This window comes from Hypanus sabinus, unplaced genomic scaffold (genome assembly GCF_030144855.1).
Source record: "Hypanus sabinus isolate sHypSab1 unplaced genomic scaffold, sHypSab1.hap1 scaffold_202, whole genome shotgun sequence".
Taxonomy (NCBI): domain Eukaryota; kingdom Metazoa; phylum Chordata; class Chondrichthyes; order Myliobatiformes; family Dasyatidae; genus Hypanus; species Hypanus sabinus.
In genome coordinates this window covers 485,596-557,684 of record NW_026780120.1, presented here as the reverse complement: position 1 = coordinate 557,684, position 72,089 = coordinate 485,596, and the positions used below count along the sequence as shown (strand labels likewise).

Sequence of the window (72,089 nt, the reverse complement as noted above, 5' to 3'; positions counted from 1 at the left end):
AAGAGTGGAGTGACATTTGAGATTGTCCAGTCCTCTGGCAACGTGCCAGAGTCCAATGATATGCAAGGGTGTGGAAGCTTTGCAGAGGGGGCAGAATAGATTTCCCAGCATGCTGTCCGGGTGAGTGAGCATGTCATGGGAATGGATTGAGTGAACTAGGTTTACTCTTGCACTTTGGACTGGAGGGACATGAGAGGAGATTCAACAGACGTTTGGAAAATGATAAGTGACATGGATCGCCAAAGATCCTCCCCCCCCCCCCAACCCACGGGCGCAAATGGCTAGTACGAGGGGATCATAGTTTCAAGGAGATTGACGTACGGGCGTGTGGGTAGATGTCAAAGGAAAGTATTTTCCACAGAGAGTGATAGGTGCGCGGGACCTCTGCGGGGGTGATAGCAGATGCAGACGTATCGGCGATATTGAAGAAACTCTTAGGTAGGAAGATGGATGATAGAAAATGGACTATATAAGTGTTATACAGGTAACTGAGTAGGTGAACAAGACGGCACAACATCGGGGTCTGAAGGAATGGATTGTGTTATAGTGTCCCTTCCGTATTTTAATTCTCCAAACACACCGGTCTGGTGGTGGCGGGTTTGGGTGTAGAATCCAGAGGACACTCACCGGTCACAGAGAGAAAGTGAAAATCCCCTACCTACAGCAATGGAGGGCAGGGTGAACACAGATTTCTGGATTAATGTGGTAATAACTGAACTTGTTGCGCCTGTTTTTTCGCCTTTTCGTAGAACCGGCTGTTAATGTCAGTAGCTTTTGACACGTGATCATGGCCGTAACAACTTTGCATCGTTTATGTGATTTACAATGACGTTTGTTCATGCCCCTTGTTTTGTGACTAGCTTGCACATAGTTTCGTTTACATACGATGTAGTGAGAGGATTTTCATACACACCACGTTTTCCAATGTGTAACAACCCAAATGAACCACAGATGCTTTAATATGTCTTAAAACATGCAATAGGGGCGATCTTTGTGTTCATATTTCATAAGAGAGGTGCGGAAGGAGTCGCAAATTGCAATCATGTGGTCGTAACACCGGTGATTTTTTAGGAAACGGGTCTGCATTCCGAAAGCACGTTCTCAGTATATCAGTTCTGATGGCTCATTCCGTGCCCTTGTTCGCCATTTCAGGAACAGACGACCGGACGATCTACTCGACAGCAGGCAGGGTAGGAGCCGGCCTTGTCATTCTGATTGTCGTCCTGTCGACAACTGCAGTGTGCCGGTATGTGTGATTTGTAACGCGGGGGAGGGAGTGTCCCATGTCAACCAGCTTTGATAAATAATCCAACTTTCGTTCATTACCCACTCAAAGGAAATCTGACCATCTGTCTTAAAGTAGCAATAGACTGGAATTTAGAGGGACAATTTCAGTGTCCGATTTAAGACACGTGGGATTGAACAAGGAATTCTACACGTTGTTTCACTTAATTTAATGTTTCCTTGTGTTTTCACTCTGTAAACTTCTAAAGATTTTTTGTTTGTTTGTTTTTAAACGACCGCGTTCTGTGATTATGCTCACCCGTTTTTAACTTGGGCAAACATTCAAGGCTGTACAGTAAATAACCCTCACGTTTACTTGTGCGGCGACGTGATCAGGCGGCTCCACTCGAACCAGAATGCCGAGGAGAAACCATAAGGGACACAGATGTTGAAATTTTGTTCCTCGTCGCGGTGCCACTTCAAATAATTTCTCTGGTTTATAACCAATCTGTAACCCGTCTCTGTTTGGTGCTTTAGGAAGCAACGACGAAAAGCTGCTGCTGTTTCTGAGCTTTCTGTCGTCTACAGTACTGTGACGCCTTCAATAAATTTCGTGGTAAGCAGCGTCAAACTGCAATGACATGTTCATGTAACGTGGCTTGCTTTTATTCAGCCGGTGATACTGCACAGGCAAGAGTTGTGGGACCGTGCTGTCGCCTGTATTGGGGCGTTGGACACTGAAGGAATGGAAAATCTCTGCTTTCATGTTCAGGTCTTTTCTTTGATCCTGGTTTGATATTTGCTAATAACCCTTTCTCTTTTTCGGTGCCTTGAAAAGAATTGAATCAGCGGCTAGGTTTAGTGTCTCAGCAGTAGTAACCTGCAATCACTCAGGGGTCATAATCTATCCGCGCAAAGTTTCCCCTCGTTGTATTACCCGTGCGTGTTCCACCCCGAATGTCAAAGGTCACGATGCAACCGATTGTTGGAGATCGGCGACAAAAATGTATCAACATGGAGAGACGAAAGAGAGGTTAAGGTGGATGGATTCGGAGAAAAGATAGAGGGGATACGGCTGATCTGCAATGAAGAGTAAATGAGCGGCGGCTGGTGGGATAATCTAAAATTCAACATGTTTATCTTACTGTCTATCTAAAGTATAATGGAACTCCCATCCAGAATTGAAAACATTTTCATCCGGATTTCACTTGTGTCCACTCTTCACTCCCAAGCCAAAAATAAGCTTTGTCTTTATGTGGAATACAAATATTTTCTATTGCAGGGCGTCGCCCAGGAACCTCGTGGCGTTGGCGACTCGCAGCCGACTCAGAGACAAGATCGTCTATGCTGATATCAACTTCCAAAAATGAAATGTACAGCAACTGCTTTGGACTGAATTATCGCATCGGTGAGAATGGAGCCCATGGAACGTCAAACGGCAGAGCAAAGGAGCCCCTCCTGACGGAGCTAATGACGCCTGATCTCTTCTGTCCTGTCATTGGTCGGAACCACCGACTCTCATTTGCATATCTAACAGCATTCCAAGCGTCTGTGTCATATTTACTCCACTGTCGAGCGTCCAGACACCCATCACTCTCTGTGTGAAAGCACATCTCCTTTGAGGTTTCCATTTTTGCATTAAAAGTGTTTCCTTTCGCCTCAGACATTTCCACCATGGGGAAAAGATGCCAGTTTTCAGTCGATGCTTCTCGTGATTCTATAAAAGTTTATCTGTCACATCTGCCCTTAGTCTCCGAAGCTGTAGAGGAAACAACCTAAGTCTGTACAACCTCTCTTTTATTCCCTTATCCTCTAATCCAGGTAGCATTCTGTTAAACCTGTTCTTCACCTGTCCAGCGCCTCCACGATATTTAATGAGGGTACGCTGTGCTTCAACTGAGACCGAACCAGCGATTTATGGAGCTGCACACGGTTTATCGTCTCTTCTACCTAAAGACCTGACCAGTGAAGGCAATTGCCGTTTGCCTTCTTTACCGCCCAAGCTACCTTTTGTGGAGATATGGTTCCATTGTTCCTCTGTGCAGCGACGCTGTTAATCGCAAGTTCATTAACTGTGTCCCTCCCCTTTACTCTTAATCTCCCAAAGCACAACATCCCACATGTGCCTGAATGAACTTCCATTTCCCCATATCTACAACAGATATACAGTGTATGCCGCGCTGTTATTTGGCTAAGCACTACGCTAACCATTAAGGCATCAATCTTTGCATCATTCACAACATCACAAACACACTCCACCAAGCTTCACCCAAGCCCCATGCAGAATGTATAGAGACACCAACCCGAGTCCCTGAGGGACACCGTTCGGTAAAGATCGAGTCAGAGTAAGATCTAACGACCACGAAACTCTGTCTTCAATAGGAAAGGCAATTCTGTATCCAAACAGCCGAGTCACCCTGCTTCCTATAAGTCATCAAGGCTGATCCTGAAATCGCCCAGCACTGGAAGATCCACGAGTTTTTAAATCTGTGGTTTATACAGCATTCAGGTACAAACATGTTATTTGAAACAAATTTGTGGAGACAACATTTTGAGTAAAATATAGCATGTTCTCTATCAAAGTGGGAAACATAACTGCATTATAAGAGAGCCCCTATCTTACAGCCTGAGACCCCTGTTGAACTCTGATCTTTGGTGGTGTTTGTGTGTGGGGTTCCAAAATTCCCCATGTGAACGGAGGTGAAGTGGGATCCCCGGATATTCCACTTTCCTGCCATGTTCCTGATGAGCACCTTGATGGTTCAGTAGAAATTAGGCCTTTTATGTCCAATAAAAAGCAAATTAAAAGATCATTGATGCAGAATTCTTGCAAAATGACTGACGGACAGTGAGATTGAAATAGTTGTAAAGTGTTGCTTTATGTCAAAGACTTGTCCATCTTTTCAGATGCATGGATCGGCAACGAAAGACCATTGCTGAAGAGATATAATTGAACACTCGAAAATATGCCAAAACACACAGCAAATTTTACATTATTATCTGACGTCCACTCGGTGTTCTGCATTCATTCAGCTAAAGAACAAAGTGTAGTAGAATTTGTGCAGTCCATTCAGAAGGAATATAGCCTGGTTGTAAGGGTACAGTCTGATAGGGATTCATGGGAGTTAGTAGATAGAAGTGTCATAGGGCGATCATTCTGCAGATATTAACCACAACCCACGAGGTTTCAAAGCAGTTGTGGTAAATGTGTTTGAATTGGATCAAGTCTAGTTTAAATATCATTCGACAACACCCATGAAATGTTGACTGGGAGCTTAATGAGAACTTGCATTTCCCCGAGGGTGAATCTGATCAATGTGATCACAGGGACCCTCAAGCAGAGTGAAATTGTGAGAGTGCAGAGACAACGTGTATCCCCGAGGGTGAATCTGATCAATGTGATCACAGGGACCCTCAACTAGAGTGAAATTGTGAGAGTGCAGAGACAACGTGTTTCACTGAGGGTGAATCTGATCAATGTGATCACAGGGACCCTCAACTAGAGTGAAATTGTGAGAGTGCAGAGACAACGTGTATCCCCGAGGGTGAATCTGATCAATGTGATCACAGGGACCCTCAACTAGAGTGAAATTGTGAGAGTGCAGAGACAACGTGTATCCCGAGGGTGAATCTGATCAATGTGATCACAGGGACCCTCAACTACAGTGAAATTGTGAGAGTGCAGAGACAACGTGTATCCCTGAGGGTGAATCTGATGAATGTGATCACAGGGACCCTCAAGCAGAGTGAAATTGTGAGAGTGCAGAGACAACGTGTTTCCCTGAGGGTGAATCTGATCAATGTGATCACAGGGACCCTCAAGCAGAGTGAAATTGTGAGAGTGCAGAGACAACGTGTATCCCTGAGGGTGAATCTGATCAATGTGATCACAGGGACCCTCAACTAGAGTGAAATTGTGAGAGTGCAGAGACAACGTGTATCCCCGAGGGTGAATCTGATCAATGTGATCACAGGGACCCTCAAGCAGAGAGAAATTGTGAGAGTGCAGAGACAACGTGTATCCCTGAGGGTGAATCTGATCAATGTGATCACAGGGACCCTCAACTAGAGTGAAATTGTGAGAGGCAGAGACAACGTGTATTCCCGAGGGTGAATCTGATCAATGTGATCACAGGGACCCTCAACTGGAGTGAAATTGTGAGAGTGCAGAGACAACGTGTATCCCTGAGGGTGAATCTGATCAATGTGATCACAGGGACCATCAAGCAGAGTGAAATTGTGAGAGTGCAGAGACAACGTGTATCCCTGAGGGTGAATCTGATCAATGTGATCACAGGGACCCTCAACTAGAGTGAAATTGTGAGAGTGCAGAGACAGCGTGTATCCCTGAGGGTGAATCTGATCAATGTGATCACAGGGACCCTCAACTACAGTGAAATTGTGAGAGTGCAGAGACAACGTGTATCCCTGAGGGTGAATCTGATCAATGTGATCACAGGGACCCTCAACTAGAGTGAAATTGTGAGAGTGCAGAGACAACGTGTATCCCTGAGGGTTAATCTGATCAATGTGATCACAGGGACCCTCAACTAGAGTGAAATTGTGAGAGTGCAGAGACAACGTGTATCCCCGAGGGTGAATCTGATCAATGTGATCACAGGGACCCTCAAGCAGAGTGAAATTGTGAGAGTGCAGAGACAACGTGTTTCCCTGAGGGTGATTCTGATCAATGTGATCACAGGGACCCTCAACTAGAGTGAAATTGTGAGAGTGCAGAGACAACGTGTATCCCCGAGGGTGAATCTGATCAATGTGATCACAGGGACCATCAACTAGAGTGAAATTGTGAGAGTGCAGAGACAACGTGTTTCACTGAGGGTGATTCTGATCAATGTGATCACAGGGACCCTCAACTAGAGTGAAATTGTGAGAGTGCAGAGACAACGTGTTTCACTGAGGGTGAATCTGATCAATGTGATCACAGGGACCCTCAACTAGAGTGAAATTGTGAGAGTGCAGAGACAACGTGTTTCCCTGAGGGTGAATCTGATCAATGTGATCACAGGGACCCTCAACTAGAGTGAAATTGTGAGAGTGCAGAGACAACGTGTTTCACTGAGGGTGAATCTGATCAATGTGATCACAGGGACCCTCAAGCAGAGTGAAATTGTGAGAGTGCAGAGACAACGTGTATCCCCGAGGGTGAATCTGATCAATGTGATCACAGGGACCCTCAACTAGAGTGAAATTGTGAGAGTGCAGAGACAACGTGTTTCCCTGAGGGTGAATCTGATCAATGTGATCACAGGGACCCTCAACTACAGTGAAATTGTGAGAGGCAGAGACAACGTGTATCCCTGAGGGTGAATCTGATCAATGTGATCACAGGGATCCTCAACTAGAGTGAAATTGTGAGAGTGTAGAGACAACGTGTATCCCTGAGGGTGAATCTGATCAATGTGATCACAGGGACCCTCAACTAGAGTGAAATTGTGAGAGTGCAGAGACAACGTGTTTCACTGAGGGTGAATCTGATCAATGTGATCACAGGGACCCTCAACTAGAGTGAAATTGTGAGAGTGCAGAGACAACGTGTTTCCCTGAGGGTGAATCTGATCAATGTGATCACAGGGACCCTCAACTAGAGTGAAATTGTGAGAGTGCAGAGACAACGTGTTTCACTGAGGATGAATCTGATCAATGTGATCACAGGGACCCTCAAGCAGAGTGAAATTGTGAGAGTGCAGAGACAACGTGTATCCCCGAGGGTGAATCTGATCAATGTGATCACAGGGACCCTCAACTAGAGTGAAATTGTGAGAGGCAGAGACAACGTGTATCCCTGAGGGTGAATCTGATCAATGTGATCACAGGGACCATCAAGTAAAGAGAAATCTTGGGCTCGATGTCAGATAAATAGAGGCAGAGGTTAGTTATGGTGTGTGGAACCATGAAGAGGGAGAGGGTGTTAAAAACAGGAGAGGAATCACGGCTGTGAAATGTCACTGACAGGTAGAACTAAGGACAGTCCGATATATTTTATGGATATAGTGCAGGAGCTCAGGGGATCCCGGTGATGTTTGAATTTCCCAACTAACAGAACTGTGACACATCGATTGGGAAATCTGTAGCGTAGCGTAACCAGACCAAGCTCCGGGATGATGCTACAGGTGTCGTAGCATGCATTAAACATTGAATAATCCCGAGAACGAATCTGCTTCGATTAGTTTTGTGGTGATCAACTTTCCGGCAACTTGACATAATGTTCCTCTGATATTCCTTAACGTCCTTGGCATCCCCACTCCATTCCTGGGAATAGGGAGTTAATCTCCATCGGGTATAAGGACCCGGGTTCATCCATCTTAAAGTCTTCTTCCACTCCAGACACTTCAATTCACTATCGCTGTTTACTCCACTGCCCTCGCCTCTGTTCTTAGTGTCTCAGTGCATTGGAGATGCCTCTATTTCCCGTATTCCTGCAACAGATGTCATTCCCCGGTAAGCCCAGCTTGTGCGTCGCATTGGACTGAATGTGCTCCATCGGTCCTTCATAGTAACTGTCCGTCTTTCCTCTTCCCGTCCACACGCCTGTGAGTTAAACGGCCCGTCTCCCAGACACCACCGGCCGCATCACAATCTCAGGCCATGATTTCCAGAGCCGTCTAGTGACAGCGGATCGAACAGTCTCTTCCGTCTCTTGCAGTGGAGTCTCCAAACACCGGACCCGATCCGTATTAACACCACTTCACACACGTTTCCTGGTCGTGCTCAGTGAGTCGTAGAGCAGAGACGCGGATCTCTGGGCGAGGGCGTCAATGCGGACGATCGAGGACCCATTCTCATTGACAAGAACCTGATTGATAGTCTTCTCACGGTCACAGTCACGCAGTCCCGCAATACTCTGTCTCGCTCGTCACTGCCGACCATCAGGCTTGCGTCCCTGTTCATTCCCTCTTCCAGCATTCAGTCCATAGAGTCTCTAGGGACTCTTCCTGTAGGTACTCACCAGTTTCACAGGGTCCCCTCAGATTCCATCATTTTCTGACTAATTATCCTAAAATGTCCTCCAGTGTTAATCACCACATTTATGGTGGAAATCTTCCTGCAGTCTGCCCCATCTACTCCTGTCCCAATGTCATGTCCTCCACTCAGACTCTCCGGTTTATATTGATATCGGGGACACACCTTCCCGGCCAGCTCCTTTGTTGAGTTTCCAGACAATCTCTCCAAGCCTTTCCTGTGCTTTGGGGACAATAACTCCAGCTGCGGTCCGACGAACGCTTATGAGATTTGAGCAAAGCCTCACTGGTCTGGTGATCAATGTCCTGACTCACGGGGACCTTTGCCCCGAATGTGGACTTGCACACCGACACCGAATCATTCGTCTCTCCGCAGGACCCGGCTGCTCACAGCGTCCGTGTGTCCGAGTCACAATAGGACTCAGAGAAATCACCACCTCACATTTATCCGGATTATACTTCATCTGACATTTCTGGGTACATGTCACCGACACTCTGCTATCAAGCATTTTATCTTGGAATATCTGTCGGAAAGAATTGGCCGTGAACTTTCCGTGTTTACCTTGCTGGCAGAGCGACAGATCGGGAACATATTAGTGACCATTTTGAATGGGTTTAAACTTAGCTATTGAACAATTCCTATCAATGTGCTACACTGTTCTTCATGTAATGGTGTAAATTCCCGAAAACACAAGTCATTAGGCACAGCTGTACACCTGCAAACATTTAACCAGCCAATCAGAGGCAGCAGCTCAGCACATAAAAACGTGCCGGCTTGGTCATGAGCTCCAGTTGTTGATCAGACTGGGGAAGAGCTCTGATCTGAGTCACTCTGACCCCGGGACGATTGTCGGTCAGACAGGTTGCGGTGAGTCTCACAGAAAATGTCTCGCTGGGGTTTTCACGCACAATAGTCTCCAGAGTTTACATAGAATCGGATGGAGTAAGACTACACCCAGAGAGCGGTAGCTCTGTGGACAAATACGGGTTTTCAATAAGAGAGATCACAGGAGATTGCCCAGACTGGTTCAAGCTGACAGGACAGCGATAGTAACTCAGATAACCACGGGTTGCAACAGCGGTATGCAAGGGAACACCCCTCAACGCACAACACGTCTAGCATTGAAGTGGATGGGCTCCAACAGCAGGAGACCACGAACATACACTCCGTGTCCTCTACATTTGGTTCAGGAGTTTCCTAATCAAGTGGGTCCCAAATCTGCTTTCTACAACTCGGACATATGTGATGTATTTCCTAGAGAGGAAACATTCCCTCTGCCGGGATTGTTATGAGAGACTGTACCTAGCCCGTCCAAGACATGTTTTTAAGCCATTCCTGTGTAGCTTTGGCTTTATGCTTGGGGTCAGTTCTTACTGGAAAACAAATCACACAAGTCACAGTTCTCCTGGAGACTGCATCTGCTTTTCCTCCAGGATTTCCTTGTATTTTGCTGCATACATTTTACCACTACCCCTACAGACCTTCCAGCGTCTCTGCAGTGAAGCATCCCCACAGCACAATGCAGCCACCACCGTGCTTCACGGTAGGGATGGTGTGTTTTTGATGATGTGCGGTGTTTGACTTATGACAAACACAGCGTTAGTCTGATGGCCAAAATGCTCAATTTTGGTTTCACCAGACCATAGAACCTCCTTCTACGTGGCTTCCAAGTCTCCCATATGCTTTCTTGTAAACTCCAGCCGAGATCTCATGTGAGTTTTTTCCTAGTTCCCTCACAACGTCACAGAGGGGTAAAGCTGCTGGGGAGGGGTAAGTGTGTAGGAGGGGGCGGGATAGAGTGAGGGGAGAATTTGATATGCAGGGTGTGTTGGGGAAGGGGAGGGAAGAGGAGGGTAGGTGATGGAGGGAGAGGGAAGTGGAATGGTAGTTGGGGATGGAGAGGGTGAGACAGATCAGGATGGGCAGGATGTGTGAGATGGGAGGGCTCAGAAAGGTTCGGTGTGAGGGAGAGGGCAGGAGGTGCTCTCACTGGAGGACCCAGGACAACCAGGGCAGGGTGGGGGGATCATGTGGAGGGGAAGGGGAGAGGAAAGTGATTGTGTGGTTAGTCCAGGGGCAGAAGACGGTGTCACTGGTGGAGCCGTCGAGAGATGCTCCGGAATGGAGCGGCACTGATCAGTCAGCACGGTCTGACCCAGGTTTTCCAGCCAGCTCATTGGCTGACACAGGGCTGGTCCACCGGATGAGCCAATCGGTGACGCCCTGCCTGAGTCACTGGAGGAGCCGGTCAGTGTGAGTGTGGAGTCATTGGAGGAAGCAATTGCAAATTCAGACTGAAATTTTCCACAAGCCTATGAGAGATGACATCCGTGTCAATCGATGGGCCAATGGGGGCTGTTGCCTGGGAAGCATGACGAGGTTATTGGTGTTGCCCTATGAAGCTGTTGGGCTTGAGTCCATTGATGCGCAGCCAATGAGGTCAAACTGTGGGGATTCTCAGCGGAGTTATTGGGTAGGATCCAACCCAGTATGATGATGTTGGTGAGCCAATGGATGATGTCAGGCCACTGGAGCCAAGAGCTGATACCGTTGCTGAACGGCCACACACGGGTGTTCAGTGAAGGCTGGAAAGTAGCCCGTTGTTGGGTGTTAGGGGGAGAGACAATCGCCAGTGGGACAGGCCGGGTGCCAACAGGGCTGCTGGTGGAGCACATCAGAGGGGTGAAATTGGTCACACGGCACGATGACGTCAAGGCTCGGAAGTCAATCACCATTGCTGTGGGAACTTCAGAGCCAATTGTAGAGTCTTTGATGCAAAACCTGTTGGAGATGAGTCCTGGGACCAATCACAGCCAAGGCCTATGATACCTGACTCAGTGATGTCACCATCCTGGGGCCAATCACAGAGACCCATCTGGAAACATTGCTTGATGACATCAATGTCCCGCAGCCAATCGGGGAGCCTCATTTGGATGGACCTGTTGATGACATCATCTTTGAGCGAATTTTGTCAGATGGTTTAAATAACCTTGAGACAGCGGGTAATGGATGGGGAGGGAGTAGAGAGGAGGGAAAAAGGGTAGGAGGGATCCTCATATGAGCTAGTCCCACCCACTTGCATTTGGGGGTATCTCACTGAACCTGTCCTACTCATATATCCAGTCCTTTAGAATGCCTTCCACTAACTGCCCCACTGCTGATGTCAGGCTCATTGGCCGATAATTCCCGGTTCACATTTCGAGTCTTTCTGAAACAGCAGGACAACATTAGACATCCTCCCGATCCTCCGGTACCTCTCCTGTCACTAAGGATGATCTAAATATCTCTGCTAGGGCCCCTGCAATTTCTCCACTTGCCTCCCACAGGCCCTGGGGAATTATCCACTCTAATTCACCCCAAGTCAGCAAACTCCTCCTCCTCGGTAGTCAGTATAGGATCCATGATCTCCCTGCTGCTTTTCCTCACTTCTCTAGATTCTGTGTCCATCTCCCGAGTAAATACAGATGAAAAAAATCAGTTTACCATCTCCCCATCTCTTTTAGCTCCACACATCGTTCACCATTCTGATCTTCCAGCAGACTAATTTTGTCCCTTGCAAAACTTTTGCTCTTAAAATACCTGTAGGATCCTATTTCACCTTGTCTACTAAAGCAACCTTTCATGTTGTACGACACTGTAACCTCACGTCCTCTATCACCCTCCTGATTTCTCTCTTAAGAGGTCTCTTGCACTTCTTATACCCCACAAGTGCCTCATTTGATCTCAACCTCGCCTCTTTTTCCTACCCTGGGTCTCTAAACCTGTTAGTCTTGCCTTTTACTCCAAATGCAAGGTACAAATTCTGTGCTCTCAATATTTCACTTTTGAAAACCTCCCACTTATCAAGCATCTCTTTAACAGAAAACCACCTCCCCCAATCCATACCTGCCAGATCTCTTCAGATGCCACCAAAACTGGCCTTTCTCCAGTTTAGCATCACAGTCCGAGGACCAGTCCTATCCTTCTCCGTAATTATCTTGAAACTAATGGTTCCTTCAGGTTGTCACTGAAGTGGGAGGGGAGGTGGTAGTCAGGATAACCTCCCAATACCCATTAAATGTTCTCAATGGCCTGCGTCTCAAACAGGCTCTGACAACCAAGTCCAGCTCCTGGCTTCCACGTGTGGTTTAGCTGATATGCCCAGAGGAGCTGTTTCCACTGACGGGACAAGGGACAAAGGCAGATTATTCATGCCTTTAAAGCATTCGCTTCAGGCAGACTGGGCTTGTCGGCCGTGGTTGGGAACTTATCTGGAGAAGGAAATTTCTGAGCTCAAACCCCCGCTGTCTTGCAGCGATACCCACTCAAGTGTATGGGTTTGGGAGTAAACCCTGAGAAATAACCTGGAGCTGGGGTCTCTAGGACAATCCTACCCACTCATGTGTACGGGTTTGGGAGTAAACCCTGAGGAATAACCTGGAGCTGGGGTCTTTAGGACAATCCTACCCACTCATGTGTACGGGTTTGGGGGTAAATCCTGCGGAATAACCTGGAGCCGGAGTCTCCAGGACAATCCTGTATTGAGTTCTACACAGACTGGCAATTCCTGAGATGCCCCTGGTTCCAAACTTTCTATTTCTCTGGATTAATTAGCTTTGAGGAGAATGGATCCTCCTACATGGACAAAAGCTTGCTCTCCATATCCTACAGTCCTGGTTGTGTACTGGCTCTCATATCATGTAGACAGCTAGGATGCAATCACCATGGGAGACAGCGACCCACTGAGGGTCTCAGTGGAATTGTGATCACTAGATCCAAAGTGTGTTCCTGCACACACTTCTGTCACCTGTCCTGTCTCATTCCCCAAGGGGAGATCCAGTACCTTTCTCAAATAAAACAGTCTATATTCATAATAGAATAGAATTTACCAGTATAAACCATTCAATGCCTTTTATTTCTTTGCATATGTGATGAAAGCATTAGCTTTTTGGGCACCATTAAGAAGGTGACTCCTGTAAGAAGCTCCGATGATAATTGTCCAATATTCTCATTTTAGACTGCTGCATCTGAAACACAGCTACACCCATGGACAATACAGGATGTGACGTGCTGTTAAGGCACTTAAAAAGGTGGAGTGGGCTTTATGATTAACTCCTTGTGATGGTCAAACGTGGGGGTTCTGTCCAACTCCTACTCACCTAACCTGGATCATCCAGTGACCAAGTGTCATCTAGTTTACGTGTCAGGACTTTCCAGCCATAGACTTGGACCGTTAGCAGCAGCAGTTCAATAAAATACATAATCTAGCAGAGAGAAAAAAAGTTAATAATAACTAAATAAATTATGTATATTGAATAGATTAAATAAAACATGCAAAAAGAGCAATACTGTATATTTTTTTAAAAAGTGAAGTAGTGTCTAAAGATTCAATGTCCATTTAGGAATTGGATGGCAGAGGGGAAGAAGCCGTTCCTGAATCACTGAGTGTGTGCCTTCAGGCTTCTGTACCTCCTACCTGATGGTAACAGTGAGAAAAGGGCTTAATAATGGACACTGCCTTTCTGAGACACTACTCCCTGAAGATGTCCTGGGTCCTTTGTAGGCCAGTACCCAAGATGGAGCTAACCTTGGTATTCCCTCTTTGTCTTCTTTTAGTTGCCTCTGTTGGCTTTGAAAAGCTTCCCAATACTCTAACAGTCTGGTTGTTCTGGGAGAAGAAAGAGAAAGTAAATTCACAGGCTTACAGCAAGACAACGAGAGAACCATTTACACTGAGAGTCACCCATTTACACCACATGAGAATCCGTCCACACCTTCTTCACTCCCCTGTCTACCTGTGTGCCTCTTTCAGGGAACTCTATACATCTCCCCATCGGTCTCTCTGTTCTACAACTCTCCCTGGACCCTGTCATTCACTCTGTGTGTTCCACTCTGGTTTACCTTCCAAAGTCGTGCTTGTCCGGTTAAGTTGCCCTAGCCATTCCTGGGCCCACTATCCCGGGTGGCCTCCATCCCACTGTAACCTCCGACAACCCTCATCCTCACCATTGTGGTGTTGTGCTCACCCTCACTGACCGTTCAAGCTGAGATTTTGGAGCATGAACAGAAACACGGGGACGAGCTGTCACTGGATCTTCTGAACCATCCGTGTAAACGTGTTACAGCCCATAATATCTGCCTTGCATCTGTTTGTCTCCGGTCTCCAGGCAACCAGAGATGAAACCCTGTGGTGATGCTGCATCGCATTGTGATGTGTCCCGCCCGTGTCACAGTGGCCTTGTGATGTCAGGCCTTGACCTCTCCCTGATTGGTCACTCCTCAACACCTCTGCATGTAGTAAAGGCCTTGCTTGGCCACATTACAATGGCGTGAAGATGGTGAAAAGATTAACTGGTTTCCATGGTGACCCTGGGAATGGTAGAGGTGGGATTGATCACTTTCCCGGCCCCTTGTCCGGGTTAAGGGAGATTCAGTGTGAAAATTGTGCTTGCCTGTCCAAATACAGAAGGTTCTGATTAAATGGGGTCCAGTTAAATGGCTGTCCCTAATTAGACCAAGTTTCATGGAAATAGTTTGAAAAAGACAATCTAATTGATTAACAATTGACTCATTTAAATGAAATACGGAACATATAAGAACACCACTAATACTAAGACAGTATGATGAAACTCTATTAGTTCCTAATAGTTACCAACAGAAGAATTCAGTGCACGTTGCTGTGTTCTTTTGATTGACTGTCAAAGAGCAAGTCAGCACAGACACTGAGTGTTGATAACAGACTGCTTGCATTGCCTTCCAGCTTCCGGTAATCTCGAAATCCAACAGTAATTTTCCTGGCATCTTGTGCAGGCACCAGCTCAAGTTCAGACGTGTCTAAGGGCCACACAAGTCACCTGACTGACACTAGTTAGAAACTGTTCAGCAAAAATCTTCTGTCCCAAATAAACAAATAGAATGCTGGCTAATTTCTCCATTAGTTTTTGTTCTTTTTGAGATGTCCCAGCTGCCCCAATGAGCCGGAATCCATTGAATTTATTAATCCTGCCCTTGAGAATGCCTTCCAGTAATTTACCCTTGACTGATGTCAGGCTCACTGGCTGATAATTTACCAGAATCCACTGTATTTATTAATCCTGCCCTTTAGAATTCCCTTTAATAATTTATCTATATTTGATATCAGGCTCACTGACTGATAATTTACCTGCTATATCTTAGAAACTTTCAGAACAATGGAACAAAGTCAGTTCTCCTCCAGTCCTCTGACATCCCACCCATGACCTAGGACATTTTAACTCTTCCTGCCAGGGCCTCTGGAGTTCCTGCATTAGCCTCCCACGAGGTCCAAGGGGATACCTTGCCAGACCCTTTGATTTATCCACCCTAATTTTCCTGAAGACAGCCAGCACCTCTTCCGTAGTCCAGACAAGGTCCATGACCTCACTACTCTTTTGCCCCAGTTCTACAATCGGTGTCAGTCTCCCAAGTAAATACTGATGCGGAAAATGCCTCTCCCCTCTCTTTCAGTTCCATGCACCAATGGTCACGCTGATCTTCAAGAAGACCAACTCTGTCTCTTGCTACCCTTTTGCTCTGAAGATAGTGAGAGAAACTCTTGGGATTTTCTTTCATCTTGTACGGCACTGTAAACTCATGTCCTGTTTTCCCCTCCAGATTTCCCTCTTAAGCGGTCACGTACATTTCTTATACTCTTCAGGTGCCTCATTTGATCCTACCCTTCCTTCCTTTTCTTACCCAAGCCTCAATATCCCTCGATAACCAACAGTCTCTGAACCTGTGAGCCTTGCCTGTTACTCCAAAAGGAAGACCTCACCTGTGGCTCCTTGTCAAAAGCTTTCTGAAAATCCAAATACACAACATCCACCAATTCTCATTTGTCTACCCTCCGTGTTATTTCTGCATAGGATTCCAACAGATTTGTCAGGCAAGATTTTCCCTTGAGGAAACCATGTGAACTACGGTCTATTCTATCACGTGTCTCCAAGTACCCCTAAACCACAACCTCAACACCTTCCCAGCCACTGAGGTCAGACTAACTGGCCCGTAGTTTTGTTTCTTCTGCCTCCCTCCCTACTTGAAAAGTGGAGTGAAATTTGCAATTTTCCAATTCTCCGGAAACATGCCACAATCTCGAAAGATCTTTACTGAAACCTGCACAATCTCTTCAGCCGTCACTTTCAGACCCTTGAGCTGAGGACCAAGTGGTCCAGGGGACTTATCGACCTGAGGCCCTTTCATTTTCCCAGGCACCTTCTCCCTGGCAATGTCAGCGTCACTCACTCTGCACCCGATACTCTCGAACCTCCGGCACACTGCTCGTGTCTTCCACAGTGACGGCGGATGCAAAATACTTCTTCCGTTCCCCCGCCATTTCCACCTCTTCAGCATCGTTCTCCAGTGATCTGATCTGCATTCTCTCTTCTCTTTTGCTCTGTATATATCGGAAGCAGCTTTTCACATCCCCTTTACTATTTTCGGCCAGCTGACCTTCACGTTCCAGCTTTTGCTTCTTCATCACTCTTTTAGTTGACTTGTTTTGGTTTTTATACGTTTCCCAGTCCTCAAACTTCCTACTAAATTTACTCTATTCTATGCCCTATCTTGGACTTTTATATTGGCTTTGACTACTCTTGCCAGCCACGGTTCGATCAGGCTGCCTTTAAAATGCTTCTTATTCAAGGCAGGTATCGATATGTCCCTGATTAATCAGGGTCAAAGGTTACCAGGGGAATGCAGGAGAATGTGGTTTAGAGGAATAATGTATCAGCAGTGCTGGAGGCAGTGCAATGGGCTGAATGGCCTCATGCTGCCCCTATGCCTCATGGTCTTACAGTCTGACGGGCTTACTTCACCAAGGCTTCGAGCTGCAGTTACACGCTGTATGCTGGCCAACCCAGGCTGTGCCGTAACCGTCACAAGTCAGGACATGTCTCGGCCCGATGCAGGGCAGCGATGTGTGAAAACTGCAAGCAGGAAGGCCACCAGACAGAGGACTGGCAGGAGAGCAAACGCGACGGCGTTTGGAGACGGCGGTCACCTCCACAGAGCCCGCCCCACACTCGCTGGCCCCTCCACACAGGAACGAGAAGGAGAGCTGGCACCCCAACCATAATTATTTTTTATTTATTCATTCACTGGATGGAGCATCGCCAGCTGAGCCAGCATTTATTGCCCATCCCTTGTTGCCCTTGAGGAGGGGGTGATGAGCTGCCTTCTTGAACTGCTGCAGTCCCTGAGGTAGTTATATGGTCATAATGCACAGAGAGGGTGAGAGAGGGTCAGTTCACAGGATAAATCCCCCCCCCCCACACCCGCAATGTGTCAGTGTTGGTCACTGGGCTGAGTTCACAGGAATATAATGGACAGAGAGGGTGAGAGAGGGACTGTTCACAGGATATATCCCCCCACACCAGCAATGTGTCAGTGTTGGACACTGGGCTGAGTTCACAGGTCAGTTAATCTCCCCGCTCGGTGAGCCGCACCTCCTGCCCTGTGCAGGGTTGCCAGACTGAAATACTAATTTAAACCCAAACAATACTAGAAAAAAGCCAAACAAATTACAATATGTTTCTCATACTCACATCACATGAAAAGCTCCAGATCCAGGTCATCACTATTCTCTTCACAGGAATGAGTGGAACGTGCAGCACAAACCTTGTCCGATGTGAAGTTTTTTAGCATTTCTGGAGATGCAGTGAAGTCTTTGCAACACAGGCCTGATATCAATAATTTTGCCCTGATTCTCACCGTAGCATCAAGAAGATTCAGCAGCATTTTTTTTCTTGCCTTTGTTCTACCGGAGGATACAAGAGAAAATATCCTCACAACTACAGCATTGCTGACAGGGGTAGTTAGGCAAGTAAGGGCAAAGGTGGCAACCTCTTTAAATGCCTGATGGTGATGTACACCAATCCAAAACTGTTCAGTGTCTGTCGGGAGTCCGTCTTTCTTAAATGGAGCTTCTTCGTTCCAATCGACAAAAGGCATTTTTCTGTGTTGTTCTTCAATAATGCCGACGTTGTTTCCTGCAAGGTGTATAAAGGGTAACTCGGAAAACATGGGCCTTGAGTCTTGATTTAAAATTATCACAGGGCTCAATTTTGATAAACTTTCAAATGTATCTCTCTTTGATGGAAGTCTGCATGTAACTTGACTGAGAGCTTCTTCTAGCATAGACATACATCTTTCTTTGACATTTTTTATTTCTAGATGGGCCAATGTTCTGCTGTAGGACCTTATTACATGCTGTTAAGAAATTGATACCAAAATCAACTTCATCAATATTTTTTTTTCTGTCTTTTGGCATCATACAGTCTGCTCTGAAGACTCTTCTGGTGTAAGAATACTTGTTGGTAAAATTCATAAGTATCAGCTTTGGTTTGCTGAAAAAGGCTGTTCAGTCTTTCAAATTCATGCACAACAGCTGTTGCAAACTCAAAGAACAAGTAGTTTTTGTAGTCTAAGTGACAACATTGCCTTTAGGCGTCTTGCTTTGAATTTTGTACCAAACTTTGATTGGGCTAGTTCAGCAGAAGTGAAATAAGCCTTTAGCTCTTCCCAGTTCATCAAAACTTTTCCACGCAGAAGCCACCAAGCAGATGAAGGTTTACACCGAAAGGAGACACATCTTTTAGTCTAGACCACACAGAATTGTTGCATCCAACCATGTTTGATGCACCATCAGATGCAAAACCAATGCAATTTGCAAGACTCTGTCCACATCTTTTGATTTCCTCGTCAATCAAATTGAATACGTTTTCTCCTGCAGCCTCTTGCACTGGAATCAAACCTAGAAACCCAGTTACAATTTCCTTTGTCCTGTCACTTAAAAATCAAACTAAAATACATAAGTGTTTTTCTGTTGAAATGTCTGCAGATTCATCTATGATGATAGCATATTTCTTGTTCTGAAAGTCATCAATAAGATCATTTCTCAGTGCAGGCAAAATGATGTTTTTGATTAAGCATGCACATTTAGTTTTATGTAACTCTATGTGCTCCAGTGAACTCCCATGCCCATTTGCTATCATGATTTCACTAAGGTGGTCAACTGTACATATCGCACAATGGCAGGTCATGCTTACAGCAATTTGCAGCTCTGCTGCCTTAACTTTATCATTATCTTGCCTAAGAGTCTTTGTTACATTAAGCTGCGTCTGGAGTTCTCCGCTAGTGTCTCTCCGATTTTTCATGATTTGAAAGGTTGCTAACTCGATTACCAATGATGATATTACCAATAACACTAGTAGGTAGAGTAAATGCCGTATAAATTAATATATTCCCTAGATTAGAATACCTATTCCAATCACTACCAATACAACTACCTCAGAAGCTTTTTCAAGAGTTAAATAAATATGTGAGGAAGTTCCTTTGGAAAGGTAAGATCTCAAGAATATCGTTGGAAAAATTTTCATGGAAATTTGATCTGGGAGGGTTACAACTTCCAAATTTTAAGAATTATTATACAGCAAATCAACTTAGATTTATTGCATCTATTTTTGATAAAGATAAACCAGCATGAACTAGAATAGAACTAGATAAAATAGGAGAAAATACACCAGAAGATGTTATATATAAATGGGAATCTAAATGGATACGGGAAAAGAAAGAATCTCCTATATTAAAACATTTGATTGATTTATGGAATAAATGTTGATGATGAAATAAGGAATTATTTATTAGCAAAGAGATCTTCAATTCAAAATAGACATTCCTTTTACAATGGATAAGCAACTTTTATATAATTGGTTTCAAAAACCGATTAGATATATAAGAGATTGTTTTGAAGGAGGTATATTAATGTCATTTGATCAATTAAAGAATAAATATAAAATATCAAACACTCTTTTTTGTTACTTCCAATTAAGGGCTTATTTCCGAGAAAAATTGGGTCAAACAATGTTATTGCCGAAATCTAATGAAATAGAAACTTTAATTCAAAAAGGAAAAACTAAAACATGTATTTCTTGTATGTAAAGTTTGATTCAAAAACAGGCAATTAAACAAGGAATCCATAAGTCAAGACAAAAATGGGAAACCGGCTTGAATATTAAAATTGAAGAAACAAATTGATCAAGACTATGTCTTGACAGTATGACAAATACAATAAATATCCGGTTAAGATAAGTGGAATATAATTTTTTACATCAATTATATATTACACCACAAAAAATATATAACTTAAACCCAAATTTATCTGATCAGTGTTTCCGATGTAACCAAGAAATTCGTACCTTTTTACATTCTACTTGGTCTTGTTCTAAAATTCAACCTTTTTGGACAAATTTAAGAGTTTTACTGGAACATCAGCAGCCTTTTGTACCCAGACAAGTTTTTCTTCCCATTTGCTGTTGTACTTACGATTGCTCTCGGAACAAGCTTTCCATTCCTTTGACATGTGTTGATGATAAATGATTTATAAAAAGAGCCGAAGGCGTCACAGTTTCACCACAAAACGTGATTCCGTATAGAAAGTCGATGTGTGTGATTATAAATCACATCCGAGACAAACTGGAGCCGGATCACGTGACCGGCCGTGTTGCCGGTTTGGACATTGCCGAATGTAACTGACCGAAATACATCTTTCTCAAAGGAAAATGTTTCAGAAACAGGACGGCTTGTAATTTTCGTGCAGATAATGTCAGCAAGTGAAAAAGCCGGGAAAAAGCCAAATGAATCTTCCGAAGCCAAACAAATTAAAAAAAAGCCAATTTTCTGGAATTTGCTCCGAAAAAGCCAATCAGGTGACCGCTCACCGTCGCGCGCAGTTCGCCTTACGTCACTGCTCAGGTAACACCGCCCACCCCGTTACGTCATCGGGCAGGTAAACCGTCGGCTCGTGAGCTCCGCTATCCGCCTCTGGTCGGTTCGTTTCCCGCAGCGCGAGCCCCACCTCCCTCGCTTCGTTATTGTCCGCTCAGTCCGTCAATCTTGCTATCCCCACCTCTCTCCCTCCGTCATTGGTCGATTAATCTGCCCGAGGCTCGAGCTCCGCCTGAAGGTGTCGGGGTGTCTGAATGGGGGGGTGGGGGGGTCTGAGGGAGGGTTTCGGTGAGGGTGTTTTTGGAGTGACTGAGGGCGAGGAGGGTCTGAGGGTGAGGGAGGGTCTCGGTGAGGGTGTTTTTGGAGTGACTGAGGGCGAGGAGGGTCTGAGAGTGAGGGAGGGTTTCGGTGAGGGTGTCTTTGGAGTGACTGAGGGCGAGGAGGGTCTGAGGGTGAGGGAGGGTCTCGGTGAGGGTGTTTTTGGAGTGACTGAGGGCGAGGAGGGTCTGAGAGTGAGGGAGGGTTTCGGTGAGGGTGTTTGGAGTGACTGAGGGCGAGGAGGGTCTGAGGGTGAGGGAGGGTCTCGGTGAGGGTGTTTTTGGAGTGACTGAGGGCGAGGAGGGTCTGAGAGTGAGGGAGGGTTTCGGTGAGGGTGTCTTTGGAGTGACCGAGGGCGAGGAGGGTCTGTGGGGTAGAGAATGTAGTAGCTGAGGATGATTCAGTGAGGGAGGGTCTGGTAGTGATGATTCAGTGAGGGAATGAGGATAAGCAGTAGGAGGGACTGAGGGTGAGGAATGTTCTTGGTGAGGGAGGGTATGAGAGTGTCTCAGTGAGGGAAGATTTTGGGGTGAGGGTCTTGATGAGGGAGGTTCGGGGTGTGGAGGGTCGTTGAGGGAGGTTCTGAGTGGGGAGGGTCACAGTCAGGATGGTGTTAGTGAGGCGTGTCTGAGGGTGAGGAGGGTCTTGGTGAGGGAGAAGCTGAAGCTGAGGAGGGTCTCAGACCATGGGACCTCTTACATTGAGTGTTGGTCTGAGTATCTCCTGAGGTCGAGATGGGTCTGAGGTGAGGGAACACTCTAGGATAAGGGATGGACTGAGAAAACTCATGGGGTAAGAGGACAGTGTCTGGTGTAGCAGCTCCAGGGATGGGCTGAGAAAACTCCTGAGGTAGCGGGAGGGATCGAGGTGAGGCAGCTCCTGAGATCAAGGGACCATCTGACTTGAGAGATCTCCGTAGGCTGAGAGATGGCTGGGTCTAAGGGACTGACTTGAGGGAGCTTCTGAGGTAGTGGGGTACTCGGTGTGAGGGGGCTGCTGAGGGTGAGGGACAGTGTGTTGAGGGGGAGCTCCCGAGGGTGAGGGACGAGTCTGAGGTGGGCAGAGTCCCAATGGTCAGAGTCCACTGATGACGGGTCTGTTACAGGAAGGTGTCAGACTAAGAGCGATGGACTCTCCGTGTCAGGGGCAGAGGCAACGTCTGGTGAGGAGCCACAGGGGAACATTGAACAACAGATGGAAACCAGGCTGAGGTGAGAGATGGAGCTGAGACTGGGAGGGTGAACATTTCCTCTGGTCTCACTCCCCACTGAGATATCACTGCTGTCCCATCCCTGCCTCTATTATCCTGAATTAATCTCTACAACACTGTCCACCATGACCCTCAGCTCTAGAATTACCTCCCGAGACCCCTCCATCACTGAGTGTATGTCCCTCATGATTGTCTACACCTCTATAAGATGACCACTCATTCTCCTACACTCCAATGGGGACAAAACAAAAAGTCCCAACCTGCTCACCCTCTGTCCATAACTCAGTCCCACGAGTCCTGGCAACATCCTGGTAAATCTCCTCTGCACTCCGTCCAGCTTCATGATATTGTTGCTGTCGCAGTGTGACTAAACCTGAGCACAGTATTCCAAATCTGGCCTCACCAACATCTCGTACAATGTCAGAACATAGAAATAGGAACAGGAGAAGACTCACAGACATGAGACAATCTGCAGATGCTGGAAATCCAAAGCAACACACACAAAATGCTGGAGGAACTCAGCAGGTCAGGCAGCATCTGTGGAAAAGAGTAAACAGTCGATGTTTCAGGCCGAGACCCTTCATCAGGACAGAAGGGAAAGAAGAGAAGTCCGATTAAGAAGGTGGGGGAGTGGAGGAGGAAGTACAAGGTGGTGGGTGATAGGTGAAACCGGGAGAGGGGGAGGAGGTGAAGTAAAGAACAGGGAAGTTTGATGGAAGAGATAAAGGGCTGGAGAAGGGGGATCTGATCGAGGGCAGAAGACCATGGGAGAAACGGAAGGGTAGGAGCACCTGAGGCAGGTGATGGGAGGGTAAGGAGGTAAGTTGAAAGAGGGAAAAGGGAATGGGGAATTGTGAAGGGGATTGGGGCAATTACCAGAAGCTCAAGAAATCGATGTATATGCCAACTGCTTGGATGCTCCCAGACAGAATATAAAGTGTTGCTCCTCCATCCTGAGTGTGGCCTCATCACGACAGTAGAGACCATGGACTGACATGTTGGAATGGGAATGGGAAACAGAATTGAAATGGGTGGTCACTGGGAAATCCTGCTTTTTCTGGCAGATGGATCGTAGGTGCTCGGTGAAGCGGTCTCCCAATTTTCATCGGGTCTCTCTGATATACAGGAGGCCACACCTGGAGCACCGAATACAGTAGATGCCCCAACAGACTCACAGGTGAAGTGTCAGCTCACCTGGAAGGACTGTTTGGGGCCCTGAATGGTGGTGAGGGAGGAGGTGTAGGGACAGTTGTGACTCTTGTTCCGCTTGCAAGGATGAGTACCAGGAGGAGATCAGTGGGGAGGGACGAGTGGACAGGGAGTTGTATTGGGAGTGATCCCTGTGGAAAGTTGGGGTGAGGAGGAGTGCAGGGGAGGGAATGATTTGCTTGGTGGTGGGGTCACGTTGGAGCTGGCGGATGTTATGTAGAATTATGTGCTGTATGTGAAAGCAGGTGGGGTGGTAGTTGAGGAAAAGAACTCTATTCCTGGTTTGACGGCGGGAGGATGGGGTGAGGGCAGATGTGTGTGAAATGGAAGAGATGCGGGTGAGGGCAGCGTTGATGGAGGAGGAAGGGAATCGCTTTTCTTTGAAGGAGGAAGACATCTCAGTAGTTCTGGAATGAAGGGTGATGGGGTTTTTACAAGTGACGGGGTGGGACGAGGTGTGGTCCAGGTAGCTGTGAAAGTCAGTGGGTTTGTAAAAGATATCAGTAGATAGACTGTCTCCAGAGATGGAAATAGAGATTGAGAAAGGGGAGGTATAGACGAGGTAAATTTGAGGGCAGGGTGGAAGTTGGAAGCAAAGTTGATGAAGTTGACAAGCTCAGCACGGGTGCAGGAATCAGCAGCAATGCAGTCTTTGATTAGCATAGGAAGAGTTGGGGAGCAATACCAGTGTACGCTTTGAACAGGAATGTTAAATGTAGCCGACAAAAAGGGAGGCACAGCTGGGACCTATGTGAGTGCCCATGGCCACACTTTTGGTTTGAAGGTGGTGGGAGGAACCGAAGGAGAAATTATTGAGGATGAGGACCAGTTCCACCAGACGGAGGAGAGTCGTGGTAGAGGGGAACTGGTTGACTCTGTTGTTCTGAAGAAAGTGGAGAGATTTAATGCCCACCCGATGGGGAATGGAAGTGTATTGGGTCTGGACATCCACAGTGAAAATGAGATGATCAGGACCAGGGAGCTTAAAGACATTGAAACGATCAAGAGCACGTAAAGTGTGACGGATGTAGGTAGGAAGGGACTGACCAAGGGGAATAAAACAGTGGAGGTATGCAGATATAAGTTCAGTGGGGTAGGAGCAGGCTGAAACACTGGGTCTACCTGGACAGTCAGGTTTGTGGATCTTGAGTGGGAGGTAGAAACAGGAGGTGCAGGCTAAGGGAACTATGAAGTTGGTGGCAGTGGATGGGAGATCCCAGAGTCGATGAGGTCAGTGACGGTGTGGGAGACAGTAGTCTGGTGCTCCTTAGTGGGGTCCTGTTCAAGGATTAAGTAGGAGGAGTTGTCTGAGAGTTGTTTCGTGGACTCAGCAGGGTAGTGGTCAGTCCACCAGACTACTACAGCACCCCACCCTTACCTGGAGGATTGATAGTGAGGTTAGGATTAGTGCGGAGAGAGTGGAGAGCAGCGTGTACAGAGGGGTGAGGTTAGAATTGGAGTGAGGAGGGTTAAAGTTGAGACAGTTGGTGTTTCGCAGGCAATTGGCTATAAAAAGAAGAGCAGGCAGAAGACCAGAGCACGGTGTCCAGGAAGAGGAGGGTTGGCGATGGCAGACTGGGTAATCGGTGCGGTCTGCAGAGTCCTTGCCAAAGACGTAAGCATGGATACAGAGGCAATGGAAGAAGAGTTCAATGTCACGGTGGGTGCAGTGGGGCAAAAGTGAGGTCTTAATGAGGACAGAATGTTCTGCCTCAGAGAGGGGAATGTCAGAGGGAATTGTGAAGACCCGGCACGGATGAGAGTTGGGATCAGAATGGGGAAGAGGGTTGGTAGTGTCTGAGGAGAGAGGAGGGTTGGAGTGTCCAGGGAAGGTGGGGTTGGAGGACGATGGAGGCTCTGTGGACCCAAGAGCTGACGGTAGGGCCTGAGAGACCCGGGACTGCAGAGTGGTGGTGGGGGAAGGGGAGACTGGGTTTCCAGTGGCAGCATGAAAAGTCTCGGCCTGGAGGTGATGTTGTCAATGTCCAGGCTGGAGTCGGAGTTAGATGTTCTGCAATTAGCAGTTTGAAGGTGTCCATGGTCATTGGAACCAGCACTGACGGCAGTGGAAACCGGGTTCTGAATCCACTCGGGATCATTGGAACTGGAGTTGGTGATATTAGTGTCACTGGTACGGAGATGTCCAAAGCCTTCGGGGCTGGGGATGGATTCAGAGAGATTCGTAATCTGGGGCATCCGACGGTATCGAGGCCCAAGCAGACGGCAGCAGGCACTGTGGTCTCGGGGTGTCCAGGGCCACCGGCGATAGAGACAGTGGGTTCTGTGGTCTGCAGGTAGGCCATCGTCTGATCCTTACTGGTTGTGAGGAAGGTGAAGAACCAGTGATTGAAAGTGAGGATCCAGCTGAGGATCAAGTATCGGAGAGGCCCATTGCATGCAGCAGAGAGAGATTCCTGGAGCTGTGGCAGAGTCTCTGTCAGGGTCACCAGGTATCTCCTCATGGTGGAAAGGGTGGAGCGTAGAATACGTAGGGAGAAGCAGCAAGAGAAGCAGTCAATTGAACGTGGGGCTGGGGAATGGCTTTATATGCTCCTGGTATGTCAGTATAAACCAGGTCCAGTGTATTTTCACCTCTGGTACCAAAACCAACATGGTGGTGGAATTTAGGCAGATGACCGGTCGAAATTGCAATCACTGGGATAGGGTGAAGTTTGTCTTTAAACTAAATAATAGGTTCAACATTTCAACAGTTTGGAAAGTGAGGATGAAGTAAAAGGGAAGGCGAGTGCAGGAGAGGTTACAAAAGTCTCCAGAAAGGGATATAAATTTAACTTCTGGTAACATGGGGGGAACATTGAAAAGGGTGATGAACACAGCACTTTTAATGCTCAGGCATGACATTGTGGGCATCACTGAGTTGTGGTTGGGAGATTAACATACACATTGTATCGAATGGATAGGAGGGTAAGCAGAAGGGTTGGGGTGGGAATTGAATTCTGAGATGGAGTTGGCATCGGATTGAGAATATGTAGAATCTTGTGAGTAAAATTCAGAATCTGCAATACTAAATAATCCCAGATGAGAGTAGTATCACACTGACACAGAGGTGTCAAGAAAACAACCTCTCCCTCAATGTCATTAAAAATAGAAGGAGCTGGTTGTGGACTACAGGAGGAATGGAGACAGGCTCGCCCCTATTGACATCAATGGATCTGGGGTTCAGAGGGTGAACAGCCTTGTTCCTCAGCATAAACATCACCGAGGATCTCACGTGGTCTGTACATACCAGCTGTGTGGTTAAAAAAGCACCACTTTCAGCTCAGACAGTTGAGGAAGTTTGGTATGGGCCACCAAATCCTAAGAACTTTCTACAGGGGCACAATAGAGAGCATCCTGACTGGCTGCATCACTGCCTGATATGGAACTGTACTTCCCTCAATCACAGGACTCTGCAGAGAGTGGTGTGGACAGCCCAGTGCATCTGTAGATGTGAACTTCCCACTATTCAGGACATTTACAAAGACACGTGTGTAAAAAGGGCCCAAAAGATCATTAGGGACCTGAGCCACACCAACTACAAACTGTTCCAGCTGCTACCTTCTGGGAAACGGTACCGCAGCATAAAAGCCAGGACCAACAGGCTCCGGGACAGCTTCTTCCACCAGGCCATCAGACTAATTAATTCATGCTGATGCAACTGTATTTCAATGTGATATTGACTGTCCGGGTGTACGTAAGATTCATTATAAATTAGTATAAATTGCACATTAAAATAGAGACGTAACATAAGTGTAACATCTGTGCCCCCAATTTACCCCCATTCGCCTACGGTGAACCACTGCTGCCCTGCCAATAGTGCAGTACTTCAGTGTAAATACAGTGTAATGCCCCCCAGTACACGCCCGCAACACAAATATCAGACAATGCACCAAAGGCGAGTACATAATTACAATTTTATAGTTATTTCTTGGTGATGGGTTAGTAGAAACTGATAACCTAAAAATGCCAAATCAGTAAGTTTATCAGTTGGTGCACATAATATTTTAATACGTTGGAGCTCACGCCTCCGGTTCCATCCACAACGACCTTCCGAGCCTTCGGCCACCGTCCGAACCACCGACGTCCAGTATCCGCTGCCCTGGAACCGCTGTCCGCTCCTCACCCGTCATCCTCCTCGCTCGCCTCCCGAGAAAAGACCGTGAACTCCTGCTCAGCTCACAGATACAAGATAGCATAACAATTCTCCATTGACTAGATCCCCCTGAGCTACAGTTATAACCCAAACATTCCAGATACAGAAACCCATTACAGCATTAAGTAACATTACAGAGAAGCCATTTCATTATAACAATACAAAGAAGCCATTTTGTTAGCCTGAACAGTTAACACCACAGTTACTGAGAGCCCTACATAAGATTTTTACTCCTGTATATGGAGTTTGTAAGTTGTATGTTCAATTCCAATTCAATTTACACTGGCCTCAGAACAGTAACTAGGATGCAGACTACAAATTGCAACAGGAGATAGGAAGGGCATGTAAAAAGGGACAATGTAATGCTAACCATGGGGGTTTTAATTTGCAGGTAGATTGGGAAAATCATGTTTGTGCTGGATCCCAAAAGAAGGAATTTGTAGAATGCATACGAGATGGATTTTCAAAGCAGCTCGTGGTTGAGCCCACCAGGAGAAAGACATCTGAACTACTTTATTACTTTATTGTCGCCAAACAATTGATACTAGTACGTACAATCATGACGGTGATATTGATTCTGCACTTCGTGCTCCCTGGCGTACAAATCAATAGTAAATATAATAAAAATTTAAATTACAGATCATAAATTAAAAAAAACAGAAAAGGGTAAGGTCGTGCAAAAAAAAAAACAAGAGACAGGTCTGGATATTTGGAAGGTACGGCCCAGATCCAGATCAGGATCCATTCAGCAGTCTGGAAAGAAGCTGTTCCCCAATCTGGCCATACGAGTCTTCTCCCGGAGGGAAGTGGGACAAAGAGTGTGTTGTCTGGGTGGGTCGTGTCCTTGATTATCCTGGCAGCTCTGCTCCGACAGCGTGCGGTGTAAAGTGAGTCCAAGGATGGGAGATTGGGTTGTGTGATGTGCTGGGCTGTGTTCAGGATCTTCGGCAGCTTCTTCTGGTCTTGGACAGGACAACTTCCACACCAGGTTGTGATGCACCCTAGAAGAATGCTTTCTACAGTGCATCTATACAAATTAGTGAGGGTTTTAGGGGACAGGTCAGATTCCTTCAGCTTTCTCAGGAAGTAAAGGTGCTAGTGGGCCTACTTGGCAGTGGACTCTGCTGGGTTAGACCAAGTCAGGTCATTTGTGATATTGACCCCAAGCAGCTTAAAGCTTTGACCTGCTCCATCTGCGCACCACCGATGTAGATGGGGTCGTGCAGTCCGCTACTCCTTCTGCAGTGAACAACCAATTCCTTCGTCTTGCTGATGTTGCGGGATAGGTTACTTTTGGCAACATGCCACCAGGTTCTTAATTTCCTCTCTGTACTCAAACTCATCATTACCTGAGATAAGGCCTACAATTGTGGTGTCATCAGCAAACATATATTGAGTTCGATGGAAACGTGGCTACACAATCATGGGTGTTCAGTGAGTACAGCAGGGGGCTGAGTACACAGCATTGTGGGGCACCGGTGCTCAGAGTGATTGTGGAGGGGAGCTTGTCCCCTATTTTCACAGCCTGGGTCCTGTCTGTGAGGAAGTTGAAGATCCAGCTGCAGATCTGAGTGCTAAGACCCAGGGTCTGGATTTGGTGTTGTGTAATGAGACAGAGATCAAAATATGATGGAATTCACCCTGCAGTTAGAGAGGGAGAAGCTAAAATCAGATGTATCAGTATTACAGGGGGGTAAAGGGAACTACAGAGGCATGAGAGAGGAGCTGGCCAAAGTTGATTGGAAGCGGACATTATCAGGGATGATGGCAGAGCAGCAATGGCTGGAGTTTCTGGGAGTAATTTGGAAATGCATGATAGATAAATACCAAAGATAAAGAAATATTGTAAAGGGAAGATGAGGCAACTGTGGCTGTAAAGTGAAGTTAATGACAGCATAAATTCAAACACAAGGGCATACAGTAAATCAATAATTAGTGGGAAGCTGGAGGGTTTTAAAAACAAAATGAAGGCAATAAAAAAGCAATAATGAGAAAAGAAACAGGTGGAAAATGACGCTGGAGAGGACATAATACAGTATTAAGAAAGGCGGACAAACTTAATAAGTATTTTGAATTTTTCTTCACTGTGAAAGACACCATCAGTCTGCCAGAAATTCAAGTGTCGGGGGCAGAAGTCAGTGTAGTTGCTATTAGGAGAAGGTGTTTGGGTTGTGAAAGGTCTGAAAGTCGATAAGTCACCTGGACCAGATGGACTACACCCCAGGGTTCTGAAAGAGGTGGCTGAAATGACTGTGAAGGCATTAGTAGTGATCTTTCAACAATCACTAGATTCTGGGATGGTTTCGGAGGAATGGAAAATTGTAAATGTCACTCCACTCTTTAAGAAGGGTGGGAGGCAAACAACAGGAAATCATTGGCAACAAAACACACACAGGTTGCGAACAATGGACTGTTTATTTCACACATGCAGGTGTCACGTGTTGAAAGCCACAGATGCAAATTCACCCACAGATGCAAATTCACCCACAGATGCAAATTCACCAACAGACAGAAGTGAGAGGAGTTCCTGGAATAGTGTAGTGAGGTGATCCGGAGAGTGAGACAGAAAGGTGGGGAGGGGGTGACATGAGAGAGGGTCAGAGGTATGATATGTAGTTTGTGGTGCTGAATACTCAGTTTCTCCGCAAAACATTATAAATTATTCACTCTTGCTTCTGTGGCCATTACAGTTCCAATAGGAACAGCCCTCTGGTTAATTCTGCTCTGTTCTGTTCTCCTGTTTGCCACCGGATGCAAACAGACTGAGAACAGACGGGTTTTCACATCATAGACACAGGTCACATTTGGTGAAAGGTCACAGGTCAAAGCAAGAGGCATTTGCACAATGTGAGATGTTGGGGGTGAGGAAAGCAGAGAGCAAGAAAGTGAAAGACAGTTGAGGTGAGAGAGAGGAAGGGGAGACACACACACACAAACACACACACAGACACACACACACACACACAAACACACACACACAACACACACACACACACACACACACACACACACACACACACACACACACACACACACACACACACACACACACACACACATCCCCACCATTGAGCACAACTAGAAGGAGCGTTGACACAAGAAAGCTGCATCCATCATCAGTGACCCCCATCCAGACCGTGCTCTCTTCCCGCTGCTCCCATTGGGCAGGAGATACAGGAACCTCGGGTCTCACACCACCAGGTCAAGCACAGTTATTACCCTTCAATCATCAGGCTGCTGATCCAGTGAGGATAACTTCACTCACCTCAAACTAAACTGATTCCAACACCTTGTTCACCTTAATAACCAGGGATGTTGATTAATTTAACTGAAAATTTGTATTTGTGAATCACGTGCTCCTTTTTTCACATTGGAGCCAAAAAAAAACAGGGAAAATAGCAAAACATGGAAAAACCAGTGTGTTGTGCGTGTTGCTTTGACCCCAGCATCTGCAGAGTCTTTTGTGTTTAAGAAGGCTTATGGAATGCTTGCATTTGTTAGTTGAGACACTGAGTTCAAAAGTCAAGAGGTTATGGTGGAGTCGGGGGAGGGGGAGGGTAAGTGAGTGGGAGGGTGAAGTGAGAAGCTGGGAGGTGATAGGTGGAGCCAGGCGAGGGGGAGGGTAAGTGAGTGGGAGGATGAAGCTGGGGGGTGATAGGTGGAGCCAGGTGAGGGGGAGGTAAGTGAGTGGGAGGGTGAAGTGAGATACTGGGAGGTGATAGGTGGAGCCAGGTGAGGGGGAGCTAAGTGAGTGGGAGGGTGAAGTGAGATACTGGGAGGTGATAGCTGGAGCCAGGCGAGGGGGAAGGTTAAGTGAATGGGAGGGTGAAGTGAGATACTGGGAGGTGATAGGTGGAGCCAGGTGAGGGGGAGGTAAGTGAGTGGGAGGGTGAAGTGAGAAGCTGGGAGGTGATAGGGGGAGTCAGGTGAGGGGGAAGGTAAGTGAGTGGGAGGGTGAAGTGAGATACTGGGAGGTGATAGGTGGAGCCAGGCGAGGGGGAAGGTAAGTGAGTGGGAGGGTGAAGTGAGATACTGGGAGGTGATAGGTGGAGCCAGGTGAGGGGGAGGTAAGTGAGTGGGAGGGTGAAGTGAGATACTGGGAGGTGATAGCTGGAAGAGGTAAAGGGTTGAAGAGACCTGAAACGTTGACTCTTTATTTCTCTGCATAGATGCTGCCTGACCTGCTGAGCTCCCCAGTATCTTGTGTGTCCGATACACAGCCCAGTGCAGAATGTTTTGTCAGGGGTTTATCCCACTCCCTAATTCATGGGTTTAATTCGACTCTCTGGTCTGTGTGTCCATTTCTGTCCCGACACACAGAGCCCTTTTCCTGCCCTGAGCTGTTGCCGATGCTGTGTCCGTTGAGGAAGTTTGGGAAATGAGAACAATGGACTCTTCATTCCAGGCGGCTGGGATACATGTCAGCTCCCTCACTTTGCATGTTCACCCATATCTTATCTTCAGCCGTGTCGCTACCCAGCCCTGTGTTCTTTCACACCAGCAGCCGGTGTGGAAGGTAGTTGGGGCCAAGGCTGACTCCACTCATGTACTGACCCCAGAACTGAGGAGGATACAGGTAGTTCCATCTCCCTCCGTCTCTCACGCAGACTGTAAACCGTGGGCAGGCTCAGTTATCTGTGATCTGTGCCGTTAACAGAGATGTGAGTGTGTGTGTGGGGGGGCGGGGGACGAGGGGGTTTCCCATTGAGAATCAGTTTGTCGGGGGCAGTTTCCTATTGAGGGTCAGAATGTGTGTGTGTGTGTGTGTGTGTGTGTGTGAGAGAGAGAGAAGGGGGGCTGTTCCCCATTGAGAGTCAGAGGTGTGAGTGTGTGTGGAGGCGGGGGTGAGGGGGTTTCCCATTGTGAATCAGAGTGTGTGTGTGTGTGTGTGTGTGTGTGTGCTCTCTGCATGGGGACAGGGTTTGGTGGAGGGAAGAGATCTGAAGAGGGAGTGGGCTGGATGGATGCAGGGACATTAACGCAGGTGGAGTTTCTGAAAGGAGAGAGGGAGATCTCACCCATCTCTGTGTGGTGGGAGGGAGAGAGATAGGGGGGCAAGTGAGAGGTGTAGGTATCTCACCCCTCTCTGTGTGGTCTCAGTGTGAGAGAGATGGGCAGACAGACTCTGGTGGTTTATCTGAGCCAGAGAGAGAGAGATCTTATCTCTGTTGTGTCCCAGTGAGAACGTGGTGTATCACACCCACTAGCGATGGATCCCACTTTGCACTCTGTTCCATACCCCACTGCCTCATTTCTCTCTGATTTAAATTACCTTCAGAATCAGGTGTATTATTAGTGACCTATGTCCTGAGATTTGTTGCTTTACGGATGCAGTGCAGTGCAATGAATAAAATATACTATAGATGATAATAAGAGATGTAGAAGAACATTGATGAGAAAATTAAATTATGTTTTTCCCCCTTTTAGCCAGGAAGATGAGGGTCCCGTTGCTGGTTCTGGCTTTGCTGGGTAAGTAATTTCCAACAGCAAGGGGAAGTCATGGCAAGGCAAGGGTTAATTAATGTCCAGGCAAGAATGAATCGTAGACTGTGTGCAGACAGCCCTGGCAACAAAGGCCTGTAAAGAGCATCACTACCATTTTGTTTTTACAAAACTATAAAGTTTTATTCACTCACAAAACACAAATACAGTATCAGTGATTTACAAGATTGTTCACAATTTCAAATTAAAATATGGTTATTACTAACTACAAAACACTCAATTCCCTGGAGGACCCACCGTCCCAGGAAATATCCCTGTACCCATAGTGATCGCATGCTCCATCTCTACATGATGGTAACCCCAGAAGAGGGACAGGCATTCAGCTCGGGCAGAGCCCTTGACTGCCTGGACCCACGAATGGCCATCTCGGCCAGGTCCAGGAACAAGCCCACCAGTAGATTCTCTGAGTGACCCAACCCCTCCGTACTGGGTGACCATATATCAGGAGCACAGGGCTGAAGTACAACCAAAACGTGAGCAGCAGCCCCTTCAGATACTCAAACAGGGGCTGCAACCTCTCACACTTCATATAAACATTGTACACTGACTCCTCCCGGCCTCACAAAGGACAGGTGAACCGGGTGTCTGTGAAACGGCTCAAAATCTATTGCACGGCCCAGGGGAAAAGTTCACTCAACTTCACTGGCCCCGTCATTGAAATGTTCCCACAACCTATGGACTCACTTTTATGGACCCTTCATCTCATGATCTTGATATTTATTGCTTATTTATTAATCATTATTATTTCTTCTTTTTGTATTTGCACAGTTTGTTGTCTTCTGCACTCTGGTTGAACGGCCCAACTGGTCGGTCTCTCATTGATTCTGTTGTGGTTATTATTCTATAGATTTATTGAGTATGCCCACAAGAAAATGAATCGCAGGCTTGTTTATGGTGAATATCTGTACTTTGATAATAAATTTACTCCGAACTTTGAAATGCACCTTATGCTAAATGTCACTCTTCTAGACTATGTTTTATAATTAATTATTTGTGGTAATATTACTGGATGTGTTGTTGGGAGTTATATGCACTGTGTTGTGCACCTTGGTCTGGTGGAATGTTGTTTGGCAGGATACGTGTATGCGGTTGAATGGTGGTAACCTTGAACGTGAGAGTCCATTTAATCAGTGACAGTAGATTTTATTTATTGTCTGTGTCAAGGAGCAAGAGCAACATATAACTTCACTACAATTAATGGGGATAAAAGAATACAATAGATTACAGGAAAGTTACTAATCAAAAGTTCGGCATGTTAAGGGCAAGATCCTTAACAGTGTTGCTGAGCAGAGAGATCTTGGGATCCAAGTTCAGAACTCCTTGAAAGTTGCCCAGAGTTCAATAAGGTGGTGAAGAAGGCTTATGGAATGCTGATTTTGTTCGTTGAGGCATTGAGATCAAAAGTCAAGAGGTTGTGTTGCAAATTTATAAAACTCTGAATAGGCCACATTTGGAGTATTGCATACAGTTCAGTCACCTCACTATCGGAAGGATGTTGAGGCTTTGGAGAGGGTGCAGAAGAGGTTTACCAGGGTACTGTTTGGTTTAGAGGGCATGTGCTATCACGAGAGGCAGGATAAACTTGGGTTGTTTTCTCTGGAGCAGTGGAGACTGAGAGTAGATCAGATAGAGGTTTATAAGATTATTAAAGGTATAGATAGAGTGGACAGAGGGTATCTGTTTCCCAGGGTTGAAATGTCTAATACCAGACGGCATGTATTGATAGTGAAAAGGGGTAGGTGCAAAGGGGATATGAGGGGTAAGTTTTTACAGAGAGTGGTGGACACCTGAAATACACTGCCTGGTATGGTGGTAGAGGCAAATACATTACGAGACACTTAAATAGACATGTGGATGTGAGGGACATGGAGTGATAGGATCATTGTGTCGGTAGGATGGAAATGTTTAAAATCAAAGTAAATTTTATTATTAGAGTTCATATATCACCAAACACAACTCTGAGATTCATTTTCCTGTGGGAACACTCAGCAAATCTACAGAATAGTAACTGTAACAGGATCAATGAAAGATCAAGAAGAGTGCAGAAGGCAACTACAGTGCAAATGCAAATAGAAATAAATAGTAATAAATAATGAAAACATAAGACCACAAGACATTAGGCCATTCAACCATTGAGTCAGCTCTGCCATTACATAAGACAATAAGACAAAGGAGCAGAAGTGGGCCATTCGACCCATCGAGTCTGCTCCATCATTTCATCATGAGCTGATCCAATTTTCCCTTTAGTCCCATTCCCCCGCCTTCTCACCAGAACCTTTGATGCCCTGACTACTCAGATACCTATCAATCTCTGTCTTAAATAAACCCACTGACTTGCACTCCATTGCCGCCCTTGGCAACAAATACCACAGATTCACCACCCTCTGGCTAAAAAAAAAATTCTTTGCATCTCTGTTCTGAATGGGCGCCCTTCAATCCTTAAGTCATGCCCTCTCGTACTAGACTCCCCCACCATGGGAAACAATTTTGCCACATCCATTCTGTCCATGCCTTTCAACATTCAAAATGTGTCTATGAGGTCCCCCTCATTCTTCTAAACTCCAAGTAGTACAGCCCAAGAGCGGTCAAACGTTCCTCATATGTTAACCCTTTTATTCCCGGAATCAACCTAGTGAATCTTCTCTGAACCCTCTCCAATGTCAGAACATCCTTTCTTAAATTAAGATCCCAAAACTGAACACAGTACTCCAAGAGAGGTCTCACCAGTGCCTTATAGAGCCTCAACATCACATCCCTGCTCCTATACTCTATTCCGCTAGAAACGAATGCCAACATTGCATTCGCCTTCTTCACCACTGACTCAACCTGGAGGTTAACGTTAAGGATACCCTGCATGAGGACTCCCAAGTCCCGACACATCTCAGAACTTTGAATTCTCTCTCCATTTAAATAATAGTCTGCCCGTTTATTTCTTCTACCAAAGTGCATGACCATACACTTTCCAACATCGTAATTCATTTGCCACTTCTTTGCCCATTCTCCCAGTCTATCCAAAACTCTCTGCAGACTCTGTTTCCTCAGCACTACCAGCCCCTCCACCTATCTTTGTATCATCAGCAAACTTAGCCATAAAGCCATCTATTCCATAATCCAAATTGTTGATATACAACGTAAAAAGAAGCGGCCCTAACACGGACCCCTGTGGAACACCACTAGTAACTGGCAACCAACCAGAATGGGATCCCTTTATTCCCACTCCGTGCTTCCTGCTGATCAGCCAGCACTCTATCCACGTATGTAACTATCCAGTAATTCCATGAGCTCTTCTCTTGTTTAGCAGACTCATGAGCAGCACCTTGTCAAAGGCCTTCTGAAAATCCAAATACACAACATCCACTGCATCTCCCTCGTCTAGCCTACTTGTAATTTTCTCAAAAAATTGCACTATGTTTGTCAGGCAGGATTTTCCCTGAAAGAAAGCATGCTGAGTTCTGCCTATCTTGTCATATGCCTCCAAGTCCCCATAACTTCCTCCTTGACAATCGACTCCAACAACTTCCCAACCACCGATGTGAAGCTAACAGCTCTATAATTTCCTTTTTGCTTCCTTGCCCCCTGCTTAAATAGCAGAGTGACATTTGCAATCTTCCAGTCCTCCGGAACCAGGCCAGAATCTATCAACTTTTGAAAGATCATTGCTAATGCCTCCACAATCTCTGCTGCTACTTCCTTCAGAACACGAGGGTGCATTCTATCTGGTCCAGGAGATTTATCTACCCTTAGACTGTTCAGCTTCCTGAGTACTTTCTCTGTCATAATTGTGATTGCGCATATTTCTCTTCCCTGGCAATACTGAGTGTCCAGTATACTGCTGATGTCTTCCTCAGTGAAGACTGATGCAATATACTTGTTCAATTCCTCTGCTATCTCCTTATCTCCCATAACAATTTCTCCAGCATCATTTTCTAAAGTCCTATATCTACTTTCACCTGTCTTTTACTCTTTATATACATGAAAATGCTTTTAAGTATCCTCTTTGATATTATTTGCTAGCATCCTTTCATAGTTCATCTTTTCCCTCTTAATGACCCTCTTAGTCTCCTTTCGTAGGCTTTTACAAACTTACCAATCCTCTGTCTTCCCACTAATTTTTGCTTCCTTGTATGCCCTCTGCTTTGCTTTTACTTTGGCTTAGACTTCTCTTGTCAGCCACGGTTGCACCCTTTTTCCATTCAAAAATTTCTTCTTTTTTGGAATATATCTGTCTTGCACCTTCCTCACTTCTCGCATAAACTCCAGCCACTGCTGCTCTGCCGTCATTCCCACTAATGTCCCTTTCCAGTCAACTTTGGCCAGTTCCTCTCTCATGCCACTGTAATTTCCTTTACACCAGTGAAATATTGACAGATCGCATTTCAGCTTCTCCTCAGATTTCACAATGAACTCCATCATGCTGTGATCACTGCCTCCTAAGGGTTCCTTCACCTCCATCTCTCTGGTCACCTCTGGTTCATTACATAATACCCAATCTGGTACAGTCGATCCCCCTAGTGTGCTCAACAACAAGCTGTTCTAAAAAGCCATCCCATAGACATGCTACAAATTTTCTCTCTTGAGATCCACTGCCAACCTGATTTTCCCAAACCACTCGTATATTAAAATCCCCCACAATGATCATAACACTGCCCTTCTGGCAAGCCTTTTCTATTTCCTGTTGTAATTTGGAGTCCACATCACTGCAGCTGTTCCAAGGCCTGTATATAACTGCATTCATGGTCCTTTTACCCCTGCGATTCCTGAGCTCAACCCATAAGGTTCTGTACCTTCCGATCTTATGTCAACTCTTTCTAATGATTTAATAACATTTCTTACCAATAAAGCCACGCCACCCCCTCTACCTACCTGCCTATCCTTCCGATACACCGTGTATCATTGGATGTTCAGCTCCCAGAGACATGCATCCTTTAGCCACGTCTCAGTGATGAGCACAATATCATACCTGCCAATCTGTAACTGTACGACAAGTTCATCCACCTTATTCCTTATGCTGCGTGCATTTAAGTATAACACCTTAAGTCCAGTATCTGGCACTTTCTGCATTGATTGCACTGCAGCTCTTCCCAATGGCTGAAAAGTTGTCCCATCACCTGCCTGACCTTCCTGACATCCTTACTGCTCACTATCATAGACTTATTTCCGTTTTCCCCCTCCTCTGCTCTATCATTCCAGTTCCCCCCACCCCTGCCAAATTAGTTTAAATCCTCCCTACCAGCTCTATTGTCAACGCCATTCGGCTCGACAATTCAACCACCGGGGCAAGACATGTTAAAGTGCCGGGGTTAGGACTGAGCTTAAGTTACCACTCAATGTACTTCAGTAAACTATTTAAGAACTTTTTAAAAGCTATTTATTAATGCTTTTTGGGAGGGTGATTTTAGATGCATATCATATTTATACTGAGTTAAATACTGTATGTAATTAGTTTTGCTACAATAAGTGTATGGGACACTGGAAAAATGTTGAACTTCCCCTTGGGGATGAATAAAGTATCTATCTATCTATCTATCTATCTATCTATCTATCTATCTATCTATCTATCTATCTATCTATCTATCTATCTATCTATCTATCTATCTATCTATCTATCTATCTATCTATCTATCTATCTTTCTATCTATCTATTGAACCTTCCCTCCAGGATATTGGTCCCCTTCGGGTTCAGGTGTAACCCGTCCTTTTTGAACAGGTCATACTTCCCCCAGAAGAGATCCCAGTGATCCAAAAATCTGAAGCCCTGCCCCCTGCACCAGTCTCTCAGCCACGCATTCATCTGCCTGATCCTACTATTCTTGTCCTCGCTAGCACATGGTACAGGTAGCAATCCTGAGATTACTACCCTGGAGGTCTTGCTTCTCAACTTCCTTCCTAACTCCCAGAAATCTCTCTTCAGGACCTCCTCCCTTTTCCTATCTATGTCATTGGTACCAACATGTACCGAGACAGCTGGCTGCTCGCTCTCTCCCTTCAGAATATTCTGGACGCGAAACGAGACATCCCGTATCCTGACACCTGGGAGGCAATACGCCATGCGGGTATCTCTGTCAGGCTCACAGAATCTCCTGTCTGTTCCCCTGACTATGGAATCCCCTATGACTACTGCATTCATCCTCTCACTCCTTCCCTCCTGCACAACAGTGCCAGGCTCAGTGCCAGAGATCCAGTCACCTGTCAGGTCATCCCCCTCAACAGCATCCAAAACGATATACTTGTTGCTGAGGGGGGCAGCTACAGGGTTGCTCTCCACTATCCAGGCATTTCCCTTCCCTCTCCTGACAGTCACCCAGTTTTCTGACCCCTGTAGCCTAGGGATGACTACCTCCCTGTAGCTCCTGTCTATCACCTCTTCACTTTCCCTAGTAAGCAATAGGTCATCAGGCTGCAGCTCCAGGTCCCTAACACGGTCTCTGAGGAGCTGCATCTCTGCACCTGGCACAGACGTGGCCACCAGGGAGGCGGGACGACTCCCAGGATTCCCACGTCTGACACCCTGAACAAAGCACAAATCCTGCGGACATGCTACCTAATACTACAGGAATGAAATAAGGAAAAAATAAGTCTACTCACTCACGTACCTCGCCAAACACACAAACTTTTTAAACCGTTAGCTTGTACCGTTAGCAGTGTGAGCCCTGCTGTTCCATTTTCTGTCCGGGCCGATTCGCCAAGGGGAAGAAAGAGCTGGTGCCTGACTCTCGCCTCTTCCCGTTTCTGCCTAAGCCCGTTGAGCCAACACCTTGCACTCCACTGCCCGCTCCGACCGCTGCCTGCTGTATAGGGTGGTCTTTTTAAACTCTCCACGCTGTCACACGTGCCTGTGCAGTCTCACCCTTCTTGTACTCCAAGAAGTTTCCAAAAAAGCTGCCTTCTTTCGGAATTCAGCTCTCACGCCGCCCTTCTACTCCCGATCGAAAAAGCATGGCTGATTCTGGATCCCACAACCCCGTTCATCTGCCTTCTTGCCATATCCTTTGATGCCCTGAACGATCAACTTCCACCTTAAACATACACATGAACTCGGCCTCCGCCACAATCTGTGGTAGAGCACTCCACAGATACACTACTCTCCGGCTAAGGAAATTTCTCTTTGCCTCTGTTCTGAAGGGTCACCCCTCAATTTTGAGGCTTTGTCCGTTAGTTCTGTATACCCCCACCAGAGGAACCATCCTCTCCACACCCTCCTTATAAAATAACGAGATAAAGAGTCCTTAAAGGAGATCATTGCTTGTGGGAACATCTCAAGGGATTAGTCTCCTGGTGGCGCTCATGGAGTGAGGCTTATTTGGGCTTTGCTCCATTCCCTTTACCTTCATTACCTGTAGCCACCCTTATTTACTCTCTTTTATACCTACGCCAAAAGGTTTATGTCACAGATATACGTTTGGACTTTGACTTTAATTCACTGGAAATCAATACCAGATCACGAGAAGCAAAAAACGGGAAAGGTTCGGATCCGAATGGAAAAAGAGATGGTGATTCTAAACAATCTAAGCAGCCTCCGTTAACTGTTGAAGCAATGTGGAAACTTATAGATGATACAGTGACTCAAAAATTTGCCATGTTTGAAGGAGTTTTAATGACTGTCGAGGATAATTTTAGATCGCTGAAACGTGAAGTTGAACTGCAGCAAGCAACAAATTCAGAACTTGATGAAGGCACTCGGCAAAGACACCGAATAATCACAACTTTGGAACAAAATTTAGCTTCGATATCTCAACAACAGGATTGTTATAAAACTAAAGTTATCAACCTTGAAAATCGATCTTGAATGCAGAATCCATGGATAATTGGGCTCCCTAAAGATGTTGAGGAGGGTGATCCTATAAAATTCTTTTCTTAATTTTTATTCGATGTGTTCGGCACAGAAGTCTTGGATGGCCCTCTATTAATCGACCTTGTCCATTGCCCTTTACATCCAAAATCTAATCATCCACGGCCAGAAATTATTCGTCTCCATTACGTTCATATCAAGTAACATCTGAATCGCTTTGCTCGGTGGAAAGGCATGTTTGAATTTAAAGATTTGAAATTCCGCTTCATTGAAAATTTCACCCCTGACATTCTGAAGGAATAAATGGCGTTTATATCTCTGATGTCGAAGTTTTTTTGAATGGTTTTCTGTTCAGCTTTTTTTCTGCTCGATGGAGGATCATTCTCTCTGATAATTCCCGTTTGCTCTTCAAGACATTAAATGAAGCTCAAAAATTATTTTGACCAGCAAACCTCCTCTACTACGGCCTGACTTGGGTTAGTTTATTTTTGGTTTTTACTTAAATTTCTAAGCTATTTACCAGCTTATTGACTGGGTCAGTGAGAATGCGAGGGTTCTCTCTTCTGGTTTTTACTGTAGGTTTTTTTTAGTATTTTTAGATTAACTTTTCTGTTCCCTTTTGGGATTCTGCTTTTTTCTTTATTTTTTGAAACTATTTAGTAAATGATTTGGTCTTTGATTTTTTTTTTCAATGGAGATACATTCTCTTTTTTTACATTTTAAGATGTTGTTTTGCTTTCTTCTTCCCATAGGACCTTATTTTCTTGCTGCATCATTTTCAGTTATTTGTGTGGCTTTTCTTTTTGGTTTGGACTGGAGGTATTTTTAGTATTTCTAGGTCCATTCAAAAATCTGATGGCGGAGGGGAAGAAGCTGTTCCTGAAACGTTGAGTGTGTGTCTTCAGGCTCCTGTCCCTCCTCTCTGATGGTGGTAATAGGAAGAGGGCATGTCCTGGGTGGTGGAGTCCTGACTGATGGATATTGTCTTTGTTGATTTCTATTGCACATTTGTTGCTTGTCAGTCTTTGTTTGTGTGTAGTTTTTCATTGATTCTATTGTATTTCTTTGTTTCACTGTGAATGCCGGGAAGAAACTGAATCTCAGGGTATTATATAGTAATATGTAGCAACACACACACACAATGGTGGGGAAATTCAGCAGGTCAGGCAGCATCTATGGAAATGAATAGTTAGTTGATAATTTGGGCCAAGACCCCTCTTTAGGACTGAGAGGGCAGGGGGAAGATGACAGAACAAAGGTTGGGGGGGGGGTGCAGAGTGGTTAGCTGGAAGGTGACAGGTAAAGCCAGGTGGGTGGGAAGGTCAAGGGCTGGAGAAGAAAGAAACTGATAGGAGAGGAGAGTGAATACCATTGGAGAAACGGAAAGAGGAGGAGACCCAGGGGGAAGTTTAAAGCAGGTGAGAAGTAAAAGATCAAAATGGGAATATAGGAAGGGAGTGGAGTAAATTTTGTTCATCGGAAGGAGAAATCGATATTCATACCATCAGGTTGGAGGGTATCCAAATGGAATATGAGGTGTTGCTCCTCCACCTTGAGGGTGGCCTCATCTTGGCACAAGATGTGACTCCACCATGTCTGTTCTCAGGATGTGGTTTCCATTCCAGGGTATCAGAGATGTCCTCCTGCTTTAATGAATGGGGTTTCCCTCCCTCTACTATTGATGTTTCCCTCACCCTTATCTCCTCCATTTCCCAAACATCTACACTCACTCCATCTTCCCCTCGTCCTCACCTACCACCACTTCAGCCTCAGCATCCAAAACATTATCCTCCACAATTTCCTCAATCTCCAAAGGGACCCGACTGCAAAACATATCCTTTCCTCACCCTGCCCACCACCGTCTGCAGGGATTGCTCTCTCCATGATGTCCCTCCTCCCTCCACTGATCTCCCTCCAGGCACTTATCCCTGCAACTGTCCATTCACCTCCTCCCTCACCTTCATTGACGGCCCCAAACACTCCTTCCAGGTGAGGCATCAGTTCACTGAATCTGCCGGGAATATCTATTGATCCCATTGTGGCCTCCTCTACATTGGAGAGACTCATTGTAAACTGGGGGACTGCTTCTCAAGCATCAATACACCATCCGCTATAAACGGGATTTCCCGATGGCCAAACATTTAAATTCCGATTCCCAGTCCCTTTCCAATGTTGTTGATCTATAGCCTTTTCTTGTGACAAGATAAATCCCCTTAAAGTCGAGGAGCAACACTTTATATTCCTTCTGCGTAGCCTCCAACCTAATGGTACGAATATCGATTTCACCTTCCAGTAAACAAAATTCTCCTCCCCCTTCGTCTATTCCCCTTTTACTTCTTAGCACCAAACTATTACTTCCCCCTGGGTCCACTCCTCCTGCCATTTCTCCTATTGTCCACTCTCCTCTCTGATCAGATTTTTTCTTCTCCAGCCCTTGACCTTTCCCACCCTCTTGGCTTCACCTATCCCCTTCCAGTCAGCCTCCCTCCCCTCCCCCACCATTTAGTTCAGGATGGGGGTTGTGGTTGGCAGAGGAGGAGGATGGGATACATGAGCTGTATATTAACACTGAACATTGTTCTGTCCCTCAGTCACAGACTCCGCACTCGGTGATCCGTGTGTAAACCACACCGTCCTGGATCAGCCCTGGAGGAGCACAAATTGTTACAACACTGAATGCACCGGAGGACAATTGATGGATGATGGAAATCTTGAAGTGGTTTGGTACAGACTGAACAGGTAAAGTGAGGAGATCATTGCTAAGAATCTGGACACAGATGGGAAGGTAAACAGGGGAACAAGGGGTGTGTGAATGGGAAATGCAGGGAGACCAGGATCATCAGTGACTACACTGAGATGGGGAGTAAATACAGGGAGAGGGGAGATCCCACATTCTCAGGGTAGAGACAAGGGAGAGGTACAACAGAGAGGGAATTCCCAGGATTGCGGGGGTTATTGACCAGAGACAGGGTACGGACAGGGTGAGTGTAATTTCCCATGTCTCTCTGAGTGAATAAACTCTCTCAGATCAGGGACTGACTCTCTGATTGTTGTTTCAGTTCCGGAGGATGGAAGATTCCGGAGACGGTCGTTCCACAGTATCATTGCTCCGGGGAGAACCCAGGCTGGTTAAACGGTAGGGTCAGAGTTTACATCAGTGGGGCTCAGTTATTTTTGGGGAGTGTCAAACGATGACCCAGATCTCTTCAGAGGACCCTAGCATGGTCACAGAACCCCATCTTCCAGAGAGGTCTCCCCACAGTCACTGAAACCGCTCCACGGTCCTGTATCGTCATGGAGTCCGGTGGAGGAGTGACAACTTCCTGGAGTTGGGTGACAGAACTGATCTGTCCACTGACCCCATTCTGGATACGACCCGGAGGAGTTTCAACAACCCCAGACTCATTTCAGTGTTGGGGCAATCTCCAGGGAGTTGGGGGAGTCTGCAGACATCATCGTTCACCAATTAGTGAGATAAATTAACGGTTGCCATGGTAACATAGTGGTTAGCATAATCACCATTACAGCTCAGTGCATCAGAGTTCAGAGTTCAATTCCAGTGTCATCTGTAAGGAGTCTCTGTCCGTCCTCCCCATGGAATGCATGGGTTTTCCCCGGGTTCTCCGGTTTCCTCCCACTGTCCAAAGACGTACCGGGTACTGTGGGACTGGGTACATTTTACACTGTTTATAAATCTGATTCCAGGTCTCCATCCCAATGTGGGAGAGGGGGAGGTGACCAGGACCGTCTGCTTCACTGTGGGTGAAAACGCCTGTTTTGGGAGCCGAGATATCAGGGTGAAAAACTGCTCCGGTTACTTTGTGTATCGGCTGAAGCCGACACCCCGGAGTAACGCTGTGTACTGTACAGGTAGGTCACCGTTCCCCAGTGACACAGCAGTGTGGTAGTTGTGGGGAAATTCTGGGACGTCCTGAGTCACCAACACACACCACGGGCTGAGTTTTCCAGTCGGCTGCCCTGCCCGTGGTCTGTGATCACCTTTCCCGTATCCCCCTTCACACCGGGGTCAGAATGAAACTGCCCAGTCTGACCTGTGACAGAGATCATAGAACACAGAACAGTACAGCACAGCACAGGCCCTTCGGCCCACAATGCTGTGTCAGCTGCCGGGAGAGAGTCTACCCATCCCCTGGAGTGAGGGAGGGTGAGGCTGACAGGAAATGGAGGGAGCAGTGGTGAGAGTGAGGGGAGAGGGGGGAGTGGCATACCAAGCGGAGAGGGAGATGGAGGGAGACCGAGGTGAGAGGAAGATAAGGAGAGACCAAGGGGAGAGGAGGATAAGGAGAGACCGAGGGGAGAGGAAGACAGAAAGTGGCTCAATTAAGGGAAGATAGGGAGAGGCAAAGGGGAGAATGTTAGAGGCCGAATGTAGGGGGCGGTAGGGGAGAGGCTGAGAGAGGAAATGGGAGGCCGAGTGGAGGGGGAGATAGCGGAGAGGCCGAGGGAGTTGCGACAGGGAGAGGCCGAGGGGAAGGGAAGACATGGAGAGGCTGAGGGGTGAGGGAGACGGGGATGCCAAGGGGTGAGGGACATGCAGAGACTGAGAGGAGTCAGGAAGGGAGGGGCCGAGGGGAGTGGAAGGTAGGCGAGATGGCGAGTCTGTGGGGAGAGGGTGAGGCAGCGAGGGTCCGAGGGGAGAGCGTGAGGTGGCGAGGGTCTAAAGGAGAGCGTGAGGCAGTGAGAGTAGAGAGAGACCGCGGTGGGAGTGAGTTGTGGTGTGACTGTGAGTTGACTATGGAATGGAGACACTGAGGAGAGAGGGAATTGGGGAAATACTGATGGTGGAGGGTCATAGGGCGTGCGAGTGGAAAGGGAGGTAGAGTGCGACTTGGGAGGGAAGGTAGGGTAAGACCAGAGGGGGTGCTGGTAAGGAGAAATTGAAGGGAGGCAGAGTGAGGAATTAGTGAGGTACGGAGATTCCGAGGGGAGGGGGAGGTAGGGAGAGGCTGAGGCCTACATATGGTAGAGAGAGACTGAGGGGAGAACATGAGGAGAGACCAAGGTTAGTGGGTGTTGGTGTGAGACCGAGCATAGAGAGAGGGGAACACCAAGGAGAGATTTTATCTGCAATTTGAGACAGATAAGGGCAGCTCGGAGGTGTCAGTGTTGCAGTTGAATAGGGGAGACTATGGAGCCATGAGGGAGCAGCTGGCCAAAGTTAACTGGATGGATATCCTAGCAGAAAAGACAGTGGAACAGCAATGGGAATAATGCACAAGGTGCAAAATCAGTTCATCTCCCAGAGAAGGAAGGATTCAAAAGGGGGAAAGGGGCCCCAGTGGTTGACAAAGGAAGTCAGAGATTGAATAGCATTAAAAAAAGGAAGTATGACAGAGCTAAGGTGAGTGGGAGGACAGATGATTGGGAAATTTTTAAGGAACAACAAAACTTAACTAAACAGGCAATACGGGGAGAAAAATGAGGTACGAATGCAAGCTCGCTAGGAATATAAAGGAGGATAGCAAAAGCTTTTTTTAGATATGTGAAGAGAAAGAAGATAGTTAAGAACAATGTTGAGCCCTTGAAGAATGAATTGGGTAAAATTGTTATGGGAATCAGAGAAATGGCAGAAGAATTTAATGAGTACTTTAGATCCGTCTTCACTAGGGAAGACACAAGCAATCTCCCAGATGTATGGATGGGCCAAGGACATAGGGTAACAGAGGAAATGAAACAGATTGACATTAGGAAGGAAATGGTGATGAGTAGACTGATGGTACTGAAGGCTGACAACTCCCCAGGTCCAGATGGTCTGCACCCTAGGGTACTAAATCAGGTGGCCCTGGAAATTGCGGATGCATGGGTAATCATTTTCCAATGTTCCTTAGATTCAGGATCAGTTCCTGAGGGTTGGAGAATGGCTAATGTTATTCCACTTTTTAAGAAAGGCGGGAGGGAGAAAACAGAGAACTATCGTCCTGTCAGCCTAACACCCGTGGTGGGGAAGATGCTAGAGTCCATTATTAAGGATGAAATAGTGGCATATCTAGATAGCAGTGATAGCATTGGGCCGAGCCAGCATGAATTTACCAAGGGCAAATCATGCTTGACTAATCTGTTGGAGTTTCAAGGATGTAACCAGGATGTTAGACGGGGGAGATCCAGTGGATGTAGTGTACCTCGATTTTCAGAAGGCATTTGATAAGGTCCCACATAAAAGATTGGCGGATAAAATCAGAGCTCATGGCATTGGGGGGAAGATACTGACATGATAGAAAACTGGTTGGCAGATAGAAAGCAAAGGGTAACGGTGAATGTGTGTTTCTCACAATGGCAGGTGGTGACTAGTGGGGTGTCACAGGGCTCGGTATTGGGACCACAGCTTTTTACGATTTACATAAACGATTTAGATGAAGGCCTTGAGAATAACATCAGCAAATTTGCTGATGATACTAAGCTGGGTGGCAGTGTGACATGTGATGAGGATGTTAGGAGAATTCAGGGTGACTTGGATAGGCTGGGTGAGTGGGCAGATACTTGGCAGATGGCGTTTAATGTGAATAAGTGTGAGGTTATCCACTTTGGGAGTAAGAACAGGAAGGCAGATTATTATCTGAATGGTGTAGAGTTGGGTAAGGGAGTAATACAAAGAGATCTCGGAGTCCTTGTTCATTATTCAATGAAGGTGAATGAGCAAGTGCAGCAGGCAGTGAAGTAGGCTAATGGAATGTTGCCCTTTATTACAAAGGGAATTGAGTACAAGAGCAAGAAAATTCTTTTGCCTTTGTACAGGGCCCTGGTGAGACCACACCTGGAGTATTGTGTACAGTTTTGGTCTCCAGGGTTAAGGAAGGACATCCTGGCTATAGAGGAAGTACAGTGTAGATTCATGAGGTTAATTCCTGGGATGTCCGGACTGTCTGACGCAGAGAGATTAGAGAGACTGGGCTTGTAAACGCTGGAATTAAGGAGATTAAGAGGATATCTGATTGCAACATATAAGATTATTAAGGGATTGGACAAGATAGAGGCAGGAAATATGTTCCAGATGCTGGGAGAGTCCAGTACCAGAGGGCATGGTTTGAGAATAAGGGGTAGGTTATTTAGGACAGAGTTAAGGAAAAACTTCTTCTCCCAGAGAGTTGTGGGGGTCTGTAATGCACTGCCTCGGAAGGCAGTGGAGGCCAATTCTCTGGATGCTTTCAAGAAGGAGCTAGATAGGTATCTTATGGATAGGGGAATCAAGGGATATGGGGACAAGGCAGGAACCGGGTATTGATAGTAGATGATCAGCCATGATCTCAGAATGGCGGTGCAGGCTCGAAGGGCCGAATGGTCTACTTCTGCACCTATTGTCTATTGAGAGAGGGAGGTAGCGAAGGAGCTGTGGTTAGTTTGAGACAGAGGGAAGAGGGATGTACGCAGACACTAAGGGGATGGACAGGCTGGGGTAGTCCGAGGGGAGAAGCAGGTAGCGAGAGGGGGGAGATGATGAGATCGAGGTGTGAGGGAAGTAGTGAGAGACTGAGGAGAGAGGGAGTTTGTAAGAGTCAGGGAGATGGAGATAGAGAGAGACTTTGGAGGGAGACGGAGAATTGAATTGACTTTATTTCTTACATCCTTCACGTAAATGAGGAGTAAATATCTTTACGTTATGTCTCTGTCTGAAGGGGCAAAGTGCAAAATATAGTCATTTGTAATAAAAAATACAGGTGTCCCACGATTTACGAAGGTTCGTTTGCGCCACTTCACTTTTACAAAAGATCTACATTTGTAACCAGTTTTCACATTAAAAAGAAGATTTTCGCTTTTACGAATTTTTTCCCATATAAATTAATGGTTCTTCGCTTACGCCATTTCGGTTTAAGAAAGGTTTTGTAGGAACGTGCTACCTTTGTAAAGGAGGGGACACCTGTATGTACACCAGGACAGTCAATATAGCATTAAAATGCAGTTGTATCAATGTAAATTAATCAGTCTGATGGCCTGTCCCGGAGCCTGTTGGTCCTGGCTTTTATGCAGCGGTACCGTTTCCCGGATGGTAGCAGCTGGAACAGTTTGTGGTTGGGGTGACTCGGGTCCCCAATGATCCTTCAGGCCCTTTTTACACATCTGTCTTTGTAAATGTCCTGAATAGTGGGAAGTTCACATCTACAGATGTGCTGAGCTGTCTGCACCTGCGACTGAGGGAGGTACAGTTCCCATACCAGACAGTGATACAGCCAGACAGGATGCTTTCAGTTGTGCTCCTTATGATTTAGAGGCCTATACCAAACTTCTTCAACTGTCCGAGATGAAAGAGGCGCTGTTGTGCTTTTACACCACACAGCCAGTATGTTCAGACCACGTGAGATACTCAGTGATGTGTATGCCGGATCTTGGATCACGGATTTGTAACACGTCCATGTCATTGGCGTTTGAACAGGGAGCAGGGTCCGAGAGTGTCTATGAACCACAGCTCGGTGCCATCTTGTCTGGAATATGGTCCTCACGCCGGCAGATGGGAGTAATTTAGTTGGGAAATGGTCTGTCTGGGATATGGTCCTCACGCCAGCACATGGGAGTAATTTAGTTGGGAAATGGTCTGTCTGGGATATGGACCACACGCCGGCACGTGGGAGTAATTTAGTTGGGAAATGGTCTGTCTGGGATATGGTCCTCACGCCGGCACATGGGAGTAATTTAGTTGTGAAATGGTCTGTCTGGGATATGGTCCTCACGCCGGCACATGGGAGTAATTTAGTTGGGAAATGGTCTGTCTGGGATATCGTCCTCACGCCGGCACATGGGAGTAATTTAGTTGGGAAATGGTCTGTCTGGGATATCGTCCTCACGCCGGCACATGGGAGTAATTTAGTTGGGAAATGGTCTGTCTGGGGGTGGTGGGCAGAACGGCCCATTTCTCTACTGAACGCAGTGCACAATGTGGTTTGTTTTGTGGATTTTTCACAGCTCCTGTGTATCAAATTCATGTGGCACAGCCCAGTACCCACTCTGTATTCATATTGTGTCCTCTCCCTCCCTCCCTCCCTCGTACCTACTGCCCATGTCAGTTACAAACACACGAGATTCTGCAGATGTTGAAAATCTGCAGAAAATGCTGAGAATCTCAACGGGTCAGGCAGCATCCATGGTGAGTAATGAACAGTGGACGTTTTGTGCTGAGACCCTTCATCAGGGCTGGAAAGGGCTGGAGAAGAACTAAAATAAGAAGGTGGGGGGAAGAGAAGCAATACAGGCTCTCCTCTCTGATCAGATTCTTTCTTCTTCAGCCCTTGACCTTTCCCACCCACTTGGCTTCACCTACCAGCTAGCCTCCATCCCCTGACCCCTCCATTTACTTCAGGATGGGGGTTGTGGTTGGCAGAGAAAGAGGATGGGGAACGTGAGCTGTACATTAACACTGAACATCGTTCTGTCCCTCAGTCACAGACTCTGCACTCGGTGATCCGTGTGTAACCCACACCGTCCTGGATCAGCCCTGGAGGAGCACGAATTGTTCCAACACTGAGTGTACCGGTGGACAATGGATGGATGATGGAAATCTTGCAGTGGGATGGTACAGATTTAACAGGTAAAGTGAGGAGATAATCACTGAGAAACTGGACACAGAACGGAATATAAACAAGGGAACAAGGGGTGTGTGAATGGGAAATGCAGGGAGACGGGGATCATCAGTGACTACACTGAGATGGGGGGTAAATAGAGGGAGAGGGGAGATCCCACATTCTTGGGGTAGAGACAAGGGGGAGGTGTAACAGAGAGGGAATTCCAAGGATTGGGGTGTTATTGACCAGAGACAGGTTACAGACATGGTGAGTGTAATTTCCCATGTCACTCTGAGTGAATAAACTCCCTCAGATCAGGGACTGACCCTCTGATTGTTGTTTCAGTTCCGGAGGATGGAAGATTCCCGAGACGGTCGTTCCACAGGATCACTGTTCCGGGTACTACCCAGGATGGTTAACCGGTAGGGTCAGGATCAGCAACAGTGGGGCTCTGTTATTCATGGGAAGGTCAAACTGACAACCTGGATCTCTTCAGAGGGCCCTAGCATGGACATAGAACCCTATCTCCCTGAGAGGTCTCCCCACAGTCACTCAGACCGCTCTACGGTCCTGTATCGTCATGGAGTCCGGTGGAGGAGTGACAACTTCCTGGAGTTGGGTTACAGAACTGATCTGCCCACTGACCCCATTCTGGATACGACCCGGAGGAGTTTCAGCAACCCCAGACTCACTTAAATGGTGGGGCAATCTCCAGGGAGTTGGGAGAGTCTGTAGATATCATTGTTCACCATTTAGTGGGATAAATTAATGGTTGTCATGGTAATGTAGCGGTTAGCGCGTCACTATTACAGCTCGGGGTGTCAGAGTTCAGAGGTCAATTCCAGAGTCATCTGTAAGGAGTCTCTATCCATCCTCCTCATGGGATACATGGGTTTTCCCCGGGTTCTCCGGTTTCCTCCCACTGTCCAAAGACGTAACAGCTACTGTTGGACTGGGTACATTTTACAGTGTTTATAAATCTCATTCCAGGTCCCCATCCCAACGTGGGAGAAGGGGAGGTGATTAAGACCATATGCTTCTCCTGGGATACACACACCTGTTACCTGAGCCAGGGGATCAAGGTGAAGAACTGCTCCGGTTACTTTGTGTATTGGCTGAATCCGACACACTGGGGTTATGCTGTTTACTGTACAGGTAGGTCACCGTTCCCCAGTGACACAGCAGTGTGGTAGTTGTGGGGAAATTCTGGGACGTCCTGAGTCACCAACACACACCACGGGCTGAGTTTTCCAGTCGGCTGCCCTGCCCGTGGTCTGTGATCACCTTTCCCGTATCCCCCTTCACACCGGGGTCAGAATGAAACTGCCCAGTCTGACCTGTGACAGAGATCATAGAACACAGAACAGTACAGCACAGCACAGACCCTTTGGCCCACAATGTTGTGCAGATGTACTCTGAGATCATTCTAACCCTTCCCTCCTACATAAGCCTCCATGTTTCTGTCACCCATGTACCTATGAGTTTGTTAAATGCCCGGATTATATCTGTCTCTACCACCACTCTTTGTAGGGTGTTCCACACATCCACCCCTCTCTGTGTAAAGAACTTAATTTCTGACATCCACCCTATAGTTTCCTCCAGTCACTTTAAAATTCCACCCCCTGAATTCAGCCACCTCCTCCCAGGGGTGTCCAAATGTTTGCATTTCACTGATAATTTACTTTAAATAAAATTGAAATTAAGTAATGAATTTTCTTTCAACTTTTGAAATGAGTTTCTATGGTAATTTAAAACATTCTTCTGTTGTCCACCATACAGCTGCAGCAACGCAACAAATTTCCTATCATAGTAAATACTGATAGTGAGTCCAGTATATCTGAGTCTAGTATATAAAATGTGTAGAAGATTACAAGGAGTACAGGTAGGTTCAATGTAAGATTTATTATCAAAGTACTTGATTGTTACCATATACTGTCCTGACATTCATTTTATTATAGTCATTTACAGGAAAATAAAGAAATACTACAGAATCTATGGAAAAACTATACAAAAACAAAGCCTGATAAACAACCAATGTGCAAAAGAAGGCAGATTGTGCAAATCAAATATTAAATAGTACTCAGCTGATGAGTTGTAGATTCCTTGAAAGTGAGTCTGTAGGTTGTGGAATCAGTTCAGAGTTGATGTGAGTGAAGTTATCCACGCCGGTCAGGAGTCTGATGGTTGTGGGATGATAAATGTTCCTGAAGCTGGTGGTGTGGGATGTCCTGCTGGGAATATTACCACTGATCAGGGTGAATATAACTAGAGGACATCGATTTATGGTCAGTGGTCAGAGATTCGGGATCAGAATCAGGATTATTATCACTAATGTATCTCGTGAAATTTGTTGTTTTTGACAACAGTACAGTGCAAGACAAAAGTATTTCTGTACGTTCCAATCAAAAATAAATTAAATAAACAGTGCAAAAAGAGGAATATTGAGGTCGTATTCATGAGTTCATGGATCGTTCAGAAATCTGACGGTGCCCCCTAAGAACATGGTAGCCCCTAACTAGACCGACTTTGAAAAAAAAAAACCTTGCTAACTAAACGTGCCAAAACGTCTTGGATGTGTGAGTCCAGGTAACAATTGGGCATTGAAAAGGCATCGGTTATCACCACATGGGCTTAGGGACCGTGTGGAGGGGCAAAGCCCAGGGCTATTCGACTGGAATACGATGCCAAGTCTTTCCATGTTGACAAACTCATCTTCGCAGTTGCCAGCTTCTCTGGATCCGGTCTCTGCGTGTGGACATGGACTGGTCGGCCGGTTGTGGAAATGTGGTGCTCGACCCCATGTATTATGACTGTAGTGGAGAATGTGGGCTTGGTGAAGTTTGAGAATTCGACCAGAGGTCAAGTGAACTCACATGTGGTGGTGTGTTGGCTTGACAGAGTCATTGTGGGAAACCTACTGGGGGAGCAGGGAAAGGACCCAAAGTCCTTGACGTCCATGTGCCAGCAGTTTTAAAGATCGATTTACAGTCCCTGAACAGACAGTAAATCGGCACTGAGCAGTGGTCTAGTCAGAACGATGTCCCTTGTGTCGCATTACACACTGAAGCAGAGCATCACCTGTCGTGTCCCGTATTCTCAATCCTGGTGTCGTTGGCGGCCCCCAGCAAGCTGTCCTCAGTCTTTGACTACACATCAACAGGCGGTACTGACGACACACTCATTTGAGCACCCGTGTCACACAAGCATCGCTCTGAAAGGGTGTCCGTAATGTTCAGTAGATGAACCTGGCATCTACAACCCACAAGTGTGAACAGACCTCTGATGTCTCAAAGCACTGGCACTGTCGAAGCTGCAAGGCAGTCGGCACTTCCTAGTGTTCACACCAAAGTGACCGTGGTAATAACACAGAGCCGGCAGTGTCTGTTTCACAGCCTGGGTTAGCAGTCTGTTTTGCATGCTTATGTTGGAAGCCTTGCTGACCAGGCTTATTGGAGCAGGGAAAGTAAGAGGGTTCATGCACCACTGCCTGGCTAAATGTAGACGATCAGCTATTTTAACAAACTCCCTAAAGTCATTCTGGGATTTATTAGTGAAGGATATGCAGACTTGATTTGGCATTTGCTGCATGAAGAGTTCTTTAAACATAAAACAAGGAAGGAGATTTCCAAGGAGGGACAACTTCAAAGGCTTAACGTCATCATGACCAGGCAGAAAGAAACTGTTAAAAACAATCAGACTCCGCTAGATCAACAGCCTGATCGAAAGGTCAGTTTTCAGTGATCTCATGTTTCCTGTATATCAGTTTCTAGTAAACTCCCCACTTTCACAGCTGTGGAGTTTCTGAGCAACATACCACATAGTAGAATCCGGTGTAGTCCACAGTGATTTCTCATAATGCAAATTAGGCCTTCGCTTGTCGTGACGACATTTTGCTCTCAAAACTCTGGTTTTGAAGAACATACCATAAGAGCTCATTTATTGAAATCCAAGAGATCCCAACACAATGTACGGTAAAAGTACTTTATGTAATTATAATAATCACATCAGACCCGTCTCCTAAAGTGAACCTAAATGAGAGTCGGTGGCTGTGAATGTTGTATGTTTCCACATTACTCTGCATGAGAAAGGAGGAGGGGGAATTTAGGGAGAGAGGTGTGGACTGTATTCTAGGAGAGGAGTAATGTTAATGTCAATAAAGTATGTCTGTCTGTCTAATGTTGGGGATGAGAGGTTTGATCTGTTGGACCTGTGATGTTTATTGGATTCTCACAGACTGTTACCTCCCAGCCAGGTTCATCCTTAACAGATTTTTGCTATCCTCTTTATTTTAATCTCTCACCTGACCCCACCGACCCTGTCTCTCTCCTCACAGATCCCCATTTGGACGACACTCAGGAACCCCAGGGAACAGTGACAGGAGAACCTGGTCCAGGTTTGACCACCACCCTGGAACGATCTACAAGCTCAGGTATCTGTGGTGGGGATCACTGAATGGAATGTTGTTCCCCATGGTCAGTCCCTAAAATTCATCCTGTGTCAGACTGAGGGTAGTGACGGGGGATTGGGAAGGAGAGGGATGGTGTTGGTTTCACCACAGACCCAGTCTCACATTTCCTGAACTCCTGTCCCATTGTGATGACCAGTTTCAGTGTTTCCACTTGTCCCTGTCTCTGTTCCTTCATTACAGACCAGGAGACTTCCACAGGGGAATAGCCCAAAGGATCATCGACTGGAGGGTGCATACAGGATCCATCCTATGTTACAGGCACATTCCCCCTCCGCTCCCCTGCCCCTCCCTCCCCACTCCCCTCCCGCCTCTCTCTCCCCCTCTCCCTCTCCCCCCTCTCCCCTGTCTCCTCTCCCACTCTCCTCCCACCCCTCTCGCTTCCCCCCTCCCACCACCCCCTCTCTCCAACCGCCCTCTCCCTTTCTCCCTCCCCCACTTCCCCACACTGACTCACATTCACTCTTACACCCACTCACCATGCAGGGCACTACAATATGAATGACAGTGTCAGGGGAGATGGTGGGGAGAGGAGCCGGTAGGAGACTAGAGAGAGGGAAATTGTGGTGGCAGGGAGAGGGTAAGAGGAATGGGGAGTTCTAAATTGTCTCTTCAGCCTTGAATACCCTCTGCAAGTCATACCTGGTTTACTGGTACAGACCTGAGTCGCCAGACTTGAATGACACGTATTTAGCTTTCAGCAGGCGATGTGCCCCCTGGTTCATAGAGAGACCTGATGTTACTGAGGAAGGGAATGACTGGATGTGGTGTGAGGGATGTCTGGGTGAGGGAGGTGGTTGGAGTGATTGAGGAGGGAGAAGGTGAAGGATAAACATATTGACAGCATTTATGAGACATTTCTATGAAAATGTGGATTGTTAATGATAGAGGGATGTGGGATAAACACAAAGACAGCATTTATGAGACATTTGTATGAGAATGTGAATCGTTAATGATAGAGGGATGTGAGATCAACACAAAGACAGTATTTATGAGACATTCGTTTGAGAATGTGGATTGTTAACGATAGAGGGATGTGGGATAAACACAAAGACAGCATTTATGAGACATTTCTAAGAGAATGTGGATTGTTAATGATAGAGGGATGTGGGATAAACATATTGACAGCATTTATGACACATTTGTATGAGAATGTGGATTGTTAATGATAGAGGGATGTGGGATAAACACAAAGCAGCATTTATGACACATTTGTATGAGAATGTGGATTGTTAATGATAGAGGGATGTGGGATAAACACAAAGCAGCATTTATGACACATTTGTATGAGAATGTGGATTGTTAATTATAGAGGGATGTGGGATAAACACAAAGCAGCATTTATGACACATTTGTATGAGAATGTGGATTGTTAATGATAGAGGGATGTGGGATAAACACAAAGACAGCATTTATGACACATTTGTATGAGAATGTGGATTGTTAATGAAAGAGGGATGTGGACCAAACTCAGGCAAAGGCGACCAGTTCAGTTTGCCACGTTGGTTGGCATGGATCAGTTTGGTCAAAGGGCTTGTTCCCATGACGTGTTCCTCCAAGAGTCCATTCACTATGTGATCACAAGACTTCACTCCTCATTAACACACGACACCCAATACCAGGAGCTCTAAACTTCTGCACCGATGACCATGTACTGCTCTAATCTTACATGTGGATGTAACTGACATCATTTTCCATGTCCATAAATCTGACCAACGCAGGTAATTGGGAAATCCCATATTCCATGTCTCTGTCTCTCACTCTGGATTCAACCATCTTTCTCTTTCTTTTCTCACTACCACTTTCCACCCCTCACTGTCTGCCCCTCCCTCGTTCTCTGCCTCACTTCACTACCTGTGCACACTCTCTCCCTGACCCCACCCCTGCCCTTTTTTCTCTCTCTCTCCCTGTCCCTGTCTGTACGTATATTGACATAAATACTTGATGAGGGTGTGGGGAGGAATCAAGCTGTCAAAGGGTGGGGTGGGTGTGGGGAGGAATCAATCTGTCAGAGGGTGGGGTGGGTGTGGGGAGGAATCAAGCTGTCAGAGGGTGGGGTGGGTGTGGGGAGGAATCAAGCTGTCAGAGGGTGGGGTGGGTGTGGGGAGGAATCAATCTGTCAGAGGGTGGGGTGAGTGTGGGGACGAATCAATCTGTCAGAGGGTGGCATGGGTGTGGGGAGGAATCAAGCTGTCAGAGGGTGAGGTGGGTGTGGGGAGGAATCAAGGTATTAGAGGGTGGGGACTTGGGGAGAGGAGATTGCACGATCAAAGGGACAGAGATGAGGAAACATCCCGTGAGCAGCACTTGACCTGACAGAGACTCCATGTTGACACTGGGCTGTTTTGATCAGGAGTTCGCGTGTGGATTAACGTGCAGCTGACATCGAGTGGAAACGTGAGTGAGGATGAAGTGTGGAAAGCCATTCGACGAAAGGTGAGTAAACTCCCTCCCAGTCTCTCAGTTCTTAATCCCTCTCCTTCCCCAACTCTCCCTCTCAGTCACACCTCTGCCTCCCGTATTGATGCCCCTCTCCTCTCGTCACTCCTTCAAATCCCCATACCTCTGCAATCATTCATCTTTAATCCTCTCTGACCGCAGCTCCAGGAGATGTTCGGTGATCCAAATCTTCGGATCAAGCTTGCACGGTTCAGGGCAGAACCTTCAGAGGAGTGAAGGAGTGATCTGTCAACGAGTGAAGGAGTCTGCAGTTCAATCTCCCTGACGCTTTACACTCTCTCCCTTACTCCAGCCTGCCTTTAGACAAGTATACGGCTCACAGAGGGTTAATCCCAGGAGAGCCTGAGATGTTGCTACACTCTGCTGATTCCCCAGTGTGCCGCAGTCTGCGAGCTTTTAGTTGCTCACATTGTGAAGTACGATCCCATTGAGTAGTGATGCCAGAAGCCTAGAACTGAGAGTGAGCACACAGACCCGGCCTGTTCCAGGAGGAGCGGATATCCCGAATGATGAGATCAATCACAGAACATCCCGGGTACGGTCCCTGTAAAAACTAACACCCCTCACTACAGGACCGGGTCGGTGTGAGACGTCACACACCTTCCACAGTGTACGGTCCGTAAACACCGACACCCCTCACTACAGGACCGGGTCGGTGTGAGACGTCACACACCTTCCAAAATGTATGGCCTTCTAAAAATCCAAATACACAACGTCCACTGGTTCTCCTTTGTGTAGCCTACTTGTCATTTCCTCAAAAAAATGCACTGAGTTTGTCAGGCAGGATTTTCCTTAAAGGAAACCATGATGAGTTGTCATATGCCTCCAGGTAATCCATAACCTCTTACGTGACAATCGACTCCAACAACTGCCCAACCACAGATGTCAAGCTAAAAAGTTTATAATTTCCTTTTTGCTTCCTTGCCCCCTTCTTAAATAGCGGAGTGACATTTGCAATATTCCAGTCCTCCGGACCCAGGCCAGAATCTATCGACTTTTGAAAGATAATTGCTAACGCCTCCGCATCTCTACTGCTACATCCGTCTGAACATGAGGGTTGATTCCATCTGGTCCAGGAGATCTATCTACCCTTAGACTATTCAGCTGCCTGAGCACTTTCTCTGTCGTAATTGTGACTGCGTATATTTCTCTTCCCTGACACCCTTGAATGTCTGGTATGTTGCTGATGCCTTTCTCAGTGAAGACTGATGCAAAATCCTCGTTCAGTTCCTCCGCCATCTCCGTATCTCCCAATACAATTTCTCCAGAATCATTTTCTATCAGTCCTATATCTACTCTCCCCTGTCTTTTACTCTTAATATACTTGAAAATGCTTTTAGTATGCTCTTTGATATTATTTGGAAGCTTCCTTTAATAGTACATCTTTTTCCTCTTAAAGACTTTCTTAGTTTCCTTTTGTAAGCTTTTGAAAATTTCCCAATCCTCTGTCTTCCCACCCTCTGCTTTGCTTTTACTTTGGTTTTGGTTTTGATTTCTCTTGTCAGACACAGTCGCATCCTTTTTCCATTCAAAAATTTATTCTTCTTTAGAATATATCTGTCTTGCACCTTCCTCACTTCTCGCATAAAAACCAGCCTCTGCTGCTCTGCCATCCTTCCCGCTAGTGGAATGTTAAAATCCCTACATCCCCTACAGTGAGAGACGTCACACACCTTACGGTCTGTAAACACCGACACCCCTCACTACAGGATCGGGTCAGTGTGAGACACACATCTAGGTTTACAATAAAGTGTATTCATTGCATTAATATATCATCAGTAATTTGCTCTTAGCTGATTGAACTGAAATATGTGTGAAGTAATGAATCGCTTTTTGATAAAAACACAGAACCGTGAAGACGTCATGGTCTGTGGATGTAGTGAGGAAGATCCCTGATCTCCAGAGGTACTGAGGAAAGTATCCTGTGCACCTTTGCAGACATCTGTGTACACTCGCAGAGCACAGGACAATCCTGCGTCAACCCACCCAATCAGCACGACACCCGACACATCCATCTGACACCCTCCCGATCTCCATCTCGCAGTCTGACACTCTCATTCTCCATCTCGCAGTCTGACACTCTCATTCTCCATCTCGCAATCCGACACTCTCATTCTCCATCTCTCACTCTGACACTCTCGTTCTTCATCTCTGCCTCAGACACACTGTCAGTCTCTGTCTCCCCCTGATGCACTCTTTTTTTTCGCCATCTCACCTGCTGACACACTCTTGTTCTCCATTTCACTCTCTGACACAGTCTCATTTCCATTTCTCACACCGAGCAAGTCAGTCCATCTCTAACCACAGATTACCACAAAGGGAGAGAGGGAGCTTGGGACAGGGCGTCGGAGAACAGAGTGCAGAGACGGTATAATGTGTCCTCAGTCTGCAAGGGTTTGAACGGTTGAAATCCAAGGGACCTTTGACTTTCCTGAATATTATTTGGAAGTGAAGCTGATGATTTGCATTGTTATTGCTTGTTATGCTGCTCAATAAACATGGAACTGTCCGAACGCAAGGTTTTGAGAGATGTGTTCCTTTTATATCATCTGTAATTGCGGGTAAATTTGGAGAGCTGAGCATTGGCGTCCTCTGCTGGGGAGAGTGGGCAGGGCAGAAACAGTGGGTGGCGGGAGGTCAGGGAGTGTGTGTACAGGTCACTTGACCCAAGACCCTTGACGCAAGACCCTTCACGGACCTGGGGGAATTTGCAGCGTCTGTCCTCACAGGGTGGGGGTGGTTTGATTGATAATGAGGAGATGGAGAAAGAAACTGGACCCTGACTGTCTCAGGTACCTGTTACGTTCCCCGTAACAGGTTAAAAAGAACCAGCAGAAATGGAGACACCGGGAGTCTGAGTCTTTCGTTATGATCTCTACTAGCAACTACGTGATAAAGTAATATAAAACAACATTATGTAAACAAATTAGCATAGTATATGCATATATATGTGAGTAAATAAAGTTCCCAAGCTTCCCAGCTCAGGTGGTTAGATGATACAGTCTTACGGTGGAATGGTAAGTAGTCAGTTCAGATCTGGAATTTGATTTGAGTGTTGGAGAGAGACGGAGGGTGTTGTTTTGTCTTCCCAGTGCCGATGCCGATCTTCCACGTCGCCTTCCTGCTCCCAAAACTTACAGTCACCGACTTGTGACCACGAAAAGAGGACAATTTTCCATGGTAACGCCATCAGCCCAGGCGCGGGTTAAACACACCGATAGCGTTCCACCAGTCGCTCCTTGGTCCACACTGTGAACAAAACCCCACCCTTGTCGCGGGCACACAAAGCTCACCAGTGTCCTCCTTGTCTCTGGCGTCGTGTGTCACTTGTGTGTCTGATTCAAAAACCAACTGTCCTTGCATATATCTCCAGTCAGAACGCGAGCTCTCCATCATATATAAAGCTCACCAGTGTCCTCCTTGTCTCTGGGGTCGTGTGTCTCTTGTGTGTCTGATTCAGAAACCAACTGTCCTTGCATATATCTCCAGTCAGAACGCGAGCTCCCCATCATATATAAAGCTCACCAGTGTCCTCCTTGTCCCTGGCGTCGTGTGTCTCTTGTGTGTCTGACTGAAAAACCAACTGTCCTTGCATATATCTCCAGTGCAGACCACGAGCTCTCCATCATCTAGCTCCACCTTTCAGTTTCCAAGGCAACTCACGGATCTTCTCTCTTCCTGCTGAAATAGCACACAAGCTGTTTGCTCCCTCTCTCTCTCTTTTTTAAAGGGAACAGTCCACTTTAGAATAATCCTTCAGATCTCGTCACACCTTTCTCGTTTTAAGAAAAAATTTTCATCAAACTGCAAAATTTTTGTCTTAATTGTCGATTATACAGCTTAAAGCAATACATGTGTAATTATCAGGTAACATAGCAAAACAATACAAACTCAAACTTCAATTATAGACAGTCTGCTATAATATTGTCAGTACCTTTCACATGTTTTATTTCCATGTCATACTCTTGCAAGATCAGACTCCAGTTTAGTAAACTTCTATTCTTATCCTTCATTTTACTTAGAAACACTAGTCAACTCAAGTCACTTATATTGTCATTTTGACCATAACTGCTGGTACACTACATAGTAAAAATGAGACAACGTTTTTCAGGACCGTGATGTTACATGACACAGTACAAAAACTAGACTGAACTATGTAAAAAAAAACACAGAGAAAGCTGCACTAGACTACAGACCTAAACAGGTCTGCGTGAAGTGCACAAAAACAGTGCAGGCATTACAATAAATAATAAACAGGACAATAGGGCAAGGTGTCAGTCCAGGCTTCGGGTATTGAGGAGTCTGATAGCTTGGGATTGTTTTTTCTTCAGTGGCTTTTGCTGCCCCGACTACAAATGATGACTCTTCCTGTCAATATTTATCAAAACATCAGAATTCCGCAGTCTTGTGCAGACTACATTGTGCTCGTTAAAATGATCTGGTATCCCAGTAAGAGACACCTCAATCTTTTCCGTTGTCACAACAGTGTGCAGGTTCGGGGTCATGATAAAGCTTGATCATATTTACGTAGAGGAGCTGCGTAGCCGTCCGTCGGTGAGGAGTTCCAATAACATAATTCAAAGAATTAATTGTCTTAATTATTTCATATGGTCTTCTAAATCTCGCCTTAAGGGTGTTGGTATGGAGGGGGAACAGCACCAAGACCTTATCTCCAACACGATATCTCTGCTCTCGCGCTCTCCTGTCATACCACTGTTTCATGTTTATCTGGGAGTGCTGTACATTCTGCTTTGCAAGGTCACAACCCTTTTTAAGTCTGTCTCTGAATTCCAAAACTTAAACAAGCACGCTGATACTTACATTCTGATGTGACTATTGCTCTCTGAGTAGGGTCAAAGGTCCCCTAGCTTTGTGACCAAAAACAAGTACAAATGGACTGAACCCCAGGAACTCCGGGTGACATGCAGATGACACAAGGTGCTTAGCTCTCAACTCTTTAACTGTCCCCTGGAATGTTTTCGAAATAAATGTACTTCTATGATCAGATTGGATTTCGTTAGGTAGACCTACAGTGTGAAAAATAAAATTATAAGGGCTTCTACCACAGTCTTGGCCCTGATGTTTCTGAGAGGCACCGCTTCAGGGAACCTAGACGCAGCACACATGATGGTTAACTAATACTCATGACCAGTTGCAGTCCTTGGCAATGGGCCAACACAACCCACCATGACCCCAGAAAAAGGTTCACCAAAAACAGGTATTGGTCTAAGTGGTGCCGGTGGGATCACGTGATTTGGTTTTACCGCAACCTGACAGGCCTGACAAGTCCTGTAAAAGTTCACCACATCCTTTCTTAAATTAGGCCAGTAGAATTCCTTCATAATCCTGTTCACTGTCTTTCTCACTCCAAAGTGTCCAGCTAGAGGTATACCGTGAGTCATGTTTAAAATCGCAGCCCTGTAAACTTTTGGAACCACCACTTGATGTCCAATGGCCCAATCCTCATTTGCAGGCACAGGAGGTGGTCTCCACTTCCTCATTAACACCCCATCCTTAAGATAATATCCCACTGACTCTCCCTGAACGTCCTCTTCTGTGAGAGCTGTCTGCTTTAACGCAGCAATTTCAGAATCTCGCCTTTGTTCCGCTAATAAATTCATCCCTAGACAAGGACATGCCTTTCTCATCCTCCTAACTACGCAAATCCTGATGTAACATGGAAGGTAGAAAAGTCTTTGAAAAATTCTCATAAGTTGAACCCTTGTCTTTGTTTTCTGTGTCAGCAGCGTTTTTAGACATGCTTCGGGTCAATGCGCATGTGGTGTCAACATTAGTATCTCTGTGTGGGTCATCAGCCGCAGGCTTGCTCGTTAGCTGTACTGCTGAATAAATTTCACCCTGGACAGGTGCCAACCTATCCTTAATGCGTACCAAACTCTGTACCATCACTAGACTTGCGAAGACCATGTTTACATTATGTAAAATCCCAAACACCCATTTTTCCTATTCCAACGACCTTTAGCTCGATTCGTCTCCACAGTAACCCATGCAGGTGGCCTCCCAAGAACAAAACAATCCTTTCCCTCCAACATCAAAATCGTGAAAAGCAACTCCATAACCTTGAAGGCGTTTACATCCAAATGCTAAAACAAACGTCAACAGAGTGTCACGTACTTCTTTAACAGGCCATTGTCCCGAAAGCCGGGTCAAAGGTCGCGAAACCAATCCAAACTTTTCAAGTTCTTTATTCAAAAATCCAGAAACAGCACCTTTCTCAATACTTTCCATAACATTTACCTCACTAGCTTTCAACTCATCCCCAATTTTTAGAAGACCTTCTAACACAAGTGACTGAGAATCCTCAATTTCCACTGGCACCGAGGTTAATCCTTTTTTTTCACTGAGCCAAGCCAATCTGACTCAAAAGCACTGCTTTCCTTTTCAACCGAGTAAGACACCTCAGACCTTTACTGAGTTTCAACACAAGGTTCAACACCCTGGGAATTCCTAGGTGCTTCAACAACCTGAACACAGGCAATCAGGACAGGCTTTCAATATCAGTCCCAGTTTCAAATTACAGGTTACCCTGATCCACCCAGGGAAACTCTGGGAAACTCTCATCCAGAGTAAAGCCAACAATGTGGGTTAAAGCAACCTCGTCTGCTAACCTAACAGACTCCCACAAGGTAGCCGCATCCTTTTCATCTCGGTATGCCCTTACATCATCGGGAACACTTCTTAAATTCTTCAATCAAGACCAGCTCTTTCAAGCTATCCAAACCCTCAGTTACCCCTTCCGAGTTATACCAGCGATTGAAGTACATAAGTTTCTCCCTCTCAAACCGTCACTTTTTTCAGCCTCGTCCCTTTGCTTGTCTTCGTCCTCCTCAGCCTCGAGCCATTTCAATTGCAACACATAGTCATACTTCATTTTTGCTACCTGAAGCTGAACTTCAGCCTCAGTAAACACTTTACCTTCCGCAAACATTTCCAACATCTCCACTTTGAATTTCCCCTCGGCTACATACTGCTGTGTTATTAGCAGCTGTACCTTCCTTCGTCATTCGTCATTCGAGTGGTTGCCTTAAACTTTAACTTGCGAGCAATTCCCAAAAGCACATCCCTGTTAGCATCATCCAACATCCTCAGGGGTTGGTTCTGCCATAAAACTTATTAACGTAAAACTCAATTTCTGATGATAATCCACTCGCACAAATCGAAAGGGAATTTCCCCAATCAAATCAGCTAGTCGATGAAGCCTCCAATAAGTTTTAAAATGGAGCCAGGTTTTTGTTATATCCCAGACGAGCCCCCAATTTGGTTACCTACCCAATAACCGGTTAAAAAGGACCAGCAGAAATGGACACACCTGGAGTCTGAGTCTTCCGTTGTAAACTCTATTTTATTAATAACTACGTGATAAATTAATATAAAACAAGATAAGGCAAAACAGGTTAGTAAAGTATATGCATAAATAAGGTTCCCAAGCTTCTCCCAGCTCAGGTGATCAGATGATACAGTCTTACGGTGGTATGGTAAGTAGTTCTGGAATTTGATTTAAGTAGAGTTGGAGAGAGAGGGGAGTTGATTTGTCTTCTCAGTGCCGATGTCGTCGATCTTCCACGTTGCCCTCCTGGTTGAATCTTCCGAAATTTACAGTCACCGACCGTGAGCACAAAAGGAGGATGCCCTTTTCACGTGGTCTCGCTATCAACCCAAGCAAGGGTAAAACACACTGATAGCGTTCCACCGGTCACCCACTTGTCCACACTGTGAGAAAAAACTCCACCCTTTTCATGGGCACACAAAGCTCAACCAGTGTTTTTCTTGATGTCTGGCGTGTCTGATTACAAAGCCAACTGACCTTGTATATATCTCACAAGTGCTGAACAAGAACTGTCCATCATATACTTCTGCCTTTCAGTTTCCAAGGCAACTCACAGACTATTTGTTGCCCTCCCTCTCTCCCTGTAATAGCACACAAGCTGTTCGCTCCCTCTCTATTTTTAAAGGCACAGTCCACTTAGAATAATCCTTCAGATGTCGTCACACCTCCTTCCTTTTAAGAAAATCTTCGATGAAACAACATTTTTTTGTCTTATCTATCGATTATACAGCTTAAAGCAATACATGTGTAATTGTCAGGTAACATAGCAAAGCAATACAAACTCAAACTTAACATCTAGACAAAAAGTCTGCTATAACATTGTCAGTACCTTTCACATGTTTTATTTCCATGACATACTCTTGCAAGATCAGACTCCAGTTAAGTAACCTTCTGTTCTTCTCCTTAATTTTATTCAGGAACACTAATGAATTATGGTCCATGTAAACGACAAGCTGTTTCTGCACAGGACATACGTAGACATCGAAATACTGCAATGATAAAATGAGTGCTAGCAAGTCTATTTCAACAGTGGACATGATGGACATTAAATCCCCTTGCAACAATACTGCCCCAGCTGCTTCATCACCAGCGTTTACCGCGGTTGAAAATGTTTTATTGAAATCAGGTGCTTTGAGCACAGGGTAATAACACAGGCTGGTTTTCAGGCGGTCAACAGCCTCCTGACAAAGGTCAGTCCACACAAATCTTTCACTCTTCCCTGGGAGTTTCGTTAGGGGGAGAACGATGTCTGCGAAGTTCTTACAAAACTTTGTTCTACCCAACCATTCCTAAAAACCTTCTTAACACTTTCTTGCCGGTCGGAACGGGAACCTCAGCAATCGCCTGAACCTTGGCCTGCGCAGGTGTCAGTTGGCCATGGCCAACTACATAGCCAAGGTACGTGACAGTGGCGTGGCCAAATTCACTTTGAGCAAGGTTTACAGTGAGATCTGCCTTGGACAGCCTTTGAAACAGTTTCTCTACTGCTCTTCCTAAGTGTCATTCCAAACAAACAAATCATCAAGGTAACCCCCAGTATGTTCTAAACTTTTACTCACACCATTCATCATCCTTTGGAACGTCCCTGGTGTATTTTTCATCCCAAAGGGCAAAACATTGTACCCATACAGTTCAGATGGTGTCACTAATGCAGATATTTCTTTAGCCCTTCCTGTCAAAGGAACACACCAGTAAAATTTCAACAGGTCAATATTTGTCAGGTATTTAGCCCTCCTCACTCTGTCAATACAGTAATCCACTCTTGGGATGGGATAATCATCTGTCTTAGTTACTGCATTAATTTCCTGTAGTCAGTGCAGATTCTCATGCTCCCGTCCGGCTTAGGGTGACGCCCAGTCTGAGGTGGATGGCCTAATTATGCCGGCTTTTAGCATGTGTTCAATTTCTTGTTCAACCATTTTATTTTTGTCTTGGTTCATTCTGTCAGGGTGCTGCCAAATGGGATCGACCCTATCGACAATGCCGTCATGCACCGCAGCTGTGCACGGTCTTGGAATGTCAGGGAATAAATCTCTGTACTTGTTAATTAAGCTCTTCAGTTGTTTTTGCTGCCTTGACTGCAAATGTCGAATGTTTCCATCAATATTTTTCAAAACATCAGGACTCCCGAGTCTTGTGGCGACTACATTGTGCTTATTAAAATGATCTGGTATCCCAGTACCAGGCGCCACAATCTCTTCCGTTGTCATTACAGTACTTGCAGGTGCAGGTTCGGGGCCATGATAACGCTTGATCATATTTACGTGCACGACCTGTGTTGCCTTCCGTTGGTCATGAGTTCTAATAACATAATCCAAAGAATCAATTTTCTTAATTATTTCGTATGGTCCACTAAATCTCACCTTAAGAGTGTTGGTATGGAGGGGGAACAGCACCAAGACCTTATCTCCAACACGGTACCTCTGCTCCCTCGCTTTTCTGTCATACTACTGCTTCGTGTTTATCTGAGAGTGCCTTAAATTCTGCTTCGCAAGTTCACAAGCCTTGTTAAGTCATTCTCTGAATTCCAAAAGATAACTAAGCACGCTCTTGCACACTTCCTGATCTGACCATTGCTCTCTGAGTAGGGTCAAATGGCTCCAAGCTTTGTGACCAAAACAAGTTCAAACGGGCTGAACCCCAAAGACTCTTAAATTGAATCTCTAACAGCAAATAGGAGTAGGGGAACCCCTTCATCCCAGTTTCTTCCAGTTTCCTCACAGTACGTTTTAATCATCATCTTAAGAGTGGAGTGAAACCGTTTCAAAGACCCCTGGGTCTCAGGGTGATATGAAAATGACACAATGTGCTTAGTTCTCAACTCATCAGCTATCCCCTGGAATGTTCTCGATGTAAAGTTACAACCCTCGTCAGATTGGTCTTCTTTAGATAGACCTACCCCAGTGTGAAAAATTTAATAAGTATTTTTACCACAGTCTTGGCCCTGATGTTTCTGAGAGGCACCGCTTCAGGGAATCTAGACGCAGCAGATATGATTGTTAGCAAATACTCATGGTCCAATAAAAAGTTTCACCAAAAGCAGGTATTGGTCTAAGTGGTGCCGGTGGGATCACCTGATTAGGTTTTCCCGCAACATGACAGTTATAGGAATTCCTGCAAAAGTTCACAACATCCTTCCTTAAATTAGGCCCGTAGAATTCCCTCAAAATCCTGTTCATTGTCTTTCTCACTCCAAAGTTTGCACCTAAAGGCATACTATGAGCCAAGTTAAACATCTCAGTCCTGTAAACTTTCGGGACCAGCACTTGATATTCAATGTCCCAATCCTCACTTGCAGGCACAGTAGGTGGTCTCCACTTCCTCATTAACACCTCATCCTTAACATAAATATCCCACTGACTCTCTCGGAACGTCCTCTTCTGTGAGAGCTGTCTGCTTTAACGCAGCGATTTCAGAATCTCGACTTTGTTCCACTATCAACTCATCCCTGGACAAGGACAACCCTTTCTGATCCTCCTCACTGCCCAAATCCTGATGTAACAGGGAAGGTAGAAAAGTCTCTGACAAATTCTCATGAGTTGAGCCCTTGTCTTTGCTATCTGCGTCACCAGCCTTTTTAGACATGTTTCGGGTAACTTCGCCAGCCATTCGTACTGCGGAGAGTTAGAGAGTCTAAACTCCGGAGGTTGGCGCTGTTGGGTGTGTCCTGTTACAGGTCCAGCCTTCTGCATTTGTATCCAAATCGTTTTCAGAAATTACAATTAACAAGGGTCTGGACACTGATCCCTGCGGCACACACCTAGTGACCAGTCTCCATTCAGAGAAACAAACTTGAACCAACACCATCTGCTTCCTGCCTCTGTCAATTTCGAATCCATCTCAGTAGCTCTGAGTTGATTCTGTAAGCTCAATATAGCTTAAGCTCCAGGGAGATCTCTCCCTGGAGAGATCTGATAGAAGTCTGTAAAATAATGACCGGCAGAGATAGGGTAGATGGTCAAAGTTTCTCTCCTACTGTAGAAATGTTAAACACCACAGGGCAAAGATTTAAGAGGAGAGTAGGAAATTTAATGGGACATTTTCGGGGCAAGTTCTTTGACAAAGAGAATGACAGCAACCTGGAACACACTGACAGGGAGGGGGGGGGGATCAAATACGTCAGCAATGTTGAAAAAACATTTAGACATTTCTCAACCCCGTCTTTACTTTGTGCATCCCTTTCTAAAGCGAATGAAACATCTGAATCCCCATATCTTGAACTACCAGTCCTGCCCTTGTTTCACCACAGTTCTGTGACGGTGGAAGGGAGATGGCGGAGGGAAGTGAGAAAGAGGAGAGGTCGGTGGGTGGGGCCCTGGAGTTGGGTGGGTTCTGAGGGTCTAGGGCAGGGAAGTAATGGGAGCCCATCAGTATGGAGCCCGGACCTCATCCCTCTGTAAACCCTCCAAACGGTCTTCTGCCCTCTCTTCTCCCCACTGACAAACCCCCTCCTCCCCAATTCCCTCCTGTCCGTATTCCCATAGGCTGTGAACACCCTGAACCGCAACCCCATCCCATTACTCTCACAGCTTTAGCCCTCCACCACACCCTCACCTTCACAATTCCCAGTCCCCTCAAGGACATCGGTGAGTGGACAGAACTCAACTACCTGAGTGAAACCCCCTCCCCTCCCCTTTCCTCTCTCTCCCCACACCCTCACACAACAAAGTCCTCCCAGGGACACCTGTGAATAGATAGAATTGAAAATTGCGAGTATAACCCCCTCACCTCTTCTCTCCTCTCTCTCCCCACACACTCAGCCTCACCAATCCCAGTTCCCCCAGGTACACTGGTGAGGGGGAACTACCTGAGAGCAAAGTCCTCTTACCTTCTCTCTCCTCTCTCTCCTCACACCCTCAAGGAAATAGGTGAGAGTTTCATACCTGGCTTACCGGTAATACTCCTTACATTGAAATAAACACCTTCCTGTATATTAGTCCCGCTGTTTGCTCACCTGTCCCCGTTTCTTCTTTCTTTCAGACAGACCTGACAAAGCCACTGAATTTCCCTCAAGCCTTGATCAGTTTCCACCACTCATCCACTATCACCTCTCAGTAACCTCGAGTCGGGTATGATGTTCTCTGAAGAGGTTGTCTATCGGTGGGTCCTCAGTTGACTATTGAGGCCGATCTGGGACCTACATAACCGGGACATTAGGGCCGATTCCCTTAATGGAGAATGCTTCTGCGTGACTTTGTTCAACGTGGGGAGGTTGATGCACGGCCCGTGACAGATCGCCGTCAGATCCAGTGGCTCTGAATGCAAGGGGACTGGGATCTCTTCACGGCTGAAGCTTTCCTCCGTTTTCACTGCCGTTGTGATGTCATTATCTTTCCCCACCACCACCCAGTTAGCACCACCCCTCCCGAGTAGCACCAGCGAATCTCTCTGCTAGGATATCGGTTCTCTCCAGCTTAGGTACAGCCCGCCCTCCATGTACAGATTCCTCCTTCTCCAGCCCTTTACCTTTCCCATCAACTTGGCTTCACCTATCATCTTCCAGCTAGTCCTTCTTCCCTTCCACCACCTTCTTATTCTGGCATTATCCCCTTTGATTCCCATTTCTAAAAAAAGGTTCTTGGCTCAAAATATCGGCTGTATATTCATTTCCATAGATGGAGCTTGACCTGCTGAGTTCCTCCAGCATTTTGTGTGTGTTGCTCTGGATTACCAGAATCTATAGAGACTCTTGTGTTTACAATACTACCTGATTTAGTATCACGTGAGAACTTCCACCAACCACGCCGTTTACATTCTTCAAATAATAAATAATCAAGAGCGAAGTTCACGACGTCCATCCCTATGGCTCACAACTAGTCCTGGGCCTCCAGTCCGAGAAAAACACACTCAACCTTCACCCTTTGTGTCCGAGCACCGAGCCAGTTATGCATCCATCAAGCCATCCCATCCGATCCGACCTCCCTCTCGAGCCTTCTATCTGGGATTTCCTCTATCCTCATATCCCCTTGATCAAAAAAATATTCCAATAGTTTTTGTCTGACACGATTTCCCAGGGGGAAAACCATCTGATAAGTTTTATTTCTCTATCCAAATGCTTGTAGATTCGATTACTCAAATACCCCGTCCGCTGCAACACTGTAGAAATACAATTAAACAGGTCGGTAACCAGGGCATTACAAGACGAAGATACAATTTCTACAAAGGTTTACTCGATTTCTTCCTTACTGTTCACAGGGTCCGAAGGTGAACTTGCCGTGGCCCCGGGGATTTTATCCACCTCAGGCTAACCAATCCCTCTCACGTGGTAACCGGTGAAAATCACTGACGGCCCTTGGTGTTGGCACGGTACATAGCAGTTAGTGTAACGTTTCACAGCGCCAGCGACCCGGGTTCAGTTCCGCGGTCTGTAAGTTTGTACGTTCCCAACGTGGGTTTCCTCAAGGTGTCCCGGTTTCCTCCCACATCCCAGAGACGGGCGGGTCAGTAGGGTAACTGGTCACATGGGTGCAATTGGGCAGTGCGAGCTCATTGGCTGTTACTGTGCTGTATCTCTGAATAAGTAAATAAATCAATAGAGATGAAAATGAAGCTGACATCAACACAGGTGGGAGTTGCGGTGAAAGTGAGATCGTGCGTCTCTTGAAAGTAGAATGTGAAGTATCTTACTCAGAACGTCAGCTTAAAGCAATATGTCTTGAGGAGTCAATATTGCATTCAGGGCAAAAATAAATAGCTACATCTCAGTTTGAGTGTACAGAGGACCATATGCGTGGTTTATACCATTGATACAACAAGCACCACAACAGCAGCGATAATGCAAAACCGAGCTACACATTCATTTTCACTTGTAATACCAGACCGTGCCTCAGGGTGGCGCCATTGTCCCGGCAGTGCCGATGGAAATGACCTCACAGAATTGTGGGAAGTAAAGAGCCATATTTGCTGATGAACCGGAGGGAAGGAAAAGTCTCAAACGTCACCGGTTTCCAGAAAGACCGTCATTAATTACAGTCACTGAACAAACACACTCATTTAACTGTTTCCAGCCCAGAATGACTACCTCAATATCAATGGAAACAAATGTGATATTAAACGTATAACTTCCTCAAAGCTCCAGAAGGATGTTAGGTTATCGTTGAGAGCGGGGATGTAGCTGTATTTGTGGCAAATAATGGAGGGATCAGGCAGACCCTATGGAAGGGAATAGAATGATTGAAAATGAAGGAACTTGGGAAAGGCG

At 46.2% G+C, this 72,089-nt stretch overlaps 1 protein-coding gene and 1 long non-coding RNA gene across 2 annotated transcripts; one reads left to right on the top strand and one right to left on the bottom strand.

Moving 5' to 3' along the window:
- Positions 1-2,881: 2,881 nt before the first annotated feature.
- Positions 2,882-17,863, bottom strand: LOC132387601 (uncharacterized). Its single transcript, XR_009509948.1, has 3 exons — positions 17,745-17,863; positions 13,661-13,852; positions 2,882-2,983 (listed from the first exon to the last, which is right to left on the bottom strand). It is a non-coding gene; the product is annotated as an uncharacterized LOC132387601 (long non-coding RNA).
- A 4,541-nt stretch (positions 17,864-22,404) lies between these two features.
- Positions 22,405-53,967, top strand: LOC132387598 (oncoprotein-induced transcript 3 protein-like). The gene is made up of 9 exons (XM_059959970.1): positions 22,405-22,454; positions 33,243-33,284; positions 43,698-43,845; positions 44,166-44,242; positions 44,812-44,976; positions 50,494-50,641; positions 50,961-51,037; positions 51,606-51,770; positions 53,909-53,967. The coding sequence occupies exons 2-9, from the start codon at positions 33,251-33,253 to the stop codon at positions 53,965-53,967; spliced, it is 873 nt and encodes a 290-aa protein (XP_059815953.1). The 5' UTR covers positions 22,405-22,454; positions 33,243-33,250.
- Positions 53,968-72,089: the final 18,122 nt, after the last annotated feature.

Excerpts from the sequence above, each read along its gene's own strand:
- LOC132387598 (XM_059959970.1), top strand. The coding sequence starts at position 33,251 with ATGAGGGTCCCGTTGCTGGTTCTGGCTTTGCTGG. Across the intron at positions 43,846-44,165 it reads GTTTGGTACAGACTGAACAG|TTCCGGAGGATGGAAGATTC; the intron begins GTAAAGTGAGGA and ends TTGTTGTTTCAG. Across the intron at positions 44,243-44,811 it reads GAACCCAGGCTGGTTAAACG|GTCTCCATCCCAATGTGGGA; the intron begins GTAGGGTCAGAG and ends ATCTGATTCCAG.